The following is a 72,089-nucleotide window of genomic DNA, read 5'->3' as shown; positions in this document are numbered from 1 at the left end:
GTTGAATCTCGACCTTCGCCAGAAAGATAACATGTGAAGGATCTGATCGATACCGTTGTAGCATAGACACGTGAAAAACGAAATACCTTTCTTTCAAGGTGAAAATTTTGGACTCAATTTTCCTTTACGGCCAAACTGAAGAACTTTCTTTCAAGGTGAAAATTTCAGAAATACCTTGTCGCCAACTTGAAATTCTATTTTTTTTTGTTTTAGATTCGCATAGGATTTCTGACAATCAGAAGCTGCTTTTAGACTATCTCGGATCACTTTTACCTTTTCTTCAGTCTTACGGATCAAATCAACTCCATGTATCTTTTTCTCACTAAGCTCAGTCTAATACAATGGAGTTCTACATTTACGACCATACAGAGCTTCGTACGGTGCCATCTTTATACTTGACTAACAACTGTTATTATATGCGAATTCAACTAACGACATATATTTTTCCTAATTGCCTTCAAATTCCAATACACAACACCGAAGCATATCTTCAAGTATCTGAATCACACGCTCTGACTGACCATCAGTCTGAAGACGAAATGCAGTATTGAAATGTATTTGCGTACCCAGAGCCTCTTGTAACTTATTCCAGAATCGGGATGTGAATCGTGGATCTCTGTCTAAAATAATGGACACTGGCACTCCATGTAGTCTGACAATCTCAGAAACATATAGTTCTGCTAATCTGTCTAGGGAGAAATCCATACGTACCGGAATAAAGTGTGCAGACTTTGTCAAACGGTCAATGATTACCCAAATGACATCTTTCTTTTTCAGAGATAGGGGTAACCCTAACACAAAGTCCATAGTAACTCTTTCCCATTTCTACTCCAGTATCGTCACTGGCTGTAGCAAACCCGAAGGTACCTAATGTTCAACTTTAACTTGCTAACATACCAAACATTTAGATACAAATTCAGAAAAAAGTCACGTTTCATTCCCGGCCACCAGTACATCTTTCTCAAATCATTATACATTTTATTACTCCCCGGATGAACAGACATAGTACCATTATGGGCTTCGTGCAATATTTTCTTTATAAGCTCTGCATTCTTTGGTACACATACTCTACCTCAGAATAATAGAAATCATCAAGTCCAATTTGAAATTCTAAATCAGAAGTCATTTCACACTGTACCCACTTAGCTTGCAACTCACTATCACTTTTCTAAGTTTTGCTGATCTGCTGTACAAACATCGATTTACCTTTTAGTTCAGTTAAGATAGAGCCATCATCTGATAATGACAATCGGGTATTCATTGCTCGCAAGGCAAACAGAGACTTTCTACTTAGAGCATCTGCAACCACATTTGCTTTTCCCGAATGATAATCAATAACCAAATCATAATCTTTCAACTGATCAAACAAGTCATCAATACAAGGCAATGGATAATTATTCTTAATTATGACTTTATTGAGCTGTCTGTAATCAATACACAATCTCAACGATCCATCCTTCTTTTTAACCAACAGAACCGATGCACCCTAGGGTTAAAAACTAGGTCGAGCAAAACCTCTGTCAATCAATTCTTGCAACTGTGCTTTCAACTCTTTTAATTCTGTAGAGGTTAATTTGTACGGTGCTATAGATATCAGTGTTGTCCCTGGAAAAAGATCTATAGAGAATTCAACTTCCCTGGCCAACGGTAATCTAGGTAATTCCTCTAGAAATACATCAGGATACTCACAAACAACTGACACTAATTTAATCTTTGATTTAGACACTTTAGGATCCAACACATAAGCAAGGTAGTCATCATAACCTTTTCTGACGTATTTCTGTGCTGACATGGCTGATATTACACTAGACAACCTATCCATTTTATCTGATTCAATACAGAACATTTCCTTATTCTGACATTTCAACACAATGTGTTTCTGTTTACAATTTACCACGGCATCATGCTGAGTTAACCAGTTCATATCCAAAATTACATCAAATTCATCAAATGACAATAACTTCAAATTAGCCGGAAAACAATAACCCCGTACCATTAACGGAAAATTCTTGCAAATTTTGTCAACCATCACATACTGGCTTAAGGGGTTTGATACTTTAACCACGAATTCATGGACTCGATAGGTAAATTTTTATTAGACACCACATTTGTACAAATGTATGAATAAGTTGAACTGGGATCAACTAAATCAGTTATATCAGTATCAAGAAGAGAAAAAGTACTAGCGATAACATCAGGTGCAGAAGCATCCTCAGTGCACGAACAGCATATGTTCTGGCTGGTGCTCGTGCTTCAGATCTGACAGTTGAATCTTTCATCGTACCCCGGATACCACTCACATTACCAGGATTATGGGGTGGTTTACCTCTTGTAATGAGGTTACTCGGCCTTGAAGTTTGAACAATATCTTTTTTAGGCTTTTTGGGGCAGTCTCTAAGATAGTGGTCAAAGGAACCACATCTAAACCAAGCTCCACTTTTCAAGCGGCAGCCTCTAAAATGTAGTTTATTATAGTGTTTGCATCTGGGTTTGGGTTTCCAGAACTACCTACACTTGCTACAGATGTAGCCTGAGATTTTAGATTAGAGCGTTGAATTCCTCTGTCTCTCCTAGAGTACCCCGCAGAGGTGATAGAACGATCATGATCTTTCTTTGATTTCTTTGAGGTCGACTGATATGACTTTCGGTAAATCTTTTACTTGAAGTCCTAGCTTCCATCTCAGCTTGTTTCTTTTCCTTACTCAGCTCTTCAACTTTATTAGCTCGATCGACCAGTACAACAAATACTTTTAATTCAAGAATCCCAAATAATAACTTTACGTCTTCATTTAAACCTTCTTCAAACATTTACACATGGTGATTTCAGTCGAGATACTCTGGCATATTTACTCAGTAGGACAAATTTCCTTTCATACTGAAATACTGCCATATGCCCCTATTTGAGCATCAAAAATTCTTTATGTTTCTAATCAAGAAATCTTTAACTGATATATTTCTTTTTGAATTTAGTTTGGAAAAATTCCCAAGTAACCCTCTCTTTCGGTACAACAGAAATCAATGTGTTACACATTTGGTAAGCCAAATCTTTTAACAGGGACACTGCACATTTTAGACATTCGGCTGGTGTACAAGATAGTTCATCCAAAACTCTAATGGTGTTTTCTAACCAGAATTCAACCTTTTCAGGATCATCTTTAGCGGTAGCTCTAAGTTTTTCTACCTCGTATTTATGGATTTTATCAATAGGAAGCTTACTAGTTCTAACAAGTTCTGTACCTTGAGGCATATTGGGAACCGGTTGAGAAACAAGATGGGGTGGAGGTTGTTGTACAACCAGATTTGTTCTTACAAATTCTGTAAACCATTTGTTAATCATTTGGAAGAAGGCTTCTTTAGCCTCTTCTCCTCAGCCCTCAAATATGGGCCTTCTACTACAATATGATGCTCTTTGTATAGAAGCTTGAGCATTACTTTCAACTTCTTCAAATTCAGCTCGGTTGGATGAAATTACTATATGAAAAACATATTTTAAAATGGCCAGGAGATATCTCACTATCACAGGTTATATAATGGCATGTATAGCTAAACTCGTATATGCTACGTTAGTTCGAGAATTGGCTAAATCATAGCTCTGATACCAATAAATATAACACTCTTAACCCATAACTGTCGTTGGAACAGGGTTACAGAGTATTACCAGAATATACAGATCAATTACAGACATTTTTATATCATTTAACATTCATATCAGAAAACAATCTTATACAATCATAACGTCCCTTATATGAGCCCACGAGGCCCAAATTCTGCATTAGAAATAAGTCGGGACTAAACTGGGAACTTAGAGAATTTTTTATAAAAAATCAAAATTTTTCCAAGGTGTAGGGGACACACGCTCGTGTGGCAAGGCCGTGTGGCTCACACGGTCAAGAGACACGCCCGTGTCTTAGGCCGTGTGGGCATTCAAAATAGGGACACAAGGCCGTGTCCCAGCCCATGCCCATTTTAGTGTGTTCACTGACTTAAGTTACACGGTAAAGCCACACGCCCGTGTGCTTGGTCGTGTAGAATACTTTGAGCATTCTGTTTCTCAAGTTTTAAGATGCGGGGGACACACGGCCATATCACATGCCCGTGTCTCTACTTGTGTAGACGAAAATAGACTATTTTCCACATCATATTTCTCACCCAATTTGTCTTCAACCTACATCAACACTTAAACACATTCACAAGGCAACACGACTTTTAAATCAAGCCAAAACCAAGTTTAACACATCTCATAATACCCTATATATCCAACTATTCAATCTTACCTAAATGACCATACAAACGTTGCATATTTCTCCAATCATATTATCTCAAATCATACATTAACATATTCATAAATTATCCATTTCTCAACCATATTAAACACAACAAACATATTAAGCCATACATACATATACATATCAAAATATGTTCAACTCAAGCTATTCCAATGGCTATTTACAACAAAATATTTTTAAGCCAACATTGGCTAAATTACCCTATACAGAACATTAAAACCAAATAAATTTTCTATATATACCGAAATGGGCCGATGGATAGTGTGATGTAGCTCCGACCAACTTCCAACCTTTACGACCTTCTAAGTACAATAAAAAATAGAGAAAATTAAAACAGAGTAAGCTTTAAAACTTAGTAAGTTCATATAATATGGTAATTAACTTACCATTCATTCATATAAAGAATAACATGCAAGGTACATTCAAATCAATTTGGCCAAAAACCTTAACAAATATATCCTCACCAACCATGTTAGTCATGTATTTCATAAAAATGTCAAGAAACATATATGAGAACAATAATAATGAAAATTTGCCATACACATATACTTTCATCTCATTTTTCAACATGTCAACTAACATCATTTTCATGTATTTCACGCATATACGGGTAATAATTCATTTCGTATTCATATTTTTTCATATCAAAATTTTCCCCATTGAATCATTTAAAATATCGATGGCGTGATACACGAGGAGTACACACTAAATGTACAAAACTGTAACCCATCAATTCATGTAATATCCATCAATTCATATTCAGGAATGCTCATGTAAGCATATAAACGGGTAGCTCTTTCGATCCATATAATAGGAAGCTCATGTGAGCCATGTAACGGGAAGCTCTAGAGAGCCATTAACAGGAAGCTCATATGAGCCAATATCGAGAAGGTTCAAGCGAGCCAATATCGGAAAGCTTTGGAGAGCCACATAATCGGGAAGCTCTGAGGAGCCATATATCGAGACACTCATAAGAGCTGTAGTGTGTCCACAACACATGCAGGATCACAACCAATCGGGATACTCCGAAGAACTATTAACGGGAAGCTTGCAAGAACCATATAACCGGAAGCTCATGACCGCTAATAATGGGATGCTCTTTCAAGCTGTGGTGTGTCCGCTAGGGGTGAGCGTTCGATTGAATCAAACCGAATCAAATCAAATCGAATCGAAAATTTTTGAGTTAATCTAGTTTTCGAATCTCATTTTATCATCCTAACTTTATTTGAAGTTTTCTCGAATCGAGTCGAGTGAGATAGAATTCGAATCGAATCGAATCAAATAGAATATATTTGTTCGAGTTAAATTTTAAAAAATAATTTTGGGTCCTTGTAACCATTGTCACCCATCGTAATAAAATTTGACGACCTTAATCAAATTTTTTATTAACTTTCATCACCTTATAATTTACTTATTAATTTTTTTATATACTGGTTAGTTTCTTTGCTTGCTTAGTTGTTTCAATTATCTTCAGATTCTTGTCACTATGTATTTTGGAATTAAAAATATATTAAATGTAAAAATATGATTTTTTTAATAAAAGTTATGTTAAAAATAAAATGTGAAATTGATACTAATATAAAATTTTAACATGAATATTTTATGGCATAATTAATAATTCAATTTTAATATAAATATTCAATATGACTAAACAATTCAATAATATAAATAATATAAAATGTGAAATTTAATTTAATAATATAAATAGTAGATATAAATAAAATTATTATTTATGCTTAGTGATTTTTTTGGATAATTTTGATTTTTTCTTTGAGAGTAAAGGGTGAGAAGTAAAAGTTTAGGGGGAAAATAAAAAGTTTTGGGGAATAAAAGTTTGAAGGAAAGTAAATAGGGGAGTAAAATTTTGGAGGGAAAATATTAAAAAAAATTGGAGGCAAGAGGGTTTGGGGTAGATGGGAGGTGGGAGGTGGGAGGTGGGATGGGAAGAGAATAAAAGTTTTAGGAGAAAAGTGGGAGGGGGTAAAAATTTTGGGGGAAAATAAAAGGTTTTTTGAGGGTTTTGGGAGTAAAATTTGGTGGGAAATGGATTTTGGGTAGATTGGGGGGTTGGGAGGGGAGGGGAGTAAAAGTTTTGGGGGGAAGTGGGAGGAGTAAAAGTTTTGAGGGAAAAATAAAAAGGTTTGGGAATTTAGGATAAAAATGTAAAATATTATAGTTTGATATTTGAATTATTCGAATTATTCGAGTTATTCGAATTCGAAAACTCAACTCGATTCGAACTCAAAATTTGAAAAAAAAATTCGAGTTGATTCGGATAACTCGATTAACTCGAATAACTCGATTCGTTTAACTCGAAATTAGAATCTTTTTCGATTTTTTCGAGTCGAATCGAGTTTTGCTCACCCCTAGTGTCTGCAATACGTGCAGGACCACAACCAATTCGGGAACCCTATATTAATCGAATTTCATTTATCCAAATGAGACTTAATATTTATCGGATATGTGACTGATTTTCATACATGTCAATTATAATTTAGTTGCACAAACTTACCTCGACGTGTGTTCGTGTACGCAAAATCTACTATTCCAATACTTTTTTATTTTCCTCGATCTAACTACGTATTTGGTCTATCCAAATCTATATGAATGAATTTCACATCAATTTAATACAATTCATACACAATTCACATCTTAGGCAAAATTATAATTTTGCCCTATACTTTTATTTAATTACGATTTCACCCCTAGGCTCGGAAAATGAAATTCATGCAATTTAATCCTTATTCCAAGCCTAGCCGATTTTTACATATAACATTAGCATCCCATGTATTTCATAAAATTCAAAAATTTTCCATGAATTTTACATCTTTTCAATTTAGTCTCTAAATCATTATTTCATCAAAATTCCCTTAACAAAATTTGTTTATCTATCAACAACCTTTTTTTTCCACCATAAAAATTCATAATTCATGCATACTCATCCATATCAAAATCGTAACACTTTGATAACTTTACAAATTAATCCCCGAGATAGCTAGATTAAGCTATTACGATCTCATAAATATGAAAATTACTAAAAACGGGACAAGAATACATACCTAATTGAGCCAAATAACTTTGTTAGAGCTCAAGTTCTCATGGCTAGGGTTTCCATGTTTTAATTTTGGAAAGATGATGATAAATGATTATATTAGATTTTTATTTTATTTATCATCTTTTATTTTATTCACTTTCCAATTTAGTCATTTTCTTTAATAATTTTTCCAAGGATGAATCATCATACTTATCTACTTACTCCTCTTAATGGTTTATTTTCCATATAAGGACCTCAAGTTTTGAATTCCATTGCTATTCCATACCTATAGCTACTAGAACTCAACTTTTGTATTTTATGCAATTTGGTCCTTTCTATCTAATTAGACATGTAATATATAAAATTTCTTTACAAAATTTTCATATGATGTTTCAATCATAATGCAAGCCATGAAATAATATTAAAATAATTTTTCTTTTGGACTAGAATTTGTGGTCTCGAAACCACTGTTCCGATTTCACTAAAAACGGGCTTTTACATTTCTACCACCAATCTCTCAATTTTCAGCATAAATTTTCATGGGTTTTTGTGTGAGAAAATGAAGATAAAAGGAGAAAGGTTTAATATGGTAATAAAATATTTACTACACTTTCTCTAGTTATTTTTGTTATGGGTTGCTTTTAGAAAGCATAAAAAGATTATATGTTAATGTTTTGATATTTTTTTGGTGTGTAGAAAATGTTGAATGATGAGATGGGTTTTTCAAGCTTGATTGAGGATGGATTAAAGCTTATGGAAGCTTGGATAAATGTTGTAGAGCTTTTGTTAAGGTAAGTACCTTAAGATACTCTTACTTTTCTTATGCTAAAATGTTTAGGAAAATAATAAATTTAAGTTATTAATATGAAAACAGTGTAAGAAACATTAGATTTATTATATGAATAAACTAAAATGTGTTATTATTATGACATGGTTAACAACATTTGCATTAAAATAGTTTTGGACATCAATGATCTGTCGTAATTTGATATGTGAAATTAGGCTCTCCATTACACTTAACAAGCTTGTTTTGGATGTCTTTGTGGTGTTTTTAATTATTTTTAGTTATTTGGATTAATATGTGATGAGGGTATATTTTGTGCTATTTTGAGACCCGAGATAGCCAATTGACACCCAAAGAATCTAACATGGATGGTGAGTGATGCAGGGAGTCTACGGTGGCTTGAACAGCACAAGAACATCACATAGAAGGGGATAGCGTCATATCAAAGTATGAAAGTCGTAATACCCCTAATATTGCTGAAAATAAGGAAGATTGAGCTACCAACAGTGGTATCGCGGTATCGGCCATAGGGAACCGCAATACCCAAACTTCCAAAGGACCCCTATTACCAAATTTATAAGGATATCGTGATACCAGACCATGGGTGTCACGATATCACTGTTGAAGGAGACAAAAATTGACCGCAGGAGTGATCCTTTCAACATGTCCCCTAACCAAAATTAGAATTTTAGGGGTAATTTGGTCACTTTTTTGGGTTGTAATTAGACCAAAAAGCCTTCTTTTTGCTGAGATAGGGGAGAGACCTTTAGAATATTCATCTTTTTAGCGTCAAGTTTAGTTTCTTTTCTCATCTTTTTAGGATTCAAGCGCTTTCTTTTCTAGTTTAATGCTAAGTTAGTTAGTTAAGTTTACTGTATCTAGGTGTTAATTACTTTTTAATAATTCAACTTTCCTTATAGTTACACTTTAATCCTTTGATTTAATCTTATTCAGCTTTGTTTCATTTCAGATGTTAAAAATTTCTTTAGTGTTTTTGCTCATCTATTTTGCTACTATTGTTGTTTTCTTTAAGCTTTTGAAAGAAAGCTTGAGTTTTTATTGTATTTCTTTGTGATTAAGCTAATGCAATTTGTGATTGATTATCAACTATTAATGTGTTCAGATATAAGCTAAATCATAGGTGGTTGGTTGATTGAAATGTGAGGAAGTTGATTTTTGGGTTCAGGGACTAAATCATAAAATCTGGACTAAATCAAATAGAATTCAAAACTTAGGATTGGCACCCCTAAGGGAAAATTAGATAACTGAGACTAAGAGGAGATCTTATCAGGCACCAATTTGGTAGTCTCTAGTTAGATCGATGAGGTCGAGAGATCAACTGGACTAATTTGTCTAACTTGGTAAAATTGAGACTAAGAGGTAAAATTGAACCAATTTAGGAGTATTAACGATTTAGATCCCTAATTCAAAGGTTAACCAACCACATGGAAATCAACCAACCGTTTTCTGTTATCGTATTTGTTAGTTTCATACTTTGCTCAATTTATAGTTTAGTCCTCTTCCATTCCTAGATGATTAATTAGTGTAATTAACCTCTTGTACAACTTGTTGTAATATAATTACTTAGTGATTAGTCAGCTAGACCTTTTTAATTTCAAGTCTGTAGGTTATAAATCACTTAATCACCGAATCCTTTAGGTTCGATCCTTGTAATGCTCTAGTTTTTCATTAACACTACAAATATTACAACTGAAACTGTATGCTTGCAATTAAAACTGTACTTGTAAATTGTTTTTATCAAATTGTTTGTTTTCTGTGCACATGAGCAAGCAGTCAAGCAATACTAATGTGACTTTCAAAATTCAATAAAAATTATATAAATTGAATTAGAAGTTGATCCATATATGGTTTGAAAGCTTACTAAGTCTAGTTTTTTATTGGAACAAATGAAATTTGCATACGAATTATACAATAAAATATTAATTTGTTTTAAGTGAGGGAAGGTTAAAACTATTGGCAGCATCCCCTATTTTGACTTTCAAAATTTGTTCAAAATTGTATAAAATAAATTAGAGGATAAGGTTTAAATTTCCAAAAAGCTTATTGAGTCTAGTTTTAACAAAAAAAAAAACAGAGAATTCATCCAAATTACAAAACAGGATAAATATATTTTTTAGTGAAAGAGGTCAGAGTTTGTTTCGCAGCAGTTTCTTGACTTTAAAAATTTGATGGCATGTGCGTACAAGAGCATAAATTTTGGAAAATTTGTTATGAAAAGGTTTAAGATTCTGGTTTATAAAACACCAAATGGGTTTTGATTTCAAATTTTTTGGATTGAGAAATAAATAATTTAGTGACTGCTACTCAAGTAGAATATTCTATTTTGAAAGAGAAAGAATAATGAAAACATGACTCTATATAAATTGGAACTATTAAATGGAATGGAAATTTGCATAAGGCCTAAAGAAATGCATAAATTTGTTTTTAAAATCAAAATACTTATGGTGTAACACCCTATACTCGACCTGGTTTACCAGATCTGAATATAGGATGTCACAATACTTACATAACAAAATTGTTTAACTGGAGAAAAACCATACTAGATGTACTTATTTTTTATTTAAAAATATTTTCTAAGTCACAGGATTTGAATGAAACGTTTATCATTTATAACAAACACTTAAAAGCAGTATAAAGCATTACAACTTAAATCTTTGATAAAACAGACATATTCGAGGCGTGTAATATTATTCGCAATTTGAAAACATATTCCCAAAAATGTCCATCTATATGCATAACATCACATTACAATCAACCACCTTAGTGCATTCCTAGCTTGGTCCTTTCTGGCAAACTGGTTCAACTCAAAAATTTGCATTACAAATAAACACACATAAGTTCAATAGAACTTAATAAGTCTCGACCAGTCTTACCTTTAAACGATGATGCTAAATTCCTCGACTTAAGAATTTTGGACTTCCTTTAGGATTTTGGAGGATATTTTTTTTATTCCTGGCAAATCACTATATGTCAGCTTCTAACTCGACCACCTTATACACGTTCTACTCGATTCGCAGATTACAAACTTCCCACCATATAGCGGATCCTATTTTGCAATTGCTTGCAGATAGAAATTGGATACATTTCTCAGAATGATATACCTACGGACACTACTCTTGGTGAATTCATTTACTAGCTCTGGCGGTTGTCAGAATACTAGTCACGTTGTATCTTCACGTAGATCCAGACAATGAATTTGGTTTGATGAAGGTAATATTTTAGATCACCTAATGGAAGTTCAGATAACTTCAAATACAAAAGGAAAAACTCTCATATTTGGCGGACACTTACACCACTAATAATTACTTATATGCTGTCGCGTGTGAATATGATATGTGAATTGTGTAAGTATACACGTCGAATCAAGTAATAAAGTGGTGACTGAGTATCGTTCCCACGAGGGCCAGATTACGGCTCAAAAGTGGTCAAGTTATTATAATAAAATGCAATTAATGCTATGGTAAAGTCAATGATAAATATGCAGTGACAATTAAAGGAATAATGATGTGTGCAATATGTGGAATTAATGAATACTTGGAAATACTATGGCAAATGAGAGTAGAAATGTAATGGTAATTATGAGAGTTACTACAAGAATATTATGAAAAAGAACAAATAATTACTAATAATGATGTGGCAAAGATACTATGGCAAAGAATAAAGGATATACAATATTGATTCAGAAGGTCGGGATTACTAAGAATCTACCCTTACTGCCAATAATGCTTCAGCAAAATCATACTCAGTTTACTGCTCAGAAGAGTTCTAAAATGGTCTGCTTCTTTCGAGAGCAAAAACCTCAAGTTACCTCACCCATGTTTGTGGACTTTTAAAACGATTCCCTGTATTGCTTTCCTTCTGTATGAACGTTGCTCTATGTCTAGAGTCTACTCCAAGTATCGGTCAAGTACTTGCTCATATCATTCAATACCAATCCAACTAATCCAACATTTTTAGAATTAGACTTAGTTTATGGGTATGTTGAACAATCATCTATGTCTAGGGATTGCACAGATACAATTAAAAATAAAATAATTGAATGAAACAATAAATTGATTCAGATATATGCTTCAACCATTAAAGAAAATAAAAGTTTCATCATGTAATCCCAACCCTAAGAGATTTAGCTCATGGATTGGCACATAAAATTCAAAACAAAAATAACATCCAACACTATTTTCACCATTCAATTCACGGAAGAATAAAGTAAGAAATACAAAAGACATCGGAAAGACAGCTTTCTCCTGTCCAATTCGCACTCTAGCAACACAGTGTTCTGCGATGGCTAAGAGGGACTACTTTCATCTTCCTTTTTCTGTCTCTACACGGCCGCTACCCTCTATTATTGCCTAAGGATCTCTTTCTCTTATTCATCTTTTTTGGTTTCCTCATCGGCTTTTTATAGTTTTTTCCCTAAGGTAAATCCAACAACCCAAGTTTATCTTCTCCTTTTTTAAATTCTTTTTTCAACAACCCAATATTATCTTCTCCTCTTTTTAAATTATTTTTTCTAGGATAAAAACCAATATCCCAAGATTATCTTCTCCTCTTTTATAGGCAGATTTTTATGGTACAAGTATAGTTGGACTGAAATCGGTATACGTTGAGTGTTGACTCGGTCTTCTTGGAATTGCCACAACATTTGTATTGAAAAAATGTCCAACCTTTTGCCCCGGCAAACCTTCACTCCTTTATTTCTTATTCCTCAAGCTACACCTGCTAAACTACCAAACATAACCCTACCACATACAATTAAAAGTAAAAAATAATAATACTTAAGCGTCGTCTAAGCTTCTTATGCAATGTTCTAAAAATACTAAAATAATATCATAAATGCAACTAAGTTCACTTAAGTACAGACAATTAACCCAGCCTAAAGGCATGAATTATAACTCTTTTCAAGAGTTATCATATGCCAAGCTCTCTTTATGACCTAGTGAGTTACTATGGAGGATTCATCAATCAAGTACTCTGCCAAAGACACCTTCAGAAAATGTCTTAAAGGCATACTCAGATCTCACCACAGAGGAATACTAACAACTCGCCACTTAAGTGAAACAAAATTTGTCTAACAAGCTTTTTAGACGTTACGCCACATAGGCTTCACAGGTGACTCGCCACAAAAGTGTGGTTTGGTTTGCCACTAAGACACCACATAAAATGGCGTGTTTGACAATATGGATTTTCCTAAACTCAACATCACCTGAGGTTTGCTCATCATCGCCCTCGGGACACGCAATAACCTTGGTAGACAAATGTGTCTTATTCGCCATACCTAGAATGTGTCATGGCAATAGTTTTTTCACATATTTGCCACACTGGTATTTTCTCATTTTTTTCTATCCTGATGGACGTCGTGTTTACGGTCTCGATGGACCATATTTTTCCATATTGGCCTTCATGGTTACTATACTGGCGGATGTCATCAAAGTACCACCGCAGGGTCCGTCATCGTATTACTTTCCAACACTCCGTCCGAACCACCTTATCACCAACCATACTTGGTCTTGCATAACTCAAATAACATAATGGACGCATCTACACTAATTTCACTCATAATCTTACCAGTCATACTTCCTAACACATAACTTCTCATGCATGCTTACCACATATTTTCATATTCATGCTGCGCGTCATACACTTCAAAATATACATAAAAAAGCTTCTCAAAGAACATACAACCATACATACATACAACAACTTATCAAGAAGCTATGCACATCAATAATACAATGAATCATTATAATATAGTTTGCAGAAGTCGGGTCTAGAGACTCACCAGAAACCTACCTTTACTTTGACCAAGAGTTTCTGTTTCGATTTTCTTTTCCAATCCAGTAGCAGCAACTGTTTACAAGATCATGGAATTTTCATTAGAATCCCCATTTATAGATAGTTTACTAACGTTTCAACTACGTGCGACCCCTATGCAGGGCTTTTCACTCATTCCTTATTGTTCTTACACCTTTCATCATCCTTATTTATCAATAATCATAACATATAGGGCCATAAGACTTACCAAAAGGTTGAATCATCCATTAATTAAACGAGGTCTTAGCCCTATCTCACGAAGAAGAAGAGAACATTTAGGTTAAAAGAAGAACCAGGATATAAAGTAGAAAGTAAAGTCATTTAGAATGTATTCTCTTTTACTAGATATAAAATCCATGACCCCCTACTGTGGACTTTGACAAGTGACGATACTTACCTAACCTAAATCTTCCTGATTTCCCACAAAAATTCAGAGGAAGGTAAAAAAAATTCAGTAAAGATCTTTGTTACTGTTTGATCAGCCATGAAGAGGATTTAATCAATCCAACTAACTCCCAACTAATCCCGTTACGAAAACCAACTAGAACAGTGCTCAAGTAAACCAGTCACACTATACCTTGGTGGTCACTCATGTATGGTATGGTCTTAAAGCTAATCAAATATCCTATCACTTTCTCGATAAGCTCTTCATGCTTAGCCAATACTTTGGCGTACTCTTCCTTACGCATAATATTTCTTTACTTAAATATACCCTATAATTAAATCCTTAGATGTTTCTAACAAGTTGATACTTTAACGTTAGTATGCGTGTAACATCCCGATTTTGGGCTTAGTCGGAACAATGGTTTGGGGACCACAAATCTGATGAGAAAAAAATTATTTTTCTTATATTTTTATGGTCTACAATTTCACGAAATGATTTTGTGAAAATTTTGTTCAAAAATTTTGACGTTTAGGCACTCAATTTAGTCAAAAGGACTAAATTGTAAAAAGTGCAAAAGATGAGTTCTACATGTTAGAGGTGTCCAATTGTTATGAAACTTTAAATTGGAGGTCCTTATATGGTAATTAGACCATTTTTTAAGTTGGTAGACAAAAATGGACATTAGATAAGTGAAATAGGAAATTTTTAAGTTAGGGACAATTTGGTAATTTAGTAATAAAAAGAATTAAAAAGGGAAAAATATGGCAAAATGTGCTCATCTTCTCCATGGTGGACGAAAATAGCAAGGGGGAAGCCATAGTTAGGGTTTTCAATCTTCCAAGCTCCATAGTAAGTGATTCCAAGCCCCGTTTTTAATGTTCTTTACGTTTTTGGAATCCCGGTAACTTGATTTAGCTTATTCTAGCAATAATTTAACCTAGGGTTTATATTTGGAAAAATACCCATAGGTGAAATGTGTTTATTTTGATGTTTTATGGTAGAATATGAAGCTTGAAATTATGTTAAACAACTTTTGCTAAGCGATTTTAAGTGAAAACAAGTAAAATGACATAATCGGTAAAAATGCCTAATGTTCATAAATAAGTGTTAGAGTAAGAATTTGATGTTGTCATAGAAGGGAAAAATGTTCATAATGTTATAAACCATAAGAAAAAGAGATGAAGTTTAATTTCCGAGCTTTGGGGGAAAAGTGTAATTATGCAAAAGTTTAGGGGCAAAATCATAATTTTTCCAAATTTTGAGTCATGGATTGTTTTGATGAATGTAAGTATTAAATAAGCTAAATTTTCTATTATAGATCAAGAAGAACGAAATTCAGAGTTAGACCGGGGGAAGAAAAAGATAGAGGGCTAAGTTGCTAGATTTGGTCAAATTTTGTACCGAGGTAAGTTTACGGTAAATAAATACAATATTTCAATAATTGTTATTAATGCTGCTATTTTCCAAAAATTATGTATTTATTTCATGAAATTATTTAATGTTGACTTAAGCTTGAGATGACAGAGAATTAGTGACAAAAGCCCCGTTAAAACATTAGGAGTGTATTGGATACAAATGTCATGACATTTGGGTGATGAGATCCCATGTAAGATCATGTTTGGAACATAGCATTGGCATCATTGAGGTTATGAGAGGTCCCATGTAAAACCATGTCTGGGACATGACGTTGGCACCGAGATGAGAGGTCCCCCATAAAACCATGTCTGGGACATGGCATGGGCACTGATATGAGAACTCCCATGTAAGACCATATCTGGGATATGGCATTGGCAGTACAAAAAACATCCCATGTAAGATCATGTCTGGGACATGGCTTTGGCATGTTATTATCAGATATGAGACCCAAGTATCCTTAATATTCCAATGTGGCTCAACGGGCTAGAAAACAGATTATGTTCTATGGAAGTTAAAGTAAAAGTATAATTAGCAACTTCAGGTGAGTTATAAGAGTTAAGAATATGTTATGATATCAGTGAGAACCAATATTTCAGAAAGAGAAGAGTAAGTTGTAATCTTAAGCTATCTAACTAGGTAAGTAAATAAACAAGTAAATGAGAGTAAGTAAAGAGGAAACTTAAAAACATGATACTTGCATATCATTATTTGTGTTAAATGTTGTTATTTATTTACTTGTAAACTTACTAAGCATTATGCTTACTTCTTTTATTTCTTTTTCTTTCATATAGTATTATCAAGCATAGTCGGGATCTTGAAGACGTCGAAGAGCGCTCACACTATCAACCACCACAACTCGGTATTTTAATATGATAAATGGTTCGAGCTATAGCATGTATAGGGACTTAGTCATTTCGATTGTATATTCTTAAATTATGACCAAAAGATGATATGTAAATATTTGATGATGAACAGTTATTAAAATGGCTAAGTATGAAGGTGTTTGTTGTTATAAAACTCTAGGTGATAAATTATGCATAGAAATTATGAAAAAGTAAAAATTGGCAGTGAATCATTTTTGAGACAGCAGTAGTAATGTGATTTTGAAAAATCATCAAGGATAGTAGAAAATGAATTATAGGGTGGATGAGATATATAATTAAAGCTTATTGAGTCTATTTTCATAGAAAAATAACAGTGTAGACAAAGGAATTATGTATTCTAAGATATTTGCATTTTAGTTAGACAAGGTCAAAGTGGTTTTTGGAATCCCCTATTCTAACTTTGGAAAATCATTAAAAATTTTAAAAAAATATTTATGAGTTGTAATTTATATTTCTAAATTCCTTATTAACTCTATTTTCTGTAGAAACAAGTGAGAACACCATATGAAGTCTGTACAATGAGATAATTAATTTTTAGTGATGAGAGGTCAAGACCGTCAAACAGTGAAATAGGGTAGACTTTAACTTATAAACTGTACTAATCGACCAACCCAAAAATTCTGAAAATTTTATGGTAAGAAGGTATATGAGTCTAGTTTCGTATAAAATTTACAGATCTAAATTTCAAGTTTTTAACTCTAGTTATAATTAATTTAGTGATTGCTGCGCAGGTGGACAGTTTTATTGTGAATAGTGAAATAAATTGTTTTTATTTGTTTAAGTAATCGGAACATTTTTAATGTTCCCGATTGGGACTCGAACCATTTTCGTTGCATGTTTTAGGGTCTTGAGAGTTCTTTTAGGGACATATTGATTGAATGTGAGTGAATTAATTTTAAAAGCAACTTTTTTAATGCTCCAAACTAGTAAGTTAAGTCAGGTAACGCCTCGTGCTCGACTCCGGCAACGGTCTCGGGTAAGGGGTGTTACAATGCGTCAATACTCTAAGTCTCCATCAAGCCGACATGGTGGTGAATTATGCTATCACAGTGCACCAAATAGTTTACATACATACCTTACCCTCATTTTTGAATCTTCCGCTTTTTAGGTGTGACATATGGTGCCTACATGTGAAAAATAACCATACTTATAAGACCTTTATTAATATGAATTTGATCATAAGTATGTGAAATCACTTAAACTGCCCTTACATGATTTGTGTATATGTATGTGTAAATGGCCTAAATGGATATATGTTAATTATAATTGTAATGTGCCCTAGTAGACTTAGTGAAATTTTAGGATAAGGTTGACATGCCAATTAGGGGATATAGTGTATTGGAGTTCTATCGGAGGTTTTGCACTTATGTGCACTTTATATTGCCTTTAGGCCTTGCATTTATGTGCATCTTGGTGTGATATATTTTATGCTCTTATGAGCTTTTTGGTGTGGTGGAGGGATGTTTTATGCTATTTTAAAAATTAGCACTTCAATGGTCATTGGTGTGGTGGAGTCCTATGTACCCAAGTTGGTTTTTTCTAAAGTTTACTATGGACGAAAATAGATTACATGTTGATAATCAAATTTAAATGTGACTATAGATGCTAAAAGTAAGACTAACGATCTTGAACTAAATGTCTTGTAACTAAAAGAGATGAAAATAAGGTAAATGAACTAATAAACAAACCATAAATTAAATTGATAAGGTATTATAAAAGCGTATGTCCTAATTAAAGGAATGAAAATGAAATGGACGGCTTCAATAGAAAATAAGCATCATAAATGAGAATAAATGTATATGCATCTTTTGAAAAGCTAAGAAACAAAAGTTTAAAGAATTACGAGGGAGAGTAATTCCCATACGAACTTCTCATAAGCTATTGCCTAATGAATCATTAAAACGTAAATGGAGCCCCATAATTCGATTAATTCAAAAGAATTCATTAGTGACACTAGAGTGCAGATTAAGTGAATCTTATATGACATGCTTAAAGGGAAACAACATTAATAAAAAAATAGGATAAATATTTTTACCCTTAGCTACTTACTGAGCTTTTAAATCTCATACGTTAGTTGTTTAAAATGCGTAGGTAAAGGACCTTGATCAAGAAGCTTGAAGCTTTGTTCGGGAGCACCACATCACCCATTAAGTTTTTAAGGTTCTTCTTTAATTATTAAAGGCTATTTGTACTGGTTATTGGCATGTACATAGAGGCTTAGACTATCATAAGTGTTTATAAGTTTTTGGAATTGTAAAATCAAGTGTTGTTTTATAACCTCCTTGAAAGGCTAAGATAAGTTTTTAATTTATAAATTTGTTTGAAAATGTTTATGACTTGGAATTATGTTTAAATATTGCAACATCCTAGTTCTTGCGGATTCAAGGATATGGCGTGTAGTTTCAAAATAATCTATGTGGTGAGTTAGTATCCGTCCAAGTATTTCTGTTGGGCGTATTCCAATAAACATTTAATTTAATAATGGTTTTATGTAAGATTACTATATTAATTGGATTATGATAATAGCAAAGTAAAAAGGGTAGTTATGGTATGAATTCACGCTAGAGGTATAGAGCACTTGTATGTCTGAAGCACTGTTCAAGTTATGATACAAGGTAATCTAGTTAGAAGTAAATTGGATTGAATAATTGGGTATTTAAAATATTGAATTTTCATTTATGTTTTTCTCAGATTTTATAAGCCATTAAAGACAATTCTGAAAGAATGTGACACATGTCAAGTGTCACTTTGGGGACTTAAGTCTTATATATATATATATATATTTGTATATGGGCTTGAGAAAAGGGGGTTGTTCTTCTTCCTTCTTCTAAAATGCTGTTATCTAATTCTTTCTGGAACCAAAAGCATTTCTTTCTCCTTTAAGCTGGATGTTATAATTTTGGATCTCCTCAGTATATACTGTATGTCTGGGTAAGTAATATAACTCTACATGTTAAACTCACAAAGAGTAGTCTATAAAGAATATATGAGTAGTAAAATGAAAGTATGAGGCTCTACATGGTTGTTATAGTGCTTGAAAAATAAGGAATTTTTTTTGAATGAGTCTTTGACGATGTTCCTATGTTTTATAAGCAGTGATTGCTGCAGTTTCATAATGGATGTTTGAACTTGGAGCTTAAGTTGTTGTTCGTGAGTGTCAGGTGAGTCTTTACTCTGACTCTTGCATGTAAATTGTTCATACCAAAGTATGTCTATAGGAAATTGATTGAACTACGAATCCGAAACTAGGGAAAGTATAGTATGAGTATGATATGTATGTATGTAACTATATGAATGATTACTAGAGAAAATATAAGTGTATGAATGTTTGCTAGGGATAGTATGTGTAACACCCCTTACCCGATCCGATCGTCGGACCTGAGTAATAGGATGTTGTAGGAAAAAATCCAAACAATTTACATGTAATTTATTAGTGAAAATCTTGATTAAATAATCATGAAATCACATATTAAAAAATATAATAATTTCTAAATTATGAGGACCTAATTGTAAAATTTAGGCATAACATAGTATTGTATCACAAAATTTCAAAATTTTAAGTTTTAAAGGTAGGTATCAACATTTAATTTCAGGGTATCGATACTATATCGACACCATATTAATTACGATACCAAATCACGGTTCTATTTATTATGTAAAACTAGGGTATCAATATTTATTTTTTGGTATCGATATTTTATGAAAAAGTATCGATACTCATATAAATATCGATATCATTTTGGTATTCTTTTTATTTAAAAATGTTCATGTGGTCAAGTATCGATACAAAATGCCAAACTATCAATACTTAAGTCCAGAAATGGTAAAAATCTATCTTTAAAATGTCCATTTCATACCCAAAACACTCAAAACTCAAATGGTACCTTTTAGAAGTAATTAAAGACATGAAATTATCAATCAGAATCATACTAACTCATAACCAAGCATCCTTGTATCCCTCAATTATCTATATGGAATTTTCCTTATCACATCCAAACAATACAAATATGCCCTCAATGGCACCTCAGCAATCAAACAAACATGCATTTATTCATCCATTCCAACAATCTCACATTTAGTTCCATATAAATCATATAACATCTATATACCATTTCATTAAACATTAAATAACATGTTTACCATCACTTACTTAAGCACAAATAACCTTAAAATCAATTACTTGATTTAAGCATCAAACTTACCAAATATCACCTAAACATAACCTAAGCATATCATGCATCATTCCACATTCAAGCATCAACCAAAACATATTATATAGCATGATACTTCCTCAACTATAACAAGACTAGACATATAATCCAAGCAACCGAACAAGCCATCAACCACATGACTAAAACCATTACATCTATACCTATATATTTAGTCTTCAAATACCATCAAGCCATAAAATGACCATTTTAAATATAAAACATCCTAGGTACATGTCAAGACCAAAAAGAACGATTCACCAACACTTGAGTTTGGGATTGCCACTAGATGCTGGAACGACGATCAAGTCTTTAAATACCTAACCTGCACATGGAAAAAAAATCACACGCTGAGTAACTCAGTGGTATTTCTATAATTTGAACATTTAAATTAAACATAAATTATTAGGGTATACATCTAAAATATAAGATGACATGCATTATGAAAATTCGATTATGCTATTTTATACATTTCTAGTCCAAAACTAACACATTTCCTCAATATTAAAACATGGTGTTTACATTCCATATATCCATATATTAGCACATTCCATCTCAATTTCAAATTTCATGATTTCATTGAGCATAATCAATTTATATTGACCTCTTAATCCACTATTTCTTGTTTCATTGCACAATCATTTCTATATTTCATTTCCTTTGCCATTTCGATATCACAAGCCTCGATTTATCATTTATTTCCCTATTAACATGACTCAGACAGATACACAGATCTAACCAACACACTAGTTTGGCACCTAGCGCCTCATCGGATAAATTCGAAAAAAATAGTTGCGCCCAGCACTATTAACAAGTTTGACACCTACTGTCTCATCGGTTAAATCGAAACAAATTGGCACCTAATGCCTCATTGACTCGTAGTCATTGCTCGAACAGTTAATAGTGTTTTCTTTTCATACTTCAATACTAACCAATGTCTCAATTTCACATTTACTCTCAATATGTATACACTTATTCAACATAATAATAGCCATGATTATCCCAAAACATATTCAGTTCATACATTTATAAAAATACATGCATTTCTCGAATATACGCAATTTAATTCTCATAATCATCAAGTGATTCTAACAAGCCCAATTGAACAAGAAATCTCACCTCATATTCTTACCATGAACAAACAAATCAATATGCAACAATTTATAAGTTAGTTCGGATTATAGAAACACAAACTGTAAACTTGAAGCTATTTGTCGACAACTTTGCCTTTACCTTTCTTTTTCGAGGAATCCAAGTTGACGTTAGCTACGGATTAAAACAAACATAATAAATTATCAATATATAGCAAATTCTGCATTCAATTACTAAATTATGCAACTTTTACATTTTATTCAATTTAGTCCCTAAAATCATGACTAACATAACTTTAACAATCAACCCCACTTTTAGTACTAATTTCACTCTAGGCCTAATTTAACTCCCTAATTCTCATTTCTACCCTAAAATTTCAAATTTTATGCAATTTGATCCCAAATACAAAAAATCATCAATGGACTTAAAAATTAGGCCTTTTTCAATACTAAACTTAAAATCTATCAAATTAGTCCCTAAAAATTTAACTATTTAACCATAAAAATTACATAAAAATTAAAACAATAACACAAAACATAAAAATTACAAGAAAATGACTAAATTACATTACCAGTTTTTGGATTGAAGTTGAAAACCCCCTAGGAGAAACGTTTTCTTTCTTTTCTTCTCCCCTCACGGTTGTATGAAAAAAACTAGGAAAAGAATATGTTTTTCTTTGTTTAATCTCACTTACCTATTTATTTTTTATCATATTTTTATTCGTTTCATTATAATAACTAATGTTTAATATAATATAAACATACCTATTACTTAATTGATCGTTCATTTAATCACATAACTAAGGTATATTTCCTATTTAAGCCCCTTACACTAATTTCTAATTATAAATCCTTAACAATTCACACTTTTATCACTTACACGATTTAGTCCCTATATGCTAATTAAGCCCTAATTTGATAAAATTACCCGACCAAAATTCAATTCACTTCTAACATAACTCCATAAATATTAATAAAATATTTATGAGTCTAGTTTACAGAAACAAGATTTTGAAACCACACTTTCCGACACCATTGATTTCTAGGTTGTTACAATATGTATATTTGGTATGGAATCTGATAAGTTCAAGTATGTGATTAGTGGTGTATGAATACTATGATGTTGAAAGTATGGTTGTATATGTTTGTTTGGAATGTAAGGTGGGAATGTGTGTTCTTTAGGGTGTGTGTTATGGAATTAGAGTATTGAGTTTAGATTGTATGAATGCTTGAAGAATCCGTAAAGTAAGTCTGTGTCTAGTCACCGCGGTGGTATATGATGAAGTCCGTGGGGACAGAAAACACAAACTCAGATATAAAAATCTAATGGAAATTCCATGGCCATGGCAATCTCTAAAAAAGAAACTAAGGACGATGTATATTGCCGGAGGTTCTCTGCGTGTCTCAAATCAATGATGGGCAAATCTCATCTGATGTGAGTTTAGGCAAATCCATATTGCAAACACGACAATCTTGAAATGACTAGGTGACATTTTGTAAGCCTTTGTGACGAACTCTGAAAGAATAGTCTTTGTGGCGAACTCTGAAAGAACTGCCTTTGTGGCATACCCTGATTTGGAAACTCTATTGCGTGTTCTATATGATTCTTTAAATTACTAAGTAAAAGCAGTATGGTATAAAAGATCTATTAGTTACATGGTAAGTACTATATAATGCTAATATTTGACTAAATTTAGTGAAATAAAAAGATACAAACAGGGAATGAGATAATATTGAAAATATTATTCTAATTAAAGGTTTGTATCTATATGATTGAAGATTGTATCTGCCAACTGTGTATGTGCACATTCATGATAGCTGATTGTGCATTGGTACTGGGTTGATTATGCACATGTAATGATACTTTGAGTTGCATGGATCTCTAAAGAGGAAATTGATTCGGATATATGAATGTTCAGATTGAAGAATATGCGTAAATAATCAAAGTCATCGAGGGGGAAAAAATGAATTCAGAGTAAAGTATGGTAACTTACTAAGGTAAATGGTGTTTTTCTCACTAGGTTCTTATGAACTTATCTATGTGTATGTATGTTTCATGTTAGTATGTTGAGAGACTGCGCTAGGAGGGACGATGCCAGGACTACACCAATGAGGTGGCATATCAAGTTATTATGCATACAAAGCACATTTGATGGCGTATAAGAATAAATAGTATTATATATTTGTCTATATTTAGGATAATTGTAATAAGTTATGATATTAGATGATAACTTTTGTAATTAAATTACTCTACATATCTTTGTATATGTCATTGTTGTTTTTATGATTAATCAAATTTGTAATTAATCGTGGTTTGTAATAATAGTATAAATTTATGTCTGTATTCATGTGATAACACCCGAGATTTGGATGTGTTACAAATATGATTTAGAAATGATTTTTAATTTTTTTTGGAACCATGACATATGATTTAATGGTATTTAAAGATGTTCTAGAGTATTTTTGAAATCTTTTGGGGATAATCAGTTAGTAACGTTACAACCACGAAGTTGCAACGTTGTGACTTCGGTGCTCAACATCGCTACTACATATTTCTTACGTCGCAACGTCATAAGTACCACGTCGCGACTTCACATCTGTTTCAACATTGCACTACTTTAAGTTGTTTTAACCTTATAAGGTCCGTTTTAAGTTTTGACCACCCTTGATCCACTCCATATCAATTCCAAATGATTTTTAAATTGTTTTTAAAAATTCCAATATGTCTAAAACATAATTGAATTAATTTACAAAAAGAAATTGAATTTTAGCTCTTAAATAGATGTTAAGATTTTGTATTCGTACATGCTCTGGCAGCATCTCCCATTCTACCCACTATTGGGACGGATGAGGGGTGTTACATGACCTTGGACAACTTGTGGTCTAGGTGTATATGAAATTTTTAATACTAACTTTAACTAATTTTAAGTAATTTTTAATAATTTGCCTTAAATTACACTTTAGTCATTTATGTTTGAAATGTTGCGTTTTAGTCACTTATGTTATCGTTTTGTTACGAAGTGGTCACTCTACCGCTGAAATTCGTTACCTCCCTAATGGCAGTCCTACGTGACAATCCAAATGGGTTTTAAATGCCAACTTGGATGTCCAGTTGCTGAGATGAAAATAGATTTTTAATTAAATAAAATTTAATTTGGACTACCACGTAGGACATCCAAGTTGGCAATTAAAACCCATCTTGACTGCCACGTAGGACCACCATTAGGGAGGTAACGGAGCTTAATGGTAGAGTGACCACTTCATAATAAAACGATAACGTAAGTGACTAAAACGTAACATTTCAAACATAAGTGACTAAAATGTAATCTGAGACAAACAAAAGTGACTATTTTTGTAGTTTACCCTAAAATTTTTTATATGAAGATTATCTAAAAAATATATATGAAAATAATATATATTTTTAATTAGTATAAATATTTTAACGGTTAAACTACTAAAATAGTCACTTTTGCTTGCCTTAGATTACATTTTAGTCACTTATGTTTAAAAAGTTACATTTTAGTTACTTACATTATCGTGTTGTAACATTTTAGTCATTGAGCCGTTAATTGTCGTTAACGGTGTAACATTAAGCTAACATGATAAGTTAAATAATCATTTCAAACAGAAATTTTAGGTTAAATTTTACAATTGGTCCCTATATTTTTTTCATTTTGAGAAATTTAATTTTTTTATTTTATGTTCTTTTAACTTTTTTTATTTTTTTCATTCTCTTCTGTATCTTCCTCTATTTTCCTCCCTTCTTCATTTCTTTTAATGTAATTTTTCTATGATTTTCATTTGTTAAAACTAGTCCACAAGCTCACCTCACTCGAAAAAATTAAATTGTTCAAAAAAAATAAAAGTATAGGGACTATTTTTAACAAATGGAAAACACAGAAAAACTATGTTAAAAATGGAAAATAGGGGAAAACAGAGGGAGAAGCAGAAGAGAATGGAAAATAACATAAAAGGAAAAAAAATAAATTGCTCAAAACGAAAAAGATATGAGGACCGATTGTATAAATTAACCTAAATTTTTATTTGAAATGATTATTTAACGTGCACGTCAGCTTATCATTACACTGTTAACGGCAATTAACGACTTCAGTGAGTGACTAAAACATAACTTTTCAAACATAAATAACTAAAATGTAACCTAAGGTAAACAAAAGTGACTATTTTAATAGTTTACCCTATTTTAAATGTAAAATTATTATATATTAGAGTAAAATATTTTATAATCAATCAAATATCAAATTGAGAAAATGAATGTTAGAATCAATACACTATAATTGATAAAAGTGGATACTTGAAAATAGATGATATTTTAAAAAAAATTATTATACAAATATAATCATTATCAAGAAGTTAAAAATACTATTAAAGAATCGATACACTATAATCTTCCATTGACTTACGACATTAATTTAATTAGGAGCTTAAGTAATAGTATAGATATACAACTGATAGTATCAATAAAATGTGCATAATAAAATTAAAATGTATATAACATTAAAATAAAATTTTGGTTAAGTGGTAAATTTAAGGTTTTGCTAATCCAATTAACATGGATTTAAATCTCACCACAATTATATTTTTATTTTTAAAATAAAAATATTAAAGTAATTTTCCTAATTAAATTGGACTCGGTTAATGAATTACACTAACTTAATATATGTCTTTACAATATAAATATATAACTACATACCGACGTAAATAAAATCCACAAAATGTACATAAGCCAAAACCCAAAAAATAAAAGCATAATAACTTATTTGACCTTTCAATTTTACATAAAAAGTTATTTTAGTTCTCCATTTAACTTTTCATTTTTTTAGCACTTAAATTTTCATTTTTTGTCAAATCACCCAAAAATGGATGAAAATTTTAACGTTTTTAACTTTGTTGACATTTCATCAATATTTTTCTTACCTAGGTATTTAATTAATTTTTTTAAATTTTAAAAATTCAAAAAAAATATAAAAATTATTTTTAAAAATAAGAATTATTAAACGTCAATAAAGTTAATGAGTGTTAACTTATCAATCTATTTTGGGGTAATTTGATAAAAATTAAAAATATAAGTACTAAAAGAGATAAAGGAATTAAACAAAAAGTTAAAATAACTTTTTTATAAAGTTGGTGGGCAAAAAAATTTATTTTGTCAAAAAATAAAACATAAACTCACACGGCAGTGGCACTCGTATATTGTTAATGGGTCATAAAATCAGTAACAATCAGTCACCCGCTCGTGACTCCAAAGCATTTCTTGAGACCCAAGTTGCTTCAAAACCTCTCATCCCTAAGTTGATGAATGCCTACCAAACCTCCCTCTCCAAATATATTCTAATTATCTACATTACGACCATCCCCTCGTTTTTTTTATATATATATATACAACTTTTTCAAAAACTGTTATTATTTCCAAAACCTTCAACTTATTTGGAGGTCCCCAAAAATGGTATGCACCCTTAATATATATACCCACACTTCCCAAGGTTCAGGACAAAGCATTTGAATTAAATAAAACTTGGGAATTTTGATATACTGAAAGGATACCAATATTTCCTATAAAAGAGATTACCAATGTTATAAAAGAATATAAAAGATAGATAGAACTTCATCATCCAATTTCACCAACCTTAAAGCATCCCAACAGATAGAGGGTCTATTATCTTCTTCATCAAAAGACAGCAACTGCATTTTTTGCTTTTACTTAAAGTCATATAAAATAAAGTCCCTGCAAAAGAACAAAAGAGAAAAAATGGAATGCAAACAACATGATAGAGAGCCAAACTCTGCATCCAGCATTTCAACCGGGATGGGACCTAGAAGATATCCGCTTGGCCTTCTTCAAATGCACCCGATGGCAAGTAGAAGAAACTCTGGATCCAATCAACTGCCCCTTCCATTACTTTTGTGACAGCGTTTATCCCGGCCATTACCCGCAGGTCGTCGACATTCTCGTTCTTCTCCTCGCCACTGCTTCGTACCTTGCAACACTGGTCATCATGTTGATAGATATATCGAGAAGAGGGCGGCCTTGCTTGAGTCAGTCCAAGAGGTTGTTTCTGCCATCAGGTCCACTGTCACTCCCCTTAATCCTATTGGCATTAGCCAAGGGCTTGCGTATCAACATCTTATACCCTTTCTCCTGCATTGCTCCGGCAATTCTTCAACTGGTTCAAATTTCGTCTCTTGCGTTCGACAATGGAGTGGATAAGGACCCTAGGTACGCATTCTTGGAAGCTTCCACCATTTCGGGGATTCTGCATGCGAGTGTATACCTGGATTCCATCATCCTACCTTACTATACCGGTATCGATGCTCTGGCGTCGTCGACGTTTTCCGGTGAGTGCCTATCTTGTATGTGCCGTAAACAGGTTTTGGTTGCAGGGGGGAAGTTGATCTCTTACAGGGGATTATCAGTTACTACATTTTGTGTGATGGGAGGTTTGTGTTTAAGGATCGTTTGCAGACTGTCAACGGAGAACAAAGCAAAAACCTTAACTATCAAGTCCCTCTTGGAGAATTTAGCTTGGATCTTGATCACCAAAGATTGCGTTTATCTGGTGGCGAACACTCGGGCAGAACAACCGCTGCTTCAAGCTGCTGCTTTTGGTGGCATACTGCTATTAATTTGCCTTCATGGACTCAAGGTGTTATGCATTCGAATTACGCAATCGCACCGGTGAGGTTGAAATGATGTGTACGGTAGATGAGTGTGGGGTCTTAATATCATTACCACCCGTAGAAGCAGCTGCATTGAGTGTACATGGTTGAGATTTGCTCAAAGACACCATCTAAGTTGTATAGGAAGACCAAATGTACAGTTGAATTCACATCATCGTCTCATTGTAGAACGAATTAGCTGATTGTTTGGCCCTCAAATTACTATTGTTAATGGTATGAATGAGGGTGCCAACCCCTTTTTTTTTTTGGATCTGTAATTGATTGTGTAATTTCTTTTCGGATTTAAGCAGGGGAAATGTGGAAATGGTGCGACTAATTGTTCCCTATGTATCTACCAATATCATAGACTTGGAATAAGAACAAATATAAGACAAAGGGAATAACAGATTAAATAGATTGTTCCATATCTACCTACCAATATCATACAAGCATTAAAATCAAATAAATAGAAAAAACCAATTCAATCAATTTTTTAATCTGATTCAATCAATTTACGATTTATAGGTTAATAGATTTAACTACTCTTCCTTAATCGACATCCTAATTAATTTTTAATCTAACTAATTAATCTAGTCTAATTTAAACAACACCTATTAATATTCACTTAAATTGTAATAACAATTCAATGAACTCTTAAATTTATTTGATATATACCCAATTGAATCTGAAATTAGCTAAGCCCAAATCTATTTCAAATGGGCTTACATCTATATTTTATAAAGATTGAATTTTGTTATGAGTCCTCGTACTATTGATCCTTTTAATCCTATATTTTTTGAATAGATCAACTTAGTTCATGTACTTTTCAAATTTTAACATTTTACTTCTCATCCAAACGATAATGATCAGTCTTGAACTATATATGCGAAAAGTTGAAGATTTAGTCTATCTTCTCTAATTTGATCATTTTTAGTCTCTATACTTTTTGAATTTTAAAATTTTAGTATTAACGCAAAATGACAGCCATTAAAACCATCATATGTAATCATATGTTTGCTATATAAGATTTTTGAAATAACAAAACCTAATGAATTTAACAATTACTGTTTGGTTTGGACTAAAATTTCAAAATTTAAAAAATAAATGTACTAAAAATGATCAAGTTAAAATACAAGGACTGAATTCACAACTTATGCATAATATAGTGAATGATAGTAAAATTTAGCCATTAGTAGAAAAGTATATTTTATATTTTACTTAATTGGTACAAAATTCCAATATATTTTATATTTTACTTAATTGGTACAAAATTCCAATATTTTAAATTGGTTTAAAACTCTAAAACATTTTAACTAAATTTTGAAAGATTTAGTATTTTAATAGTTAAGTTTTACTAATCTAGTTGTTAGCTTGGACATTAAATTCTCACTAGTATTTTTTTTTTGTGTAGAAAATAGATAGCACTAAGCGATTACAACAACCAATTTTTAAGTTAAACAGATCTAGACCCATAACGGTCTTCATCCAACAAGTCTCTAATCGAAACCGGCGGAACTGCAAACAAACGAAGCAAAGAATCCCTTGTGTTAGCACATTTAGCCATGTGATCCGCAACCCTATTCTGATCCGGAACTGCAAACAAACGAAGCAAAGAATCCCTTGTGTTAGCACATTTAGCCACGTGATCCGCAACCCTATTCTGATCCCGTGGAATATATCAGACAAGAACCTCCCATCTTCGACGCAGCAACTGCTATAATAACCTTAATTCCACTAAGCTACTATTAGCTCCTCCACTAGACAATATTAATTCTACCAATAGAGCATTATCACACTCAACTTCAATCTTTTTAAACCCTTTCTCCCAAGCTATAAATAGGCCTTCCAACATTGCTCTTGTCTTAACTTTAAAAACTGATTCTTTACCAAAGCTCATCGTATAACCCCACAACCAATTTGCATTCGAATCCCTTAACACTCCTCCAGTAGAAGCACTTTGCCCACTAATCGACACCGCCCCATCAGAATTCATCTTTATCCAACTCATTTCAGGAGGCGACCAACTTGAAAATGCCCTTATGGGTCTTGGCAGTTTCATTTTCACATCAGAATCCAGATAACCTCTGGCCTAATTGTAACATGTATCCAAAATGACTTGGGTGCACCTATGGCAATTAGAAAACACAACCATATTTCTATTTTTCCAAATTAGCCAACACAATATTACAAATAGGGTTTGTCAATCCATATCATTGTTACTCAAGTTACTTGTATTCTGCAAATTCCATAAAAGCCATTCTTTAAACAGCAGAGAAAAAAAGATACCCTGAGCTTGCCTTGGAACCACTGCTACCCATACAACTTTAGAAAATGAGCAATCACGAATTGCATGAACCCTTGGTTCCAAGTTACCATTACAATACGGGCAATTGTCGTCATCTGTCATGTGTTTTCGTCTTCTTTCATAATTTGTCAACAGTCTATCTAGCCACAAAAGCCATAAGAAAATATGTACCCTCTAAGGCGCCCAAGCTTTCCAAATCACCTTTCAAATAGCAGAACCATCATTATCTTCAATAAATAAATTCTTATACATTTCAGTGGAGGAAAAGCCATCCTTTTTCATCCATTTCCAAGCCAAGCAATCTGGTCTCGCCTCAACACTTGGAGGCATCATTGTTGCAATTTGCCGAACAATATGCCTTGGAACAAGATCATTAAGCCGATCTTAATCCTAGAGACTATTTTAGTCACCAAATCACAAATGCGTAAAGTGCTATCTGGTTGATCAGATACTTTAAACTTTTCCCATAAGGGTCCAACTACCTAATCCACACATCATTCCAAAAGTTCGTAGTGCGACCATCACCAATGGACCAAGAAACATTACCAATAACTTCCAGCCAAACCCTCATTAAAGATTTCCATACAAAGGAACAATTACTATGACAAATAGAAGTCAAAAGTACTCCTTGTACATTGTATTTCTTCCTTACCACTCTAGCCCATAACGCATCAGTATTCGATAGAAAACGGTAACCAAGTTTTAGTAAGAAAATTTGGTACTAAGTAACTTAGCTTTGCAATCCTACCCTTCCATTATCCAGTGGACGACAACACTCTCCCCAAGATATAAGAGCAATTTTTCTTCTATCAATAGTAGTCCCCCAAATGAAATTACGGGTAATTCTTTCGATCTCATTACACACAGAGATAGGAATTCGAACAATATACATAAAATATTTTGGAATAGCTATGAGGACTGACCATATTATAGTTATTCAACCTGCCATCAAAAGTTTCCTCACTTCCCAACCAGACAATTTTTGTCAAACTTTATTCACTACAAAATCAAAAGTATTCACTGTAACTCTATTATACAGCAGCAACAACCCCAAATAAGTACCAAGATATTTAACACGATTAAAATCCACACTACTACATATTGCCTCAGCAACAACTCCTGGCGTATTAGGAGAAAGAACACATTGGATTTACTTTTATTCACCTTCTGCCCAGAAAAATAACTAAAATTCTCTAGAATGTTATTCACCACAGCTACTTGATCCCTACTAGCTTCACAAAAAGATATAAGATCATCAACAAAGAAAAGGTGAGATAAGGGCGAACCTCTTCTTGGAAGAAACAAAGGTTTTCAATTACCATTTTCAATTGCTTCCTCGATAAGATGCCCAAGCCTCTCCATGCAAAGTACAAAGATATAAGGAGAAAGAGGATTTCCATATCTTATACCTCAGGAAGGCTAAAAAGAATCTGTAATAACTTCATTCCATAGATTCTGAAGAAACAAATAAGAGACGCAATGTAAAAATACAGTAACTAAATGTGGGGGTAAACCAGCCTCTAGCAATGTGTCCTATAAGAAATCTCATTTGATTCTATCATAAGCCTTTACCAAATCAATTTTCAAGACCATGCCACATTTACTACCCCAAAAGCTTTTCAAAGAATGCACCACTTCTTGTGCAATTACAATATTATAAGTAATATCTCTCTCAGGAATAAAGCTTGCTTGGTTCTGTCGAGTCAGCTTTACCATAATTGGTCTTAATCTATTAACCACCATCTTTGTAATGATCTTATATAGCACCATGCATAAGCTTATTGGTCTAAATTAGGAAATTCTTTTTGGACGATGAACCTTCGGTATAAGCACCAAAAAGTTATGTTCAGTTTAGGATCCAACAATTGACCCCCCTAAGCTCTGCTTGACAAGAGAACATACTAACGATCCCACTACCTCCCATTGTGACTGAAAAAGATTTGTCTGAAACCCATCTACACCAAGAGCCTTTAGAGAGGCCATACCAAAAATCGTTCTTCGTATTTCCTCATCAGAAGCCATTGAAAATAGATTACTCGTCTCATCACATGATAATAAAGGGAATTTACTACGACAATGAGTCCCTCTATCCTGTTCCGCTTTAGTCTTACCAAGGTACGACTATGAAAATAAGATGTATTCCTATCACCATTTCAGAGCCAATCCAATCAGACTTCTAAAATTGTAAAAACACTCAGAGGAAAAATTCTGTTATATTGCTACTGCTTTAGTTTACAGCTTTATAAAGAGAAAAATAATCATTTTAAAGGAAATAAATCCTAATCCCTAAGAATCAGTAATTGATATCCTAATTTCCTAAGAATCAGTAACTGAAATTAGTTTCTATTTACAAGAGATCACAACAGATTTCTATCCTTAATTATAGGGATTCCAACACTCCCCCTCAAGTTGGAGTGTAGATGTTAATCAAACCCAGCTTGCCACTAAGTTCTTAAAACATGTTTCTGTTCAAACTTTTGGTTAACATGTCTGCAACTTGTTGTCTAGTAGGTAGGTAGATGATGCATACTTCTCCTGAGTGTACTTTTTCTTTTATAAAGTGACGATCTATTTCCACATGTTTGGTCCAATCATGATGCACAGGATTATGTGCTATGCTGACAGCAGCCTGGTTGTCACAGTACATCTTCATAGGTCTGGTAAAAGGCACTTTTAGTTCTCCCATAAGTCTTTATATCCAAACTCCTTCGCATATACCATGAGATAGTGTTCGATACTCTGCCTCTGCACTGCTGCGTGCTACCACAGATTATTTTTTGCTCCTCCACGTCACGAGATTACCCCAAACATAACTACAATAGCCGCTTGTAGTACAGGCCTTTACCAGGAGTTCCTTTTAGGTATCTTAGTATTATATATGCAGCTTCCAGGTGCTTCTCTCTCGGGGCATGCATATACTGGCTAATAACACTCACACTGAAGGCTATGTTTGGACGGGTGTGAGATAGGTAGATGAGCCTTCCTACTAGACGTTGGTATCTCCCCCTGTCGATTTCTTCTCCATCCTCATTAGTTCCCAATTTGAGGTTAAACTCCATAGGAGTTTCGGCTGGTTTGCTGCCCATCAAACCAACTTCCGACAGTAGATCAAGAACATATTTCCTTTGGGAAATGAAGATACCTTTTTTTCGCCCTTGCTACCTCCATACCAAGAAAATATTTAAGACTCCACAACTCTTTAAGTTCAAACTCTGTACCAAGAAATTATTTCAATCTCAAAATTTCGCTCGAGTCATTTCCTGTTATTATATCGTCAACATAAACGATAAGGATGCAGTATTTACCCTCTTCCGAGTGCTTGTAGAACATGGTGTGGTCTGCCTGTCCTTGAATATAATTTCTGCTAGTCATAGCTTTTGCAAATCGGCTGAACCACGCTCGTGGAGATTGTTTCAGCCCATACAAGGACTTCTTCAACTTACACACTTGGTCCTTGTTTTCTTCCAATCCTGGTAGGAAATCCATATACACCTCCTCATTTAATTCCCTGTTAAGAAAAGCATTTTTTACATCCAATTGAGTCAAGTGCCAATCAAGGTTGGCAGCAAGAGATAGCAGGACCCGAATGGTGTTTAGCTTGGCAACCGGTGCAAACGTCTCGTTGTAGTCGAGACCATAAGTTTGGGTGAATCCCTTAGCCACAAGTCGAGCTTTGTATCGGTCAATACGGCCATCGGGTTTAAATTTCGTAGTGAAAATCCATTTGCACCTACGGTTTTTTTCCCTTTAGGCAGATCCGAGACTTCCCATGTTTCATTGTTTTTGAGGGCCTTCATTTTTTCCATCACGGCTTGTCTCCACTCAGCTGATTCAAGAGCCTCTTCTATATTTTTTTGAATTTTTACAGAATCAACATTAGTCACAAAAGCTTTGTAAGACTTAGATAAATTTCCATATGATACAAACCGAGAAATAGGATGTTGAGTGCAGCTCCTTGTACCCTTTCGAACTGCAATTGAAAGATAGATAGATGGTGACGGAGGTGGGACTTCTGCTTCAGAACAGTCCTCGGTTGGAGATGTAATTGGCACTGCTGTATCAGTTTCAGGAGAACGATTCCGTCGGGAAGAAACCTGTATTTGCTGTTTTCCTTAATCAAGTGGCTGTTGTACTTCGGTGGAGGTATTGTCATTGGGAAGAACGGTGTTAAATTCTTGCTGTATAGGGGAAACAACTAAATCTGGGATAGGTTTATCTGTGATAGTAGTAGTAGGATCAGGCGGTATAATGAGGAGAGTATTAAGGGTCTCATCTTCATTAAAAATCTCCCCCTGAAGATGAGATGCTGCAAAGTATGGTTCATTTTCAAAGAAGGTAACATCGCGAGAGACAAACATTCGGCGCAATGTTGGTGAGTAATACTTATAGCCTTTTTGGGTAGGGGAATATCCAATGAAGATACAGGTGTGGGCTCAAGGATCAAGTTTGGATTGATTTGGTTGATGGTTATGGACAAAAGCTTTACAGCCGAATATTTTGGCTGGAAGATTAGGGACATGAAATAGAGGGAAGGCCTTTAAAAGAGTATTTAGAGGTGTTTGGAAATTGAGGATCTTTGATAGCATTCGGTTTATGAGATAGCAGGCAGTAAGGACAGCTTCTCCCCACAAGTATTTTGGAACATTCATAGTGAACATTATGGCTCGAGCCACATCAAGAAGATGACGATTTTTCCTCTCAGAGATCCCATTTTGTCGAGGAGTGTCAGGACAAGAGCTTTGGTGTATAATGCCTTGGTCAGAAAGGTATGGACTTAAGACAGAGTTGAAGTATTCCCTCCCATTGTCAGTACTGAGGGTATGTATGGTAGAGTTGAATTGGGTTCGAACCATTGAGTGAAAATTTTGGAATACTTTGGGTGTTTCAGATTTTTCTTTGAGTAGATAGACCCAACAGACCCTAGTATGATCATCAATGAATGTTATAAACCATCTAGCCCCTTTAATATTTTTCACTCGGCTGGCTCCCCATAGGTCACTATGGATTAATGAAAAAGGTTAGGACTGAATATGTGGTTTTAATGGGTATGGCACACGGGTATGTTTAGATAATTGGCAAATTTCACAGTTCAAGGAATTAATACTTTTATTTCGAAATAACAGCGGAAGATGTTTTTCAAATACACAAAGTTTGGATGTCCTAACCTACGGTGCCATAACATAATAGTGTCCTCTTTTGCAGTGGATAGAGCCAATCCCCCTTGTGTACTGTTTTTATTCCAAATATATAGTCCATCATCAACTTTAGCAGTGCCAATCATCCTCCCCGATTTCTGTTCCTGTATCACACAACCAATTGCAGAAAATTCAGCAAGAACTTTTTCATCCTTAGTAAGTTTACTAATTGAAAGTAAATTACAGGACAAGTTTGGAACATGTAGGACTTTATCGAGAGAAAAATTCTCTGTCATTTGTACTTCTCCTATTCCAGCCACAGGTGAGTAAGAACCGTCAGCTATGCAGATTCGAGATTTGTTATGACAAGGAGTGTAGGTGTGAAACAACGTGGAGTCACCTGTCATGTGATCAGAGGCGCCCGAATCGAGTATCCAAGGAGATTGATTATTAGATTCAAAAGCAATGTTTAGGGCAGTACCTTGAGTTGCTAGAGATCCATGAGTAGTGGGAGTACCAAGTATCTTATGGAGAGTCTCAAGCTGTGTTTTGGTTAAGCGAACATCAAGAACATCATCAGCAGTAGTGGAGGATAACATGGAAGTCTTATTATCCTTCTGTTTTTTTTCAGGATAGCCATGGAGTTTGAAGCATTTTTCTTTTGTATCACCAACACGATTGCAGTGACTACACCATGGACTTGTTGATCCAGAATCATTTCTAGCACGTTGTTTTTGTGGCTGTGGACCTTTGGAGATGAGACCAGAGATTTCAGTAAGACGATTAGAAATTGGAGTCATAGGTTTAGGTTTCTTTGAATCTCCCATCATGACAAGACGACGCTTTTCTTCTCTTCTAACTTCTGCAAATGCTTCACCGATCGTTGGAAGAGGTGATCTACCCAGAATTCGGCCACGGACCTCATCTAACTCACGGTTCAGTCCTGCTAAAAACTCATAAAGATGTTCATTGTTGAGATGGACCATAAACCTGTTGTGTTCTAAGCCTTTACCCCAATCTGCCTCATAATACATATCCAGTTCTTGCCATAAAATTTTCAAATTGTTATAGTAGTAAGTTACCTCGAGTGTTCCCTGTCGGATGTCCTTTAACTTAAGCTTGATCTCAAATACTTGGGAGGCATTTCCAAGATCTGAGTAGTTTTCTTTGACTGCATCCCACATGTCTTTTGCAGTTTTGAAAAAAAAGATAGGTGCGGCTTATATGGCCTTCCATCGAATTGATTAGCCAAGCCATTACAATTGAATTGTTGAGTTCCTAAGTGGCATAAGTAGGATCAGCCATGGTTGGTCGTGAGATTTCTCCATTGATGTACCCTAATTTGCTACGACCACGAATCACCATAAGAACCGATTGAGACCATTGCAAGAAGTTCTTCCCATTTAGCCGATGATTGGTGATTATAAGGGAGGAATTAATTTCACCTTGAGTGATTCCCTGATTGATATTCTGAGTTATTTGTGATGTCTCAGTTTCAGAGAAATTCTCATTGATATCACCCATTGGAGGACTAAACCACAGAAATTTTTAGTAAGGGAATTTAGAGAAAAAAATAGGATCGAATGAATCCTATAGCCCTGATGCCATGTAAAAACACTCAGAGGAAAAATTCTGTTATATTGCTACTGCTTTAGTTTACAGCTTTATAAAGAGAAAAATAATCATTTTAAAGGAAATAAATCCTAATCCCTAAGAATCAGTAATTGATATCCTAATTTCCTAAGAATCAGTAACTGAGATTAGTTTCTATTTACAAGAGATCACAACAGATTTCTATCCTTAATTATAGGGATTCCAACAAAAACCATAACAATTCCTCATGTGTCAACACTTCTTCAATTTCCTGTCGAATTTTAAGTTCCTAACTACGAAGCATTAGAGAGAATCGTACATCCAGAATTTTTTGCACACTTTCCAATTCAGAAATCAATTTCCTTTTGCGCACAAAAATATTTCCATGCACTTGTTTGTTCCATACCTTGATCACTTTTTGAAGATACTCCAAGTTCTCACCAACCTCCAATTCATTGCTCCAACTCCTATTCATTAGGTTTCTAAAGACATTAATTATCCAACTCGTAAGACAATGAAAAGGTCTGTTACCTCTGCTAGCCTTCGATCTAAAAGAAATTAAAATCGGCCTATGATAAGATTTTAACCTATGGAGATTCCTTACTGAACATTCTAGCGTGAAAGAATCCCATTCCAAGTTACACACTACCCCATCCAATCTCTACGACAAACCCCTTTTACACCAAGTAAACTTAGCACCATACGCACCCAAGTCACGCAAGGCATTATTAAATAAAAATTCACAAAACCATCTACAACCAACATGTGAGGTAGGTGTGCCACCTATTCTTTCAGAACTGTCAATAATAAAGTTAAAATCACCAATTAAGATCCAATGTCCCTTCACCGAATCTACTAATAAACACAAAAAATGCCATAAATTCCTTTGCATCGTAATTTGAGAACTAGCATATACAATTGAGAAAAAGAAGCTATCTGAGTTCTGTGTGCTACTAATTTTCACATAAACCACCTTAGAATGAACTTCCAGAATATCCACCAGTAAATTCTCATTCTAACATAACCAAATACCACAAACGAAACCATTTTCTTCAACCCGAAATGACCTAAGATACCCAATTTTTGCAATAATGTCATCGGCCCTAGCACCACTAACCCTAGTTTCAAGCAAACACAACAAATTGGGAGAAAAGTCATTTCGATATTCCTTTACAAAATTATAGAACCTAGGGTGCCCAGCTCCTTGGCAGTTCCAACATAATATTTTTGTGTTCATAAACAATAATAATAATAATAAAAGACATAAAATCCAACCCATAAATAACATAAATTAAAAATTTGCCTCATTACTGCAATCGTCCTCAACGACCATCACTTCCTCGACAACTTGAGAATCATCCTACATTAGAACTTTACCTACGTTCCTTTCAATATCACAAACCAACCTTTTCATTGCTGATTTCAACTCAACCAAGTCATGCAATTTATTCTCCATCATCTCATCTGGTGGTTTCCCTCGTTGTCTATATACAACATTTTGGGCTCTCAAGTGTGTCTCTTAAGAAGCGACTTTTTTTCCATCGAATCTAAAAATCTCAATCTCTTTATCAATGTTCGAACCCAATTTTTTCCCTTCCATTATGCGCACTGTGGTATGCTTTTCTTTATTCAAATTTGCTGAAACATTTACTGGTTGTACTACAATATTTTCCCTCGATCAGTAACACCCATTAGCCCCAATTTTTATCCATCATCAAATGCCCATTGCCCAATGTCAGCCTTCACTCCAGATTTGCCATTATTGGGCCTTAATGCTGATGGACTAGCTTTTGGCCCAGCACCCATCATCACATTTTTACCCTTGGCCCACTTCTTAGCCTTAATCTCCATAAGTCTACTTTTTGTCACTTGTAACCCTAAGGCTGCGTTCGGTATTGATTATCTAATGAGCTTTTAGGGAAAAAAGTGCTTTTATACAAAAAGTAATAAAGAACGGGGTAAAAAGTAAAAACTTTTTCAGCTTAAAAAAAGTCTTTTTTCTCATATGAAAAAGCCAAATTTTGGTGCCTTTTTCAGCTAAAAATGCTTTTGAGGCTGATATTACATTTTTTATCTTATTTGTTGTCTTCCTTTTTTTCCCCTTTTTTCAGACGTTAGAACTCATTTTTTCCCCTTTTTTCTTTTTTCTGAACCTACTTTTCCTCTGGTTCTTCTTCTTCTCTATAGGTGAGTCTCTCTTTTCTTCTACTTCTCTTTAAATGTTCATTATGCAGTAAAAAAACATTAATAGCCTTTGTCTCTATATTTATAGGAGACCGTCACAGGCTTCACAATCCATTCCCCTCCTATCTCCTGTCTTTTTTTTAGTCCCATTTCTTTCTTCAATTATCTTTTCTATTCAAAGATTTCAACTCTTTTCTCAAGTAAATATCTCTGTTGGCTTTACCTTGCTTTCTCCCCTCTAAAATACTTTGTTTTTGCTTTGTTTATGAGTTTAATATTATTTGGTTTCTCAATGCTTCTTTTCATTATTTATGGGTGAACTTTTTTTGGGTTTGTTTTAAATTTCATGTTTGTTTACCCTTTGCTAAAATTATGTGAGCTTCAAGGCGGGTCTACAAAAGTTTTTACAAACTCGACCTGAGTCGGTAATGTAACCAAAGTTTTTGCAAACTCGACCTGAACCAACATATGATAATAGCAAATATAAATTTTATTTATTTGAAAAAATCCTTGAAAAAATTGTCAACAAAACAAATTGAGTATGTCATGTTATACATAAATTAAACCCTTGGTCTACTCCTTATTTTTATAAATTAAAACTTGTTTTCCAGTATATAACAACAAAATAATTCAATGTTAAAGTACTTTATATATGTATTGATATAATAAAACTAGACCAATATTGATTAATATTCTTTTGAAAATAAATAATAATATAGTCAACTTTAATTGAATGATATATATATTTATTTATTACAGTTTTTATTTGTCATACAGAAAGAATACTAATAAAAGAAAATAAACTTGGGTACCCAAATTCACAACAAAAAAGATAACACAATTAAGAGTTAATTAACAAAAGGGACATTAACAAATATTGATTTATCACAGTAAACCTTTAAATCATCATCATCATCATCATCATATGAATGCTCAATAAAAGAACATATGTATGTATGTATAAGTAAATTGATTCAAAACACATAAAGGTCAGTCAATTCCTCCAATGAATCCAAAATCTTAAGATCCTATCTTGATTTTGATACACATATAAAAATATATATTTATGTGACATTTGATTTTCTTGATTGCTTTACTAGCTAAAACGAATTTGTTCGTATACACAATAAATGAGTACTTCGGCGGTTGAAGTTAGTGGTGAAAAAGTCAAAGCAATGTGAGATATGAGATTGACAGAAATATTTTGTGATATTTGTATTAAAGAGATATTGAAAGGCAATAGGCCTGGTACTCATTTCACAAAAAATGGATGGTTGAAAATAATGACCAACTTTGAGAAAGAAACGGGCAATGCTTTTTCACAAAGACAACTTAAAAATAGGTGCGATGCCCTAAAAAAAGAATAGAAAGCTTGGAAGAAACTTAAAGGAGAAGATACTAGTCTAGGGTGGAATCCTATAAAAAGAATCGTTGATACATCGGATGATTGGTGGGAGAGTAAGCTAAAGGTACATTAATAATTCTGAATATTTTTGTTTTTTTCTTATTTATGAGGTTATTGATAATTAATGTTATTAAACTATCATTTTATATGTAGGTTGTGCCTGAAGCTCAAAAATTTAAAACATTGGGCATTGATCCTGAATTCGAAGAGAAGTTGGACCAAATGTTCATGGGGATAGTTGCAACAGGTGATAAAGCATGGGCACCTTCTTCTAGTACACTCCGTAGTGATTTTTTTGAGGATGTTAACAACAAAATACCTGAAGAAAGAAGAAGAAAATGTGAGAAATGATGTTCACATTTTAAATGATGTTCACATTTCAAATGATGTTCAAATTGATGGAAACGGTCAAAAAAGAAAAAAAAACCCTAAGATATCAAGTTCACATTTTAAAACTGGAAAAAAGAAATCCTCAAAGCAAATTGGAGGGGCTGCAAAATTGTCCAGTCAAATAAAAAAAATTATGCAATGCAGCTAACAATATGAGTCAAGCCACATCTAGTTTGACTCCTGTTATGGATCCATATGGTATTCCATAAGCAGTCAAAGTGCTCGACAGCATGTCGGAAGAAGTTCCAGAAGCTAGTCCGCTATACTTTTTCGCACTTAGATTATTGCTCAACAAGGACAAGCGAATTATGTTTTTATCAATTAATCCCAAGATTAGAGCTTTGTGGCTTAAGACGGAAATGGAGGATAGTTAAAAATTTTCTAATCTTCTAGGGTTCAAAGATATCTATTATGTGACTAAACAACAATGCTAAACTAGTTTTATCAATAGTTATTTATGTTTGGTTTTTGGATATTGAATTTATGTTCTACTTATTTATGTGTAATCTAGTTTTATCAATGACTGTTTATGTTTGGTTTTTGGATATTGAATTTATGCTCTACTTATTTATGTGTAATCTAGTTTTCTCAATGACTGTTTATGTTTGGTTTTTGGATATTGAATTTATGTTCTACTTATTTATGTGTAATCTAGTTTTATTAATAGTTGTTTATGTTTGGTATTTGGATATTAAATTTATGTTCTACTTATTTATACTAAATTAGTTTTATCAATAGTTGTTTATATATGATTTTGGATGTTCAATTTTTTTCACAGGTGATGAGTATAGTTGAGAATTACAGCGGTGATGAAAGTGATGATGAAAGGGAAAAGAAAGAGATTTTACAACGCATGGAATGTTTTAACCGATTATTTGTTGTTGCATCTTCTTGTGCAATTATATTACGAGAAGTATATATTGAAGCAACCATGCATGAATTCAAAACAGTTAGGTGAGACATGGATCCGAGAGATCCTTGACGGTCACGAATCACGTTGTATAATTAATTTTAGGATGTCTAAAATGGTATTCACAAGTTTGTTGAGAGTTTTGGAGACAAGATACAACTTGAAAACTTCAAGAAACATATCTTCTAGTGAAATGTTGGGAATTTTTTTATACATCTTGGCCACTGGTGCAAAAGTTTCCCAATGTCGAGAAAGATTTCAAAGGTCTGAATCAACAATAAGTCAATACTTTGCAATTGTGCTTGAGAAAGTTTCAAGGATGGCCACTGATCTAATTGCACCCAAAGATCCTTTTTTTAGCTCAATACCCGAACAAATACGTAATGATTCTAGATATATGTCGCATTTTAAGATTAAAATTTTATTTTATTTTATTATATTTTAATATTTTTGGTCGACTAAAAAGATGCACGAGACTAATTTGATTATTTGCTCAGGATTGCATAGGTGAAATTGATGGTACTCATATTGCCGCTATTCTTCCACCAAATGAACAAATTCCCTATATTGGAAGAAAAGGTATCCCGACTCAAAATGTTATGGCAGTATGTGATTTTAATATGAGTTTCACCTTTGTCATGGCTGGATGGGAGGGATCGGCATATGACACTAGAATATTTCTTGATGCAATTCGAGATCCAAAATATAAATTTTCGCACCCACCAAATGGTTAGATATTTTATTTATGTGATTTTTTAAATAATAAAATATAAGTTCTTTAATTGATAATTTTTATAAAAATAATTCTTGGATTAATTGTTTGTTATATTTTGACATGTAGGAAAATATTATCTTGTTGATTCTGGATATCCTCAAATGAAAGGTTATCTTGGACCATATAGAGGTCAGCGATATCATTTACTTGACTTTCGTAGAGGTAGACCAGTATTTGGTAAATAAGAGATATTCAATCATTCACATTCATCATTACGTAGTGTGATTGAACGAACTTTTGGTGTTTTGAAAAAAAATGGGTCATTTTAAGGCATATGTCAAGTTATAGTTTTGAAAAGCAAACAATGATCGTTGTTGCTACAATGACGATACACAATTTTATCTGAAAACATGTCAATCGAAATGATGCAGATTTTATAGAATACGAAGATATTAACTAGGCATATGGGAATATTATTGATTCAGAAAATACGCATGGTCGAGAAAGTGATGATGATGACAACGACGATAATGATGGTGATGATGACGATGAATCAAATAATTCAAGTAGTTTTGAAATGAAGTTAACAACAGATGCTATAGCATCTAGTTTAATGAATTCACTTTAAATTGTAAATGCTATTGTAAAATTTTTAGTATTTATATTTAGTATATAAATATTATCCCTTCTTGAAACTTTAATACAAATATATGTAATATTTTAATTTGTTAAGTTTATGTTTTCTATGTTATGTTAATATCTAAAAAGAGTTATATATTCAAATACATTTTAAAATAAAATAATACAAATGTATTAAAAGCATTAATTAAAAATAAAAATAATTTTTAAAATAATACAATTGTGTCAATATCTAATTACAAATATTTAATTATTATATTTAAATATAGTTTATATATTCTAATTAAATTTAATAAATAATTACTATTAATTAATTAGAAATATTTAAAATTAATATTATATATTAAAATATTAACAATAAGTTATAATATTTTTTTTTATATTTTTGCTAAAATATCATAATATTAACTAATTTGAACATTATTTAAATACATATTTGTTACTTTATAATATCATGTCTAAAATGGACATTTTATTTCTCAAAAGCACTTTTTGACAGCAATACCAAATACTCAAAATTTTCAAAAGTACTTCTCAAAAGTACTTTTCCACAGCACTTCTCAAAAGCACTTTTCCACGGCACTTCTCAAAAGCACTTTTTAAAAGCATTGCCAAACTAGCCCTAAATCTTTATTATCTCCTACCCTCTTAATATGTTCCTAATTTATTTCCCCCATTTCACCATCAAACTCCCCATTAACAGTGCCTTGATTTTCTCCCCAAAATCATCAAGTGTCGTGAAATGCGATCCCCTAAATGCACCGCCAAAACCATCATTCTCCCCCCCCTATAACTTAACCTCTCCCTTTCTGTCACTCCACCACCATCCAAGAGCCAAAGGGCACCTCTTCCACCTTCCGTTCAAGACTCGACTTATCCATAACCGGACGATAACAATCAGATTCTACCTTCGGTGTTGTCGTCTTATCCTCAGAGCACAAATCCGCTATATGCCCATAAAGCCCATACTTGAAGCAAATGTTTAACAGGCCTTCATATTCAACTCATTGAAGACGGCAATTGATTCTAACATTGGACATTAGTGGCTTTTTCAAATCGACACAAGCCGCCAGCTGTGCAAACTATCCCCTACGAGCACAGTCCGTGTCAACATCTAACTTTACCGCCGATATAAATTTTTGACCAATTGCCTTGAAAAGAAAATTTGAGTAATACCCCTCTGGTAATCTCGAAAGCCATATCCAAATGACCTACAATTCAACCCCACTCTGGGTGGTTGAAAAATTCGGTGACCATGGTCGAATAATCAGATACCGTCCAAATATTACCCACGATCCCGCAACTAAGGCCTTGTTATAGTCGTTCTTGTCCTGAAATCTAACCAGAAAAAAAAATCTTTCTCAAGATCCATAAGGTGAATCGGGCATTTTGGGTTCCATAGTAAGGTAATTTTGTTCAACAACACATTAAATCCAATCTCCCCCCCCCCCAACGTTTTCATGATAATTGTTCTAGTCATTCAACGTTCAATATACTTTGGTACCCTATCAGATAACGTGATCGACGGTACACCTTCAACAACTTCAGTTAACACATCACATTCTGTTAGGGCAAAATCTTCCTCCATAAAAGCATTTTGCTCCTTAACCGTGAATCCCCTAAAAGTGTTTACTTATATGATGCTTTAGAGACATCTGATCCTTGATTTTTTATTTTTTTTTTGCCCATTCCTTCCCACCATCAAATCATCTTTGTCTAAGGGTCAGTTCTTCATTTATTAAAAAAAGCACTTCTGACCCCAAAAGAACTTTTAAAAGAAAAGCTGTGAAGAACAAGTTGCTTTTGGCTGAAATTTTTAGCTTTTCAGAGGTGCTTTTCAAAAACACTTCTGAAAAGGAGCTAAAAAGGAGAAGCTAAAAATTTTAGTTTTTTCTCTCCCAAAAGCACTTTTGGTGCTTAATTACTTTTTCACCCCTCCAATAACATAGTATTTTTCCTTTTTTTTCTTAGTGCTTAATTACAATTGTGTTAAAATCATTAATTAAAAATAAAAAATATTTTTTAAAATACTAATTATAAATATTTAATGGTTATATTTAAATATTTAAAATATAGTTTATATATTCTAATTAAATTTTATAAATAATTAATATTTATTGCTTAAAAATATTTACAATTTATATTTTATATATTAAAACATTAACAACAAGTTATAATAATTTTTTTATATTATTACTAAAATATAATAATATTAACTAATTTAAATATTATTTAAATGTATATTTGTTACTTGATAATAACATGTCTAAAATAGACATTTTATTTCTCAAAAGCACTTTTTGACAACAATGTTAAATACTCAAATTGTAAACCAAACTTTTCAAAAGCACTTTTCCACTGCACTTTTCAAAAGCACTTTTCAAAAGTAATGAAGAACTGACCCTAACTATAGATCCAGCCTGGTGCGTACTTTTTTCGTAGCCTTACCAACACCACTGTTAGATCCCGGACTATTGGCACCCACCATGGGCTCCACCATAGGAAGTGTAACACTCATCATTTTTACTCTTAGAGATACTTTGATGTTTGGTTTAAAGGACTTTTCAATTATTTTATTTTGTCCCAAATAAGAATTAAATTCTCATAGTCTTTAATGTGGAGTATATTTGAACATGTATATCAAATCTTTAAAACATATTTATTGCATTCACAACTTGTATCTAACATAATAAAAAAGAATAGACTATCATTTAAATTTAGTAGAGATTTTTTTTAAAAAAAGTCAAGTCTAAGTTATCATGTGAAAAGCATATATATATATATATATATAATTTAATTCACGTGTTTTAAATATGTTTAATGTTAAATTTAGGATCTATTTGGCTTTGTTATTGTACTGCAAAAGTCTTTTGAAAAGCTGCATTTGAAAAAGTATTATAAGAAAATGCTACAAAAAAGTGTAATTTATTAATTTTTAGTGTTTGGCATTACAGTTAAAAATTGTGGTTGAAAGTTAAATTTTTCATACTAAACATGATATTGAAAAGTAAAAATTCATGTAATAACAAGTGCTGTTAATTCGATAATAACAACCACTATTAAATTAGTTAATTTAAATTATATTTATTTAATCTAATTTAAGTATATAAATCATATTAGATATTAGTAATATTGGAACAATTATTATTAAATCCATACATTTATGTAATTTAAATATTATAAAAATAATGTATTCAGGTTATATTTCTTAACCACACTTTGTAGTTGGGTACATAATAAGAAATTTAGTTAAATGAAATTTTCACATTTCAAACCCTAAAACCCAAAAGCCATTGAGCTTATCACCAGCTTTTCCATTTGGCATTTCTTTAAAGTGCTTCTGCATCCCAAACACAACTTATTTAGGATTACCTCTGCAGTGCTCTTAAGATTTAAGAAGCAATCCCAAACGCAACCTTAAGCTAGCATTTAAACACCTAAACTAACGTAATGAATTGTTTTAAGCATAAGACCAATTTAGAATTTAAGCAATAGTCTAGGGACATCTCATGAATTAGTCCTTTATATTTATAGAATTTTATTGGATGACTAGAATGATTAAAATTTTGAAAATTATATATACTTTGATAGTTCATCAACAATCCATACAAAATAAACATGTTTATTAAATAATAACTTATTAAATTTATTTCCTTGATCTTATTTTAGAATATATATTGCACGTTTAGTTTAAAATTTTATTTTGGTATATTTTTAATTAAATATATCAGTAAAATGTTGTGCACCATGCATAGACAATAGAACTTCAACAACTCTTGCACATCTTTAGAGATGTTTACATGCAGTACTACTAAAAGATTTAAAACCCTCCACCTCCAAGTAGATGGCAAAATCAAACTTTAGGAATTAAGTTCTTACTCCACAGGACCTGCTCATCAATGGCTGTGAGATGCCCATCATCAAGGCGCTTCCATGTCTTAATCGATTTCACTGCCCCCCAACCTCCTTCATCTGTCTTCTCTAAGGATGCCACCACCACCCTGGCTCTCCTTGACCACCCAACTTTCCCATATGCGTGATACCCAAAACCACCAGCGTAACACAATTGTATTCCAGTCATTTGACCACAAAAGTCGTTGAGGTGATCGTGGCCTGTAAAAACAGCCTTCACATCGCCTGCTTCTACCATTGTTGTGAAGAAGCCTGAGTTTATAGAAGCCGAACTAATCCCTTCTTGTCTCACCCCGGTGAAGTTAGACGCATCGAAACTAGCAAATTCAGGCAGTGGGATGTGAAAATACACAAGCCCTGGCGCAAATGATTTTTTAGCCATGCTGGCCTCATGTAGGCGCTCTGAGATACAAACAAAAATGGTTTATTATTAGGTGCGAAGATGGCATCCATTGACAGTTCAGGTGAGGTTCTTACCTGAAGTTTTGCAGAGGTGCGTTGAAACCATAGCTGTTGAGAGGGTTTAATCCAGCCATAGCCAGGGATAGAAGGAACCGTGGAGTAATCGCCACTGTCAAGGAAGTAGAGGTTGAGGACTGATTTGTTTGCAAAACCAGAGCCTTCAACCCCACCCACCTCCAGGTTATAGTTGCCAAAACCATCTATGATATGTGCTTCAGATGGATTGAATTGAGACAGCGTATGCTTCAACCCCACTATGTGTTTCATAACCCCTTCCCTAGATAAGGTGCCTTGCTGGTCATGGTTCCCCAATACAGCAGCCCATGGAATCCCTGCAGCAATTGCAGGGGCAAATGCTGCATTTAATGATTTGGCTGAATCTTTGGCTTCGAATCCAAAGATGTTATCCCCTAACAAAATAAAAGATCACCCTATTAATAGAGCTCAGGGTTTTGGCCAATAAGGTTACCAGATAGATAAAATCAACACTGTACCACTCAAGCAGATGAAAGATTAAATTTTTCATAGTTTCATCACATAATAATTTTTTTTTTCCTACGACGAGTGACCGTAAAAGGTTTGTATTGGATTACCTGTGAAAACGATTAAATTTGGTTTCCCAGCTTGGATCATGCGCTGGATAAACGCACTAGTGTTGAGATCAGAGCAACCATGAACCTGACTAGGCAACACATTCAAACACGGCGTTGTTTTACCATCAGCATAGTGCATGTCCGCCACTTGTAGTATCTTAAACTCCCCGGTCCGACCGAACCTCAGCTTCTGCAATAGCTGAAGCGGCGGAGATTGTTGTCTCGCGGCGGCCGAAACGTTAATGGGTGCAAAACAAAGCAAAAGCACTGCCACTGCCACTGCAACAACAAAACCGTGTAAAGGAAGCGGCACCCAAAGTTTCCTCTTGTTGTTGTAAACAACCGAAGAAGCTTGTGCCGTTATTGGGTTTCTTTTTTCCTGCACTTTTTTCTGGGGGGGAGCTAGCAGTTCTTAAGGAGGTTCTCCTTATTGGGTTTAGAGTTTCCTATCAAGCTTTAAGAAGGAAACAAACAAAAGCATACCATTACTAAATTTGATTTTTTTTCTTTTGTCATAATATGAAACGGGGATATTCCTAGAGGTTGTTTTGGCTGATCCCCATAAAAGTTTACTGTATTTGTCTGTCAATTTTCAAAGCAATTAATATAAATACAGCGATTTTTATCCATTAGGTTAACATTAAGCTTGACCAAGTATTGTTTTCTTTAAATAAATAAATAAAAATAGCTCAACCTCATCTTCCATCATTGGCCTCGTTCTGAAATGGTAGGGCATGCAATGAATGCAGTAGTAAATTTTGATCCGACCATATAAGTTGCATTTAGTGCTGAAGCGAATTAATTAACAACTCTTTTGATAGCAGTTAGCAGCTTTTTCCAAATTTTGAGTTTTGAATTTGTGTTTATTGGTTGCATCATGCGTGAAGTACAAGTTATATGTGAGTAGGTTTAGCCGGGAAATATATCCGACGACCTAACTTTACTCTATAGATCATTTCCATGGTGAAGTACATTAGATCGGTAGCCAGAGGTCACGAGAATGAGGTCCTGTGACTATAAATATTTCCAGAAGTCAAAGTCATTATCCACCAGGATTCCAGTTTCATCCAACAACACCACCTGAGGGCACCAACATTGTTTAAGGAATTCAAATTTATCATCTTAATTCATACAATATTAGATCCCGATTAAATCGTCTCTCCGCCATTTTCTCCTTTGATGCCATCTTAATAGTCTAAATTTCTTTTCACATTTATTATCATTAAGCTAAAAAGAGAAACAAAAATGTTACATTTACAAAAAAAAGAACAAAAAAAAAGATGAAATAATATTGTAGCATATAGTATTGAGAAGAAGGTGACTTCTACTGCCAATTTCAATGGGCCTCATCGATATAACATTATGTTGGAAAAATTATAATTTATGGGAACTTTCAGGCATATTCTCAATTGGTATAGGTAGAGAGTTCATAAAATTATAGTTTCATATTCTACTCCATGATACATTTAAGTTGGTATATTATATACTCAAAATGGTTAAGTGATGAATGAGAAATTGGTGTTTAAAGTAAACTACTGCTGAATGTTTGTTGAGGGAAAAAAAGTTTAAATATCACATTTAACACCAAGTGTAAGATGTTTATATATATGATAATCCACTTGAAGGGTGATTGAATGACTAAGCTTGAAACTCTGCCTAGTGCAAGGGGGTGCAGATCCAAACTCATTGGGGGTTGGGGTGCACCCATACTACGTGAGCGATGCAAAATGTCTAAACTGGTTGGGCCCAAAATGGGCCTGTAAATATTTTAGCCCAACACAAAATTTATTTTTTCAGTAGATATATATAAAATATGATTTAAAAGGACATATATCCTCATTCTCTCACACCGAGATTATTTTCTCTCCAAAATTCCTCTCTTTCCCTCTCCATATTGTCCAATGTTTCGGTGATAGAAAAATGCATCGTTTGTTCATTGATCACTACAAAGGTGTTACTGCTTCAATCAACGTGTTTTTGTATCCTGGAAGACATTCAACCAACGCTTCTTCAAGTACCGTAGGAGTGGCCGAATATCTCTTAAGAAAACTGTGTAATACAGGCCTCAACATCTAGTAAAACTCGTTTCTTATTTTTGATTTCTGGTTTTTGTTATGTTATTTATTGGTTTTACATATCCAATAATCTAAATATAAATTATTCAACTTATTTTATTTTATATATATAAATATTTATTTATATTTATATTTATATTTATATTTTTTTGTTCGCTAACGTATTTTGTTTAGTAATCTTAAGACAGATTTTATATTATTTTGCAATTCTCTAATCCAAGACGAACGAGACACCAAAGCGAAAGAAAGAAAGAATTCCGGGATTTATTCCCGTCGTTTAACAAATTTTATTTCATCTTTGATTTTATTTCCAAACAAGTATTAAAATTAAAATAAAATCTGTTTCGGGATTTATTCCCCCCGTTCAACAAATTTTATTCCATTTTTTTGTTGCCAAATGAGAAATTAAAATTGAATAAAATATGTTTTGGGATCTATTTCTGTCACTTAACAGATTTTATTCGATCTTGATTTGTTTCCAAACGAAGACTTAATCAAATAATTCTATTTCGGGATTTATTTCCGTTGTTTAACAGATTTTATTTTGATTTAATTAAATAATTTTGTTTCAGGATTTAATCTTACCGTTCAACAGACTTGATTTTGATTTTGTTTCAGAATTTCAATTCTGTCGTTTAACAAATCGAAGGGAAATTTTTCTATTTATGGTGGCCTTAATTGTGGCTTTAAATTGTGAAAGCTTAAATTATAGCTTCAAAATTGTGACATCAAAGAAAAAGGAAATTTATCAACGGTGAATTAAAAAGACAATATGAGAATGCATGTCTAGAATTGGTTCTTTCAAAGACTTGGTATTTAAGTGTGTCGAGTGCACTACCTCTCTTTTAAGGTTACCTACCTGGTGTATTATTTTATTGTATTTTTTATTAAACCGTATAAACTTTTGTTTCGGATTTTATTAGGTTCCTACCGTCTAACAAAAGTTGATAATTTTTCTAATTTTGGTTTTGTTTCTTAACAGAAAATGGAAACTCCCACCAATTCAATCAATTCGCAATCTGAAACTTTACTTCAAATGCAATCTTCGATCCAAAACTCAGTGTTGCCGGTGGCAGCTGCTATAAGCCACAACGAGAAACTTGCAAAATTCTCGGGACAGAATTTTAATACTTGGCAACAAAAAATGTTGTTTTATTTGACCATGTTGGACTTGGCCAAATTTTTGAAAGATGACCCTTCTACTGCTAAAAAGGGCGAGGTAGATGAAGTTATCGCTGTCACTTTTGTTGAATCTTGGAAACATTCTGATTTCCTATGCCAAAACTACATCTAGAATGGATTTTCAGATGCACTGTACAAAGTGTATAGTGTTGCTAATGAATTATGGACATCATTGGACCATAAACACAAAGCCGAAGATGCTGGAGCTAAAAAATTTTTAGTTGCTAAATTCTTAAATTTTGTAATGATTGATTATAAATTAGTTGTGAATCAAGTGTAGGAGCTTCAACTGATCATTCATGGAATTCTTGCTGAAGAGATGGTGATAAGTGAATCCTTTCAAGTGGCAGCCATTATTGAGAAGCTGCCTCTTGCTTGGAATAACTTCAAGAATTACCTAAAGCACAAAAGAAAGGAAATGTCAGTGGAAGATTTAATTGTCAGGCTTCGGATTGAAAAAAGACAATAGAGGTACAAAAAAGAGATTCAACAAAGCAACAAATGACAATGGTACTAGGGAAAACGTCGTAGAAGTCAAGAAGGACTTCAAGAAGGACTTTAAGAAGGGAAAACAACCTCAAAATGAATTTAAACTGGGACCAAAATGCGACATGTACAAAAAGAAAAAAATTCAAATAAAATGCTTCAATTGCAACAAAATGGGGCACAAGTCATCAGACTATAAGATCCCAAAGAAAGTTAGAGCTAACGAGGCCAATGTTGTGGAAGAAATTTCTAAGGAAGTGTTCAATATGGACTTATGTGCCTAACATACGCAAGAACTACGAATAAGAATGTTTCTTTCTAAAGAGGGAATGTTTGTGGGAAGGGGATATGTATTATACTAAATGCAATCTCTGTAAAAGCAAAACTATGAATAAAAATGTTGTTTCTTTTTATGTTTATATGCTTAAGTCATTTAATTTATGGCATAGCATGCTCGGACATGTTAATTATGATACTTTACGTATATTAATTAACTTAGAACACATTCCTTCGTTTCACAATAATTATAAATGTGAAACATATGTTGAGGCAAAATTAATAAGGTCAAAAACCACTTGATCTAATACATAGCAGTGTTTGTTACCTAAAGTTTGTTCAAACGAGAGGAGTGAATAAATATTTTATTACCTTCATTATTATGTATATTTGCTTAAAAGCAAAGACAAAGCTATAGAGAAATTTATTCTCTATAAGTAAGAAGTTGAAAACCAACTTAATAAAAAGATTAAGATGGTGAGAAGTGATTGTGGTGGTGAATATGTTGAATCATTTGAATATTGTACACAACCTAACATTATTCATGAAATAACACTATCATACTCTCCTCAATCAAATGGAGTAGCCGAACAGAAAATCAAATTCTAAAGGAAAAGATAAATGCATTGCTAGGAAGCTCTAAATTATCACAGAAATGTGGGGAGAGTTTTTCTATGAGTTAATTACCTTTTAACTGAGGTGCCCCACAAGAAAAGGGACAAGACACCATATGAGTTATAGAAAGGTAGAAAATCATCCTACAACCACTTGAAAGTGTGGGGGGTGTCTTGCTAACGTCGTATAATGGTAAGTCGAGACATATGCATCGTCAACACAATATCGTTAGACAACTGATCTCAAACGGAGTTATCTCTATTGATTTTGTAAAATCAAAAGATAACATTATGAAATTGCTAACTAATGGCTTAAATCGAGATGAGGTTGATAAAACATTAGAAGGAATGAGACTAAAGCCCATGGAAATTAAATGCGCTATATGAAGGAAAACCCTACCTAGTTGACTGGAGATCCCAAGATCTAGGTTCAAAGGGACAACCTAATTGCATAGACCTTATGAGGTCACTATGAGGGTTCTTATCCCAAGTCCGTTCCTATGATGTAAACAGTGACTAAAAATGTGATAGGTTAAGCAAAGCTTTTAATGACCATTGTGTGTTTCGATGAGCCAAACAACATAAGTCACCTATGTGAAAGTGAAGTGGGGTCGCTTCGAGGAGACTATTGGGGCATAGTTCTCTCAAACTCTAGTAGAACCAGGAGATGTTCACGGCTATATGAACATACCCATGAGAACTAAAACCTTGTTAGGGAGGTAGTTGTATGAGGTATATCATTGTTTACACAAATGTTAGAACAATTCATGGACATCACGTCTACTGGTCAGCTAGTAAAGTAAATATACTTTCGCAATGGAAGGTTCAAGGGTGCATACCTACCTATCCTATGCAACTGTCGATCGTAGGTTCTATCACCACATCGAGTCAATGTTTTTTCGATAAAACTATCAATTTTCATCCATGTGGTGAATTGTTGGAAAAATTGTAATTTATGGGAACTTTGAGGCATATTCTTAATTGGTAAAGGTGGAGAGTTGAATTATAAAATTCTAATTTTATATTCTACTCCATGAGACCTTTAGAACGGTATATCATATGCTCAAAATGGTTGAGTGATGAATGAGAAATTGATGTTTAAAATAAATTACTTGTGAATACTTGTTGAGGAAAAGAAAAGCTTAGATCCTACATTAGTTAAAAACCAAGTGTAAAATGTGTATATATATAATAATCCACTTAAAGGATGATTGAATGACTAAACTTGAAACTCTACCTCGCACATAGGGAGTGTAGAGCAAAAAAAAAAAAAGATGAACTAATATTATAGCATATGGTATTGAGAAGAAGGTGACTTCTACTGCCAATTTCAATGTACCTCATCGTGTTCACTGATAGAACAAGTTCGATTTGTTTTTTAAAAATATATTATACTTGCTAGTTGATCCCCATTATTTTCTTCGTTACGTGTGATATTCTTGTCATACCATCTGTTAGGATTAACATCTTGGTTGCATGTTTTCGTTTCTATGAATGATTTGCATGTTTTTGCAGATACGCACCCTAAAAAAGGAACATTTCCTGTTGCACGTGGCCATGGAAACCAAGCATTTTGTGTTTTTAGCTAATTGTTTTATTGGCAGGAATATTCCTCCATAGGTAATTTAGCTTTTTTACTGTACGATTAAATCTTAGTATTTTTATTTTCTTTTATTTTTTTAAAAAAATTGTTAATTAGACAAGAAAAACCCTCAAAAAATTTAAAAGGAAAAAGGAGAACTTGAGCAAGAAGGGGCTATTGCAGTCTCTGCATGAAAACATCAATATATATATAGGTAGGTAGGTAGGTAGGTAGGTAGTTCAAGAAAACAAAAACCAGAAGAATCGGCAGAAACTAAGTTCTAATCCTACAAACAACTAAACAACATTCCATACCGATAATGTCTGCCAAAGCATACGCATACTCAACAAACCAAAATGAACTTGAGTTTAAGAAGAATAAACCTTGAGAGTAAAGCAAAAGCTAATATGATAATGAATCTCTAACCAGACTCAAATAGAAACTTGGAACTTGCCAGATATCCCATTCATAGAGGTCCACTGCCAGTTGCAATATCCTTCTTTATTGCTCCTTGAATCCATTTGAGAACCAACCACTAGAACAACAACAAAGAACACAAAAACATGTGTTAGGAAATATTTATTTGTCCCAGTTCAGCCCAAAGAGAAACCAATGACCACTGGAAACTTTACCTGAACCCCAAGAATAACAGGTATCCATAATTTTCCCTTGTCGTTTGCGTCAGACCCATCAACCAACTTCTTGCTAACTACAATTGCTCGACTCTTATTTGTTGCAACACCTGTGATGGCTTTTACCAAGTTTGGAACCCAAGCTTCTCCATTGGGAAGAATCTGCATTGAAACAATAATATATGTGTGTGTATATATTTGAAGGCACTTATGAATATGAAGGGTAACCAATTGAGAGCAGTCGATGGAAAAAGATAAGAAAAGATCAAACCTTTTCGTCTATGTCATTTTTATTACATCTCCCAGTGTTTTCAACCAGAACAACAGGAATGACAGAATCCTACAAGCATCAAAACCAAGGAAATAATACCTGACAAAGTAGTCACAGTACTCTAAGCATATCATCAGAAAATAAATAGTAATTAATTAAAATAAATTTACAAGCTAACAATCCTTCTCGGACAATTCAGTCTGATTATAAACAGCCTGAATTTTATTTTATTTTTCCTTTTTTTTAGTTTCCTTGAGACTTTCCCTACTGTCTGAAGCAAGATTTTCCACATGCAGCATTCACTAACATCAAGTGAAATCTCTGATGAGCCTCATTCTAAAAATGTGAGTTCCAGGTTAATTAACATCTCCTAACTGATTATTTCCCACCAACAAGAAACCATTGATTTTAAAGGCAAAACTGCTGTGACGGGAATTATATATATTTAAGGCAAATATTGAAACCAGACACAATTACTCTGTCTCCCATAACTAACATGTATCATTTCCACTGTTTGTGGAACCAATAACATAATACGACTTTCACAACTCAAAAATAACAAAAACATGCACAATCAGCACAGTAGGCAATGTTAACATGACAGATAAGTTTTTCTTCCTGTCAACCTGTCCACCTTTTCTGCGTCTAAAATAGAATTTGGAAGCATATAAATATATGTACACATGCACCTCAAAATATTTCTCCCCCTAATTTAAACTCACTCAAATTATTCAGAACAGTGACGAAAGAATCCTATGCTATTGGGATATTTGACAGAGGGTAGCTTACTGATGGTTTACAGTTAGCATCAAAATCCAAATTATAAGAAAAACCCACTTAAAAATTAGCTCTCTTGCATTACAAAGATGCATGAGAGAGAAGTGGAGAAGGTTATCTGTTAGTGGCAAATAAATTGTTTCTACAGGAAGTGTCAGCAATCAGAAGCAGAACAAACTGTTAGAGTCAGAATCCAAAATAGCTTAACAGCTTCTACAATCTAAATCAATGAGAAATTGTGGTTGTTTGCGAATGAGCATATCCTTAGATTAAAGGAAGATCCTAGGAGCAGATAACAAATCCATAGATCTTCTGCTCTCTCATAACTAGAAAATACCAATTTCTCCTCCACTGCGTGGAATCATTTAACTCTACTTCAGCAAATTATGAGTGAAAAAATTTTAGTCAGCACATCAAGCAATTTTTATGACAACAAATAAAAGCTTCCTTGTCCATGTTAACCTGTTCAACGCCATTATTCAGGCAAGCCAACATGTCTCCCGCATAAATAAACTTGAAAGAGAATACATACCTCAAGATCCATTTTCCTAATCCGAGCTCCCATACGAATAGCCTTTAGCACACCCTCTGATCTTTTAGAGGAAAACACATCATAATTCAGTCCATCTGGTGGACAAAGCTGTGCATGAGTGAGTACAAGCAAACTTTTCCGCCAAATTTCTTTTCCAAAACTGTTGGTGATAGCCCTAATGATCTGCTTATCCAAGTTGTCCACTCTATATACATCTAGGCGGTCAACATAAAGTAGAACATCTATGGTCTTATTCAAAAGAAACCTGCATTATATTTAAAACATTATGTTCTTAACCAAAATAACCATGCCATGTGGTAAAACTAAGTTCTAACAAGAAAATATCCCTAGCAGATACCGAGAATTACTCAATAAGCTAAATCCATCAACTAACAAATAAGATGCTAAACTTTGATTGCTCAATTCAAGTACTTACCCTTTGATCAACTCAAGAGCTTGGTGATTGACATATCCAGCCTCCACGAGTCCAGGCGTATCAATTACATTCAATGTAAACCCAGCCCATGAGCGTGAAACCATCACGGGTCTCAGCCCCTCGGACTGCAAAACAAGCAAAAAACAATGACGATGAAACTTGTGAAATCTAAAACAGCAAACAAGAATCCACACAGCAATCCAAACGAACATATAAAAGCAATACTTACCTGGAAAGCAGTAACTCGAACAACTTGCTCTCCAATGAGAGAATTGATAGTGGAAGACTTCCCTACACCGCCTTTGCCCATAACAACGATAGTCAAAGTGTTGACATTCTATAATTTTTTTTTTCACAACAATAACAAATAATCATTACTGAACATGTTATTTAAGTCCACGTAAATGAAAAAGGGATTAAAAAAAAGGGGGTTTATAAAAACCTCTTGCTTCAATTTTCCCAACAACTCGAACAATTTCGTTTGTGTAGCAGCGGGGAATTGTTGAAGGCCGAGCCATTCACGAGGCAAAGGAGTACCCATCACAGAAAACTGCATAAAATTGTTTTTTTTTTTAACACATAAAAAAAACTGAAGAAATAAACCCTAAACCCTAGAAGTGGATAACATGCTAAAATGCTAGACCCATCTCGAAATGCAACTAAAAAAAAAGATGGGTCAGTTTTCTTTTGACAGAGAAGAAAATAAAGAAAGAATTGGAGGAGAAATCTGGGGTTTTACCGGCCTAGCTTGAGAAGTGCAACTGAAGAAATTGTAGAGGTTATTATGGTGGCGGTTGGTGGAAGTTTGGGTGTACAAAGAGAAGGTTATCTTATCAGCGTAGTGTTTGTTTTTTCCGCCCACCCAGCAAGCAAGCAAGCAAAAGCGAAATGCTTACTTCGCCCACTGGCTTTTATTTTTTTTGTGAAATTCTTTCAAAGCTTTTGAACAAAGTGGGCTCAATATACAAAATAGGTGGGCTTGCTTTCTAGCCCGAACGGAAAGGTCAATAAATAACTTGAATTACATCCTCCAATAAAGAAAGAAAACCACTGAGTTTTTAGCCCAAATAATCCAGATCTCAGTAATGGTTTAGAATGTTTTTAGTGTTGAAGCAGAGGATCTTGCCCCTATAAGCTATTTTGTGCAGAATTAAAATATGTCAACTCTATTGTCGTGTCAATTTACTGGACTGGACACACCGAATCTTGGCCATCATAGTAACATCACTTGACATTGATTAATTACGAATTTTTTATTCTTTATTTATAAAACAACACTACGAATTAACTTATGCCTCTTTGACCTACTTATCAATTACCTTAAAATAGATGAGATGTCACGTTAGTCCATTTTTTTTTAATTTAAAAAATTTTCTTAAAAATTATATGTTTTTTAAAATATTAATTGTTAACATGATATGTACGTAGATTGTCATGTAGATGTCACGTCAATATATATTAAATTTTTTATTTATTTTAGGTGATTTAATAAACAATACAAGTTAAAAGCTAAAAAAGACAACAAAAATTAAATAGATGGCTAAAATAATTTTTTTTATAAAATTGAAGAGCTAAGTAAGTCTGTTTAAATTAGCCTAAAATGTCTTTTTTTTACTTAACATATTAGGCCCTTTTTTTCGAAATTTAGGGAAATAAATTGATTTTACATTATGTGTGGAAGCGCGTCCAGTTGGGTGTGCTTTCATACACTCTCTCATCGACATTTTTTTTTATTTTTTATGATTAGGTTTAGGGTTTTTTGGTTAAAAATTAGGGTTTAGTGTTTTGGTTAGAAATTAGTGTTTTTGGTTAGATTTGAGGGGTCAAAGATGCGATAACGCGTCTCAGAACACATACATTTCATATGTCATGCCAGGATAGGACTATTACCTCAGAGACCCATCTTATGGAAGTCAAGTTTCGAGGTGATTGTAATTGATATAGTCACGATCGAAGTCTAAGTAGAGGTCTCAGTGACAGCATTGATGTGGTCACGGGTTCGAGTATAACTGGGGGTCAATTGACAGTCGTTATGCAATCACGAGTTCAAGCTTTTTGGATACCCGCAAATGATGTCTTATATAAACCATACATAAGATTGAGGTCATAATCATAAGGAAAAACGAATGGCTTTCTAGTGTAATCAACGTAATTTTTTTCTCTATTTCCATGTAGTCGGTATATTTAACCTTTCATTCTTATTTGAAGGCTAACACCGATATGGACACAAGAGGGCTCTCATGCGGAGAGCAAATGTTTCGGCACAGTAGAGTTCAAACTCTGGTCAGTGCGGCAACTGTTGTAGTTATTAATTGATTGTTTAATAACGATAATCATTGTCATCTCGAAAGGAATATCACCTTTACTGCATCACAACAACCACTATCCGTCTCGGAGTCCTCCTACATCCACGGAAGTGCCGGCCTTCAGATTTGAAAAAAGGCTAAAGATACTGGTATCATGAGAATGAAGAAAAAAATTATGCCGATTATTGCGGGAAGTCCCACAGTTTTTTCTTATAATTATACCCTCAAACTTCTGTATAGTATTTATAAGGCAACATTTTCGGGTATCTGAAAAGTTTGAGCTCGTGTCCGCATAACGACCGTCAACTAACTCTCCCGTTATACTTCAATTTATGACCTCTTAATGGCCATCGATCGAAACCTCTACATAGGCTTCCACCCGTGACCGTATAAAGCAAAATCACCCCGAAACTCGATTTTCACATGATATGTTTTTGAGGTAATGGTCTCATCTCGTAGGATATATGAAATGCGTGTGTCTCGAAGCGATATTGCATCACGAAAACTCAAGAATACCTAAAATTGGAAATTTTATTAGTGACGAAATTTTTTAATACTGAAACAGGAAAGAAAACCGACAGAGAGAAATATTGTAAAGTGGAGGAATGGAGGCCGGGAGAGATGATGGGTTTAAGGATGGATTACGGAGGGAGAGCCCTCCTTTAGAGGCACGGAGAAGGGTGAGATTGGAAAGAAAAAAACTCGTAGTTGAAAACGCGTCGCGAGGGAGACATTTTCATCGAATATCTAAAAAACGTGCTTTAAATCTTACCCGAGATTCTCGAGGTCATGGCATTTTTGGCAGACTTGATATGGAAATGGTAAGAAAGCTCACCCAGTTGGACAAGCTTTCTTACCATTTCCACTAAAAGTCTGCTAAAAGTGCCCTAACCCTGGAATCCCAGGTAATATTTTAAACACGTTTTGAAGTACTGAAGACCCTTTGACATACACATTTTGAAGTACGTGTCTAATAAAATTAGTTGAGTAAAAATTATCATTCGATGAAAGGGCGTATTTTGAAACACATTTTGAAGCACGCTTTCCCTCTCTCATTGTTCTTTTTTGCTATTAAACTGTCGAAGTATTCAAAACTTAGTCACATAGCAAATTCATATCAAATATTGAAGAGTTGTACTACGAGTGTCGTCTACGTTTCTTTGGATAACCATTTGAAGTTTTTTATTCTAAATATCTAATTCTTTTTAAATTGAAATAAGTCGACGAGTGCAATCCGTCATTTACTATAACAGTCAAATTTGCAATACGGACGTTGGGGTCGTATTTGTAGGAGCCCAATCTATGGAATTGGCTTTCAACCGTACCATTCTATTACATAAGCTACTAACTAGAATAAGGAGTAATGTTGGGGGTTTAAGTCGGAGAAGAATTTTGATCTTGCAATGTAGATATCTGACATCAATTGATCCCTTTAAGTATGAGTTATTTGATGTGATAGGCGACCTCGAGCTGGAGGCGACCATATCAGGAGTTATATTTTGATTTTATCGAGGATGATAGAGCTTGTCCATATTTGACCATTATTGCGGCTAATACGGGAACCAAAGAAGAAGTAGAAAGTTTTACTACACGGTTGTGCGGTCAGTTTACTAGTTTGTTACAAAGCTCCTATTATAATGTAATCGAAGCATCAATGGGTAGACATTCTTCGGTTTCAGACACCAATTTCAACTTCGACGACCATTATTAGTTGGGGTATGAGCGTAACCCAAACCTTGACACTCGAGCTTAACACTCAGTCAGTGCATTAGATTTCAACTTTGGTGGTTCGATGTCTTGGAGTAGAAGCACTTATAGAAGGGGGCCATCAATTTACACCGGTTGGCAATTCAGTGCAGATGTAGACCGTAACATGGGGTATAGAAGAACTGATGACTTACTCTCTACGATCGGGTCTGACGATGGTACATCAAACCCTTTGGTTGAAAATGAAAATGAAGATGCGACTAAAGAAGAAGATGCAGTCGAGGAAGAATGGGCAGCAGATGTTATTGAAGAATCATAATCAGACCTCAATCTAATTTGGTAGTCCGATCCGGATGGTTCAAAAGTGACACTTTTTTTTTGAACCAGTACAGGTTCTAACTGAGCCAGAACCTTGCGATTCTAATGATGACAGTTCAGAAAATGCTTTGGATCCTAATCCATAATGCAGGGCATATGAACCTCTGCCGTACATGACCAATATAAACCTCTCCGCCGAGGGTGGTTTAGTGTTCCAGTAGCTCCTACATAGAACACCTGGTCATGCAAGCTTATCGTCAAATGTTCGAGTATTAGAAATTGGAGTGAAGTATCCCAGCAAAGATGATTTTCTTGTTGCACTGAAGTAGTACAGTTCCAAGAATTACGTGAACTATCATGTCACAAAATTTCATTCGGAAAAATTTGAGGAAAAGTGTACAATGTGCGATAGGAGGTGCAAATGAAAAACCATGCCATCTTTTCAGAAGAAGACGAGTTTGTGGACAATAAAGAAGTATTCTGGTCCACACACTTGTGTTGTAGTAGCTGCGCGATGCAATCACTCGATTTTCTGACATAATGTGACTTGACCAGGGTATTCGTTTTTGCCAATAACATAACTTTAACTCGTGCTTTGCACGTGTAAGTCAGGATCATCCAAGGATAAACTTCGACATGATATCTGACATAATTCTACCTATGGTGAAACTGAGTTTGTCTTAGCCAATTGTGCCATCGTGTTTGTCCGTAGCTCAACATATGTGTCATATCTGGCAAGAGTATCAGAATCTTAGTCACTATTAATGACATGGAAGCTTTTGGGATCGCACACACCATAAGTATTGTGTATGATATGTCAGCTCCAATTACCATACAAAATGACCTTCGACAAATGAATGAGATCAATGCATTAATACGGGTATGTAGCTACCACTATTTTCACCATCATAGTTCGTTCATTGTTTGCATTCATGGGAATACTTTTCTCGACAGGGTACGAGCTCGTCCAACACCGTTTCCATGAAATGTTGGATAACTTGTGCGCCATCAATAGCGTCAGTACAAACTACCTCACCAACATACCTTCGAACGGTGGACACAATCGTATGGCAGGGTCTACAGTATGAGTACATAACGACGAACTAAGTGGAATGCATTAATTCAGTACTGAATAAGACACGTCATTTGTCGATAACATCGATTGTCAAAGAAACATACTTTCGACTGGTAGCCTTATTTTTAAAGCGGGTTGCGATATATGTTGGACAGATAGTAGGTGGTCACATTTGGCAGGAAGATGTCATGAAAGAAATTAGACAAAATGTAGAGAGAGCAAACACTATGTATATAGTGTGTTACTCGCATTTAAACTTGAGATTTTGGGTCATGGAATATGCTAGGCTCGACTAAGACATGTCAGGGCATCATACCGTGTTGATCTACCAGAAGGGGTTTATGATTATAAGAGATTTCATGCACTTTGATTCTCATACACACGTGTAATTGCCATATGTGCGAATGCACGAATTGAGACATGTATTATATTAATGATGTGTATAGAGTGGAACACATGCACAATGTTTGGAGATCTGAATTTCCACATGCCTTAGATGAGAGTATGCGACCACTAATGTCCAACTCTCCATTTGAGTTGGCCCCAAACATGAGCTTGTGTTGCATCCCGAAAGGTCGTCCAACTTTTACTTGTATACGTACCAATATGGATGTTCGGGAGAGGGATAATCAATAGAGGTTATGCGAGTACTGTAGAAACCCAAGGCATACGAATGCAACATGTTTCGTATTGAGGGATACATTGAGGCCTCAATGTCACTAACATATTGTTTTGTAGAAAAATTGATTACAATGCTTTTTTTTTGTACAAAATATGTTCGTTCATTTTTTTTTGTATTTCATTTGTCTTTGTCACTGTCAACTAACATTTATATAGTTGTAAAATTGTTACTTTAAGCATTACTTCAAGTACCAATTATAATTTCTCTAGCAATTGAACTTTTTCCATTTTTGCTATCTAGTTCCTATGCCTTAATTAATCATTAATTAGATAAAGGTGCCTATTTAAAGTTACATATTTTATATGAAATATTATAAATAGAAAAATGTGTACGATTTACATTAGAATTTAAAAAAGATAAATATGAATTGCAACAGAAATATAAAAAAAATTGATCATTTTTTATTGATATCATTTATATTTACATCACAAAAAGTAAATGAAAAATACATCATCAACATCATTGACCTAAATGTGTGCCACAGGACGATGGCTGACGGTTGTAGGTAGGATTTTTGCGTATAAGTTGTGGTGCCGACTCCTCTTCTTAATTATGATCATCGTCTTCATATTTTTCATTTTCACATCAACTCTTGTACACATCTTTATCTCAATCATCATTTTTATCTTTATCTCCACCCTCGTTTTCATCTTCATCTTCATCGCCTTCCTTTGTGCTTGAGTGTAATGCCATCCTAGCCTATCATCATGTGTCATCCATTCTATAAGAAGGTGATTATGACGATGGCCCACATTGATAAAACAACGACGCGATGGTTGTTTGTGACATTATCGACAAATAATTATACGATGTTGTAAAACTCGAATACATCGGCATTGATACTAGCATTGGTGTCGCCATTAGGTCGGTACATGTGTCGACATTGACATTGACATCGGGGCGTAATATGCTGGGGGTGGAGGTACCTTGAAATACTTACTTGCAGGAGGTGTAGATGCAAAGTGCTATGATAATGTATAATGTGGTGCAAAATGTGGTACTTGTGAATAAAACATGGGGTTAGTGAAAGGGACAAATATTTGAAAGGAACTAATCGGGATATGGTGCAAGCCTTAGTGGCATTTGTTGGTTTAGATTCGGGGGCGAACTTGTTACGGCACTTGCTCTGGACCTACGAAGTTGGGGCGGTCTTTGTGCCCTCTTCGGATAAAATTGTAACAGCCCGATTTCGATCCTAATCGAAATAGTGGTTTTGAAACCACAAATTTGAGTCAGAAAATTTTTTAAATATTATTTTCTGTGTTTATAATTTGTGAATTAATATGTATGAAAATTTCGTGATTTAATTTTACTGTTTGTGTGCTTAATTTGATAAAAAGACTAAATCGCATAAAGTGTAAAAGTTCTATTTTACAAGCTAAAGGTGTCTAAAAGCTATAGAATATTAATTGGAGGTCCCTAATGTGCAATTAGGCCTTGTTTAGGGTGGTGGCCGGCCATAGGGACAAAGAAAAGATTTGGTCAATTAGTTAGGTAAAAATTTGGTGACTAAATTGATTTTTTATCATAATATAAAGAAAAGAATGATATCATCTTTTCTTCTCCACCTTCACCACCAAAAATTAGCAGCAAAATAGGGGTTTGAGAGTTCAAAAATTTCAGCAAGCTTTTCTCCTTACAAGTAAGTGTTTTGATGACCATTCTTTGATAATTTTTGTACTTTTGGAACCCTTGTAGCTTGAGCTAGATAATGAGAGGACTATTTTGCAAAATGGTTGGAAGTCTAGGGTTTTGCCATGTGAGCCTTTATGTTGGTTGCTGCATTTTTATGGAAGAAAATGAGTCTTAGTTGTTAAATAAACAACTTTTGTGAAAGGTGTTATCATGAAAACACCTAAAAGGACCTTTTTGTAAATGTTATAAAATAGGTGATAAATATGTGAAATAAATGACATGTATGGACTTATATGAGTCTAGGGAATATTCGGCCAAGCTATAATGTGGTCAAATTTGGAATATTTTGTATTTTGTGAAATAGGGACTAAATTGTGAAAAATGTGAAATGTCAAGGGCAAAAGTGAAATTTACTTATTTATGCGTTTTTGACTGAATTGAATGAAATTATGTTTGAATGAGTTTAATTTGAATATGTTTAGATTAAGAATTAAAGAAATCGAACTTGGATCGGGGGAAACCAAAAGTCGTCGATTAATCGTTCCGTTCCGGTTTATCGTTGTCTGAAGTAAGTTTATAAACAAATAGATGATATAAATTCTAAATAAATATTAGTTATATATATGCTGAAATGAAAACATGCAAATATATATATATAGCTGAATGTGTTTAAGTTCGGGTAACAGAAATAGACGTGGATGTGATTTACCGATATTTAGCACTGAGTGTGCGAGTATGGAATAGCTATGGCTATACGAATGGCACTAAGTGTGCGAAATTAAAATGACGATGTTGAATAACGGACACTAAGTGTGCGAAACAAAAATGACGATGTCGAATAACGGGCACTAAGTGTGCGATACCAAGATCAATTTGGTTAAATAAGAGAGAGCACTAATTGTGCAACGTCATTATAGCTTCGACAAATTATTTAGCAAAAATTGTGTGGATCCAATGAATGATGAATGTGACATATAAGTACATGATATTACAAGTATGTAATAGTTAAATAATATATGATATCAAGGTAAGTTGGTTATTTCATTTGTGATACAAATTAGATGATGCAAATGAAAGTATGTGTGTGTGTATTAAAGACTATATTTGGCCAAATGGTAAGGGCATGTGATATCACAATTATGTTTTTATTTTAATGCTTATATATATGTGAATATGAATTGAATAATTCGATTATGTGATTTTGAACTATTAATAACATTGAATTGTTTATTTGCTTATGACTTACTAAGCTTTGATAGCTTACCGTGCATATGTGTTTGCCTCGGTTTTATAGATTTTGGAAGTTAGTTGCGGGATCGGGGATCGTCAACGAAATCAATCACGCTATCGTCCGTTATCGGTATCTATAAAAGTTAAACTTAAACTTATGGCATGTATAGTCTATACTACTTTTTGGAATATATTTTGAAAGATGTATATATATATAATGAGCCATGCAAAAATGGCTTGTTTATTTTGATATGTATGGTTTCATATGCTTGATTAAAAAACGTGGTTAATTGTTTGGATTGTGTTTCGGAAAAGGTTGAAATAGGGAAGTAAAGTTATTTGATAATGATTAGCTATTAAGATGGCTAATTAAGAATATGTTTAGTGTTATGTATGCCTAAATGCTAGTTAATACAAAGAAATTATGAAAGAGTAAAAAAATTTGCAATGGAATAGTTTTTTTTTGGACAACAGCAGTGATGTGATTTTGAAAAATTTGCCGAGGATATTAGAAATGGAATTAGAGAGTGAATGAGGTATAGAATTAAATTTTATCGAGTCTATTTTCATATGAAAGAAACGGTATAGGTAAATGAATTTTATATTATGAGATATTTGAATTTTAGTGAGATAGGGTCAGAATGATTTTGGAATCCTCTATTCTGAATTTAGAAAATTATTAAAAATTGTACTGAAAGAATTATGAGTTATAATTTATATGTCTTGATTCTTTGGTGAGTGTATTTTCAGTAGAAACAAGCAGAAGCACCATATGAAATCTTTACCATGAGATAATTAATTTTTAGTGATGAGAGGTCAGAACTGTCAAACTGTAAAACATGGGAGATTTTAACTAATAAACTGTACTAATTGACCAACCCAAAAATTCTGAAAATTTGATGATAATAAGATATATGAGTCTAGTTTTAGGGAAAATTTACGGATTTAAATTTTGAGTTTCGTAACTCGAGTTATAATTAATTTAGTGACTGCTGTGCAGTTGGACAGTTTTATTGTGAACAATGAAATAAATTATTTTTAATTTGTTTAAGTATTTGAAAAATTTTAAATATTCCCGGTTTGGACCCGAACCATTTAATTGCATGTTTTAGGGTCTTGATGATCCTTTTTAGGGACATATTGATTTGAACGTGAGTAAATTAATTTTAAAAGAAAATTTTTATGCTCCGATTTAGTAAGTTAAGTTAGGTAACGCTTCGTGCTCGATTCCGGCAACGGTCTCGGGTAAGGGGTGTTACAAAAATTGTCAACTCCTCGCCTCTATTGACAGTAGATATAGCTTGCCGGTAGTTTTGAACCAAGGCATGTACTTTAAGTAGGTTGCCATGTCCATTGAGAAAAAGGGTTCACAAATGGATAATATTTTCATTCTACGATCTGAAACGTTGATGTACTCCTTATGGTAATCTCGCCAATTTTCGTCGGTCTTCCCTCATAGATAAAGCTTGTGCAAAACTTTCATGTCTTGCGGTGGCGGCGAAATTTTTTGCCTCCACCCGTCGTGTAAACTATCAATGACACTTTGATATCCCACATACTCTAAATGGCCAAAATTTCAGGCAGAACACATTCTATGATATCCGGATTGGCGTATGACATCTATTTAAACTGTAATTCACAATTATAAATTTTGTTATGTACAAAATTTTAAATTTCAAATCATTATTTAATTATTATAAGTTTGAAAAAACCAATAACTAACACCGGCTTCCGAGCGTTGATCTATAAATAGCCAGATATCTTCGAGTTGCTTTGGTAGTCCTACATAACCTTATGGTTCCACTTATTTAAGCAATATGTTAATTCAAACATATAATAAATAAACAACATTTACTATATTAACTACATGTTATTGTCAAATAAATTTTACTTTGTCATTAATGAGAATGTATAAGGGTCATTCATTCGAGGATGTAGAAATGGTAGCCGCCACCATGCTCATAACTGCAGTAGAAGCAGACAACCACTGATTGACATCTTATTTGGTTTCGTCGCTCTATACAACTCTCGGTACAACATGGCTAACACAGTTGATCCCTAACTCAGTCGTATGCATTCTTTGAAGTCGCTAAGTGTAGTAGCCATATTATGCGTACCAAATTTTGAGATTTATCAGACATTATAATGCCCCTAATTAACCTCAGGATGAATGCTCGAGGGGATTGTTTTTTGATGACGTCGGTCGCGTTCTTAAGAAGTTCTTTCAAATTATTTTCCAATCACTTCATATCTATCTGACCACCTTAAAACTTATTCGGCAGCTTCCCCAAAAATGCCTAGCAAAAGTCCTCTTTACCGGGAACGGCCATTGACCTCGTAATGATTGGCCCATCCACCGATAAATCGAGTTGTAAACCTACTTCCTCGAGTGTGATTGTACACTCACCGCATGGAAAATGAAATGTGTATGTGTCGAGTCTCCATCTTTCCACCAACGCACTAATAAGTGGAGGATCCAATTTTTAGCCCCCAAGCATAAGAGACGCATGTAAGAATCTCGCGTCTTGCAAATAATCACAAATTTTGGTGCCTAGGCTCTTTGAGAAATTATGTATGAATCCCCTCCAAAACAAGATCATCCACCTATTTATATAGACAAAATAAAATAATTTAAAATTTTAAAAAACTTTAAGTTTAACTTAATTGAAAATAACGAAATTTAAAATTTCTCCTTACCATTATTGCTTGAGCGGCGGAAATGTGCTTGCCGTCGAAGCGAATCAGAGAGCTTAAATAATTAAATAAAACTATAGTATTTTTAAATAAGTGTATTAGAAAATTTCAAGCAAAAATTGAGAGAGTTGAGAGAATTGAAAGTTTAGAGAGAATAGAGAAAGTTGGATTTGAGTGAAAAGAATGAAAAATGGTCTAGTATTTATAGGAAAAAAATTATTGTTGACCTTTAAAAAATTTTACTATTGTCAACGTTTAAAAATTCGTTAGGAAAATGATCGTTGGAGGATGCACTTTCACACATTCTTTCCAAAAAACGACCTATTTTCTTAATTAAGAAAATGACCTATTTGGCCAATTAAAAAACAAAATCAACATATATTTCTAATTTAGCCAAATAAGTCATTATGAAAAAAAGAAGAGAATTTGATTGTAAAAAAGAAATTGATATTATCTCATTCATTCTTATCTATGATTTTTTTTTTGTAATTTTTGTTGAGAGAGAGACTATTTTACTCATTTTCAAAATTGATAGGAACCAAAAGAGTATTTACACAAATTTGTTATTTGAATTTTTCGAATTGTAAAATTCAACTCGACTCGAACTCGAATTACTTATTTGAGTTGACTCAAATAATTCAAATAACTTGATTAGATTAACTTGAAATTCAATTTTTTTCGATTTTTTTGAGTCGAATCGAGTTTTGTCAACCCCTATCTATAATAGTTTGGTTTTTGGCATGGATGTATTTCTCACATGTACTAAAACAAGGGAAATATATTATGGAGGCTTTTGTAGTAAGAGGCAAATTGCATTTTGACTTCTCTACTAAAAAAAGGGCAAATTAGTACATTAGATTAAAAAGCGAACTAGTCCTACAAAATTCTATCTATTTTTACGATTAAAAATTGGTCTTGTATGTCAGTATGATGTACACATGGACACCACATGTTATTTTCTGGTTATTCCATTAGGCACACCAATTTTTAGTAGTACAAATAAATGAAATTTTTAATATAAATGACTAATTTGCTCTTCGATCTAATGTACAATGACTAATTTATGCATTTTTTGAATAAATGGGAAAATATAGAATCTGACTCTTAGTATAAGGACCTTTATAGTACTTTTATTGCTAAAAGAAGCCAATGAATTAGTAGACAATATTGCATGCTATACTAGGATAGCCAGGTCAGCAATGATGTTTGTAATAGATTGGTTGGTCGGATTGAAATCAATTTCAAGAATGGTATTAAATAGATATGGATTAGTTGAACCAGCTGAAAAAACTATTTGAATTGAAGAGTTTTTTTTAAAATTTTTAATATATTTTTATTTATATTTTTAATTTTTAATGATTTTTTTGAATTGATCAGATTGATGAATCAATAGCTTGATTAGTTCAACTACTAATTCAATTCTAAAAACATTGATAGATAGTCGCCACTTGGATTGGATGTGCAATATCCCTTTTAAGTAGAAACCTCTTATATACATTTTCTTTTTTCTCTCCGTTTTTAATGAAAAAAGAGCTTAAATCACAAAATAGTATCTAAATTATATCAATTTTTTTAAATTGGTACTTAAACTTTTTTTATCACTAGTGGTACCTAAACTATATTCTGTTAGCTATATTACCCTCACTGTTAAAAAAAATCTCTTAACCAATTCATTTTGTGACACATGATACTTTTAAATTAAAATTAAATTAAATTAAATTATAAAAATGAATTTAATTAAATTAAACTATAAAGATGAATTTAATTAAATTAAACTTTTCAATTTTTAATACTCTCTCCATGATTCTTTCTTTTATTTTAATACATTTTTTTAACTGTTAGATAACTTTTCTTTGTAATTCTCTTCTAATTTTTTCTACCCAGTTTCTTTCCAGTATTTAGGTTTCATGCTTTATTTGGTTTTTCATTAGAGAGGTTCACCCGGTATTAACTATTTTATGCAAAGTATATAAAAATAACAAAAAGAATTATTTAAAAAAAAACAATACAGTGGTTTTCAATTGATGTAAGAAAGGAATTAAAATCAAGGTTTAACATAGAAAAGAAGCTTGCCAAAATCTGGATTTTGTTGTCAAAAACTAGGTTTAGATGAGTTTTTTGATGGATTCTTGAAAATTTCGCCGTTGGAGTTATTTGCTGGAGAACAAAAGAGATTTTTTTAATTAAAAATTGTCATATGCCACAAAATGATTGGTTAAGAGATTTGTTTAACGGTTGGGGTAATTTGAGTAACAGAGTATAATTTAGATATTGCTTTTGGTAATAAAGTATAGTTAGTTACCACTTGTGACAAAAAAAAAGTACCAATTTGAGAAGAAATATAAATTTTTAGTATCATTATGGGGTTTAATCTAGTAGAAAAAGAACTTTCAAATATAGTTGTAAAATGTCAGAATGACGTGTTCAAAAGTTGAACTATTTATTCAAATTTAAAAGTCCTTTTGAAATATAAAAGGACTTGAAAAGAGATGCCAAATCTGAAAAATAAGTTTAGATAAATGGTAAGGATTAGTTTTTTTATTCAAGTTAAATATCGAATCTATATAAATATTAAATATATATAAGTAAACTAACATTTATTATATAAAACACAAAACCAACCATTAGCGAAAATAAATGTTAGTTGATGTTAAATTTGTAACCTTTCTTCGACCAAAATTCATTTGATTGCTCCTCAATTGCTTATTAACATTATACTGAAAGCTGTCTTTCTACATTTT

At 33.4% G+C, this 72,089-nt stretch overlaps 4 protein-coding genes and 1 long non-coding RNA gene across 5 annotated transcripts; 2 read left to right on the top strand and 3 right to left on the bottom strand.

Annotated features, from left to right (window-relative positions):
• The first annotated feature begins 27,612 nt into the window (after nt 1-27,612).
• Nucleotides 27,613-29,014, top strand: LOC107910484 (uncharacterized). Its single transcript, XM_016838341.2, has one exon. The coding sequence runs from the start codon at nt 27,704-27,706 to the stop codon at nt 28,616-28,618; it is 915 nt and encodes a 304-aa protein (XP_016693830.1). The 5' UTR covers nt 27,613-27,703; the 3' UTR covers nt 28,619-29,014.
• A 6,685-nt stretch (nt 29,015-35,699) lies between these two features.
• On the bottom strand, nt 35,700-37,219 carry LOC107907000 (uncharacterized). The gene is made up of 3 exons (XM_016834184.2): nt 36,517-37,219; nt 36,338-36,435; nt 35,700-36,199 (listed from the first exon to the last, which is right to left on the bottom strand). The coding sequence occupies exons 1-3, from the start codon at nt 37,217-37,219 to the stop codon at nt 35,990-35,992; spliced, it is 1,011 nt and encodes a 336-aa protein (XP_016689673.2). The 3' UTR covers nt 35,700-35,989.
• A 10,379-nt stretch (nt 37,220-47,598) lies between these two features.
• Nucleotides 47,599-49,247, bottom strand: LOC107910496 (probable inactive purple acid phosphatase 29). Its single transcript, XM_016838352.2, has 3 exons — nt 48,839-49,247; nt 48,261-48,655; nt 47,599-48,183 (listed from the first exon to the last, which is right to left on the bottom strand). The coding sequence occupies exons 1-3, from the start codon at nt 48,975-48,977 to the stop codon at nt 47,725-47,727; spliced, it is 993 nt and encodes a 330-aa protein (XP_016693841.1). The 5' UTR covers nt 48,978-49,247; the 3' UTR covers nt 47,599-47,724.
• A 5,993-nt stretch (nt 49,248-55,240) lies between these two features.
• On the bottom strand, nt 55,241-58,637 carry LOC107910505 (translocase of chloroplast 33, chloroplastic). Its single transcript, XM_041098239.1, has 8 exons — nt 58,441-58,637; nt 58,144-58,251; nt 57,931-58,038; nt 57,702-57,826; nt 57,266-57,530; nt 55,957-56,025; nt 55,686-55,847; nt 55,241-55,588 (listed from the first exon to the last, which is right to left on the bottom strand). The coding sequence occupies exons 2-8, from the start codon at nt 58,240-58,242 to the stop codon at nt 55,520-55,522; spliced, it is 897 nt and encodes a 298-aa protein (XP_040954173.1). The 5' UTR covers nt 58,243-58,251; nt 58,441-58,637; the 3' UTR covers nt 55,241-55,519.
• A 6,729-nt stretch (nt 58,638-65,366) lies between these two features.
• On the top strand, nt 65,367-66,988 carry LOC121219818 (uncharacterized). The gene is made up of 2 exons (XR_005916759.1): nt 65,367-65,431; nt 66,719-66,988. It is a non-coding gene; the product is annotated as an uncharacterized lncRNA (long non-coding RNA).
• Nucleotides 66,989-72,089: the final 5,101 nt, after the last annotated feature.

This window comes from Gossypium hirsutum, chromosome D08 (assembly GCF_007990345.1).
Source record: "Gossypium hirsutum isolate 1008001.06 chromosome D08, Gossypium_hirsutum_v2.1, whole genome shotgun sequence".
Lineage (NCBI taxonomy): Eukaryota > Viridiplantae > Streptophyta > Magnoliopsida > Malvales > Malvaceae > Gossypium > Gossypium hirsutum.
Note: the sequence above shows the minus strand (reverse complement) of the source record. Positions and strands in the feature narration are given on the sequence as shown.

Excerpts from the sequence above, each read along its gene's own strand:
- LOC107910484 (XM_016838341.2), top strand. The coding sequence starts at position 27,704 with ATGATAGAGAGCCAAACTCTGCATCCAGCATTTCAACCGGGATGGGAC.
- LOC107907000 (XM_016834184.2), bottom strand. The coding sequence starts at position 37,219 with ATGTGGGATGCAGTCAAAGAAAACTACTCAGATCTTGGAAATGCCTCC. Across the intron at positions 36,436-36,516 it reads TGGATCTCTAGCAACTCAAG|GTGACTCCACGTTGTTTCAC; the intron begins GTACTGCCCTAA and ends ATCACATGACAG. Across the intron at positions 36,200-36,337 it reads CTGTGGCTGGAATAGGAGAA|GAACAGAAATCGGGGAGGAT; the intron begins GTACAAATGACA and ends TGTGTGATACAG.
- LOC107910496 (XM_016838352.2), bottom strand. The coding sequence starts at position 48,977 with ATGCACTATGCTGATGGTAAAACAACGCCGTGTTTGAATGTGTTGCCT. Across the intron at positions 48,656-48,838 it reads AAATTTAATCGTTTTCACAG|GGGATAACATCTTTGGATTC; the intron begins GTAATCCAATAC and ends TTATTTTGTTAG. Across the intron at positions 48,184-48,260 it reads GCACCTCTGCAAAACTTCAG|CGCCTACATGAGGCCAGCAT; the intron begins GTAAGAACCTCA and ends TGTATCTCAGAG.
- LOC107910505 (XM_041098239.1), bottom strand. The coding sequence starts at position 58,242 with ATGGGTACTCCTTTGCCTCGTGAATGGCTCGGCCTTCAACAATTCCCC. Across the intron at positions 57,827-57,930 it reads TTCGAGTTACTGCTTTCCAG|TCCGAGGGGCTGAGACCCGT; the intron begins GTAAGTATTGCT and ends CTTGTTTTGCAG. Across the intron at positions 55,589-55,685 it reads CTGTTATTCTTGGGGTTCAG|TGGTTGGTTCTCAAATGGAT; the intron begins GTAAAGTTTCCA and ends TTGTTGTTCTAG.